General features: G+C 46.5%; 4 protein-coding genes and 4 pseudogenes across 5 annotated transcripts; 3 read left to right on the forward strand and 5 right to left on the reverse strand.

The window, feature by feature from the left end:
* Positions 1–1,439: 1,439 nt before the first annotated feature.
* Positions 1,440–1,820, forward strand: LOC136469151 (3-ketoacyl-CoA synthase 6-like). The gene has a single exon (XM_066467461.1). It carries the CDS (start codon positions 1,440–1,442, stop codon positions 1,818–1,820), a length of 381 nt encoding a protein of 126 aa, XP_066323558.1.
* Positions 1,821–4,227: 2,407 nt separating this feature from the next.
* On the forward strand, positions 4,228–7,144 carry LOC136472226 (meiotic recombination protein SPO11-2-like). Of its 2 annotated transcripts, none has more exons than XM_066469954.1 (11): positions 4,228–4,362; positions 4,446–4,532; positions 4,737–4,860; positions 4,949–5,086; positions 5,175–5,263; positions 5,386–5,514; positions 5,598–5,692; positions 5,835–5,897; positions 5,987–6,063; positions 6,142–6,269; positions 6,836–7,144. In XM_066469954.1, the coding sequence occupies exons 1-11, from the start codon at positions 4,279–4,281 to the stop codon at positions 6,968–6,970; spliced, it is 1,149 nt and encodes a 382-aa protein (XP_066326051.1). In that variant the 5' UTR covers positions 4,228–4,278; the 3' UTR covers positions 6,971–7,144. The 2 variants fall into 2 exon arrangements, with proteins under 2 accessions (XP_066326051.1, XP_066326052.1); XM_066469955.1 differs by having other exon boundaries at positions 5,613–5,692.
* A 642-nt stretch (positions 7,145–7,786) lies between these two features.
* LOC136472227 (WAT1-related protein At5g47470-like) lies at positions 7,787–10,078 on the forward strand. Its single transcript, XM_066469956.1, has 7 exons — positions 7,787–8,051; positions 8,264–8,329; positions 8,830–8,946; positions 9,053–9,284; positions 9,382–9,543; positions 9,672–9,823; positions 9,943–10,078. Exons 1-7 carry the CDS (start codon positions 7,825–7,827, stop codon positions 10,076–10,078), a joined length of 1,092 nt encoding a protein of 363 aa, XP_066326053.1. The 5' UTR covers positions 7,787–7,824.
* Positions 10,079–20,943: 10,865 nt separating this feature from the next.
* On the reverse strand, positions 20,944–25,207 carry LOC136472228 (large ribosomal subunit protein eL34-like). The gene is made up of 4 exons (XM_066469957.1): positions 25,048–25,207; positions 24,747–24,826; positions 21,323–21,432; positions 20,944–21,247 (listed from the first exon to the last, which is right to left on the reverse strand). Exons 1-4 carry the CDS (start codon positions 25,124–25,126, stop codon positions 21,157–21,159), a joined length of 360 nt encoding a protein of 119 aa, XP_066326054.1. The 5' UTR covers positions 25,127–25,207; the 3' UTR covers positions 20,944–21,156.
* Positions 21,837–21,922, reverse strand: LOC136478824 (small nucleolar RNA snR60/Z15/Z230/Z193/J17; annotated as a pseudogene).
* On the reverse strand, positions 21,976–22,067 carry LOC136478819 (small nucleolar RNA snR60/Z15/Z230/Z193/J17; annotated as a pseudogene).
* On the reverse strand, positions 22,956–23,047 carry LOC136478822 (small nucleolar RNA snR60/Z15/Z230/Z193/J17; annotated as a pseudogene).
* Positions 25,208–40,630: 15,423 nt separating the features above from the next.
* On the reverse strand, positions 40,631–41,924 carry LOC136469153 (cytochrome P450 94C1-like; annotated as a pseudogene).
* Between the last annotated feature and the right edge of the window lie 10,602 nt (positions 41,925–52,526).

A 52,526-nucleotide genomic window follows, 5' to 3' on the forward strand; every position in this document is an offset into this window, starting at 1 on the left:
ACCTAAATCCAGTTGTGTAGTCTGACTAGAATTCTAGCCTGAGCAGCCTTAACCTGCTCCCACCAAGCCAATCCCTGGTTGTTTATACTATGTTAGCCTGGCCAACCCTAAGGTGTACTTGGTTGCTTAATTTATTTTGATACAGTCATCTTTTCTCTAAATTAATAAGGTTACCATCTTTGAGGCATTTGGATGCAGTCCACTCCAATCCAATCCTATAGGTCGTAGAGGGAACGAAATGCATCCCGACAATAACAAAAATGGCAGGAAAGTCTGATGTCTGAGAATTGTAATCGACGAACTGAAGACGAGATAACTCTAGGTTCAGAATGACCCAAAGAGCCGAACTGCTATACTTGTCCATCAGTCACCTCTTATCTATGTTCAAGTTGACAGAAGGATCCCAATTTCTGGTGAAGGATACCTCAGCCTGGTATATGATGCGGAATTCGGTGCCTTTGATCCTGCATGAGAATGCTCCATTTCAGATTCATTTGGGATTTTTTTTTTTCTGAATGATGAATCAGAAGCAAAACGAGAGACAGTTTTAACTGTGCCAAGATCCAACTAGCAGCAGCCTCTTAATGAAGTGAAGAACAGAGAACAGTTTTAACTGCGCCAAGATCCAACCAGTAGCAACCTCTTGAACCAGAGGATTTTATCTGTGTGCCATTAAAAAAGCTTCCAATTACGTACAAGCCATTAAAAAAATTGAGCTCTCACGAGTGCCATCGTTCTTAACTTCTTTGCTCTCCAAGCCATTCCGTCCGCTTTTCTATTTAACGGTATCAAACAGACAGGTGAAATGACCATTTTACCCTACAGTGGAGTCCGTTTGTCAACCACCCAAACTTTCTCTTTCTCTCTCTTTCTATTCTCTTTCCTGTGTACACGAAGGGCCGAGGGAGCTCTACGCTACGGCCTGGTTCTGCGCCCTCGTTGCCGTCCCGAGTTCTCGAGGTGGTGCGGCCGTAGGCTCGAACGCCGGCGTAACGAGGTCGCAGACGGTGGGGTTGGCTCCCGGCTTGGCGTGGCGGCGAGCCTCAGCGGTGCAGGAGGCCAAGGCCGAGGTCGACGGAGACGCGGAGACGCCAACGCCCAGAGCGATGAGCCCCGGCTCGCGTCCCCTCAACTGGCGATCGCGCGACACGGTAAGCACGAACACGAGAAGGCATCGCGCTGCTAACCCCGGCGACATCGCGCCGCTGCCAACGCCATTGCCGAAGCGCATGTTAACTGCTTCATGCTGCCTTGCATCGACGCGGCCGCTGCCGAGCATCGCATCGTGCCCGACTATGCTGCCGCTACCGGCCTAGATGGCCCTCCACAGGCGCAGCTGCTAGCTGTGCTCGAGTCGGCCATCGTCTTGCACGCGTCCTGGTAGAGCTCGCCGCAGCCACCGTCTCGTGCGCTCGGTGGAGATCACCCGCGCGCCGCGGATGCCGCCTCCCCGCACCCTCCTCCACTGCGGCTCCTCGGCGCAGCTCAAGTGGCTGAAGCCCCTGTACCTGATGCTCCGGCCACGCGCGGTGTACCTGGTGGACTTCGCGTGCTTCCGCACCGAATCCAACTGTCGCGTCCCGTTCGCGACGTTCTTGGAGCACTCCCGCGTGTGGCCAGGCTTCGACGAGCGCAGTGTCTGGTTCATGACGTGGCTGCTAGAGCGGTCTAGGCTCCTGGAGGGGGCGTGCCTGCCGTACGTGCAGCACTACATCCCGTCGTCGTGTGACCTCGAGTCCTCCAGCGCCGAGGCCGAGCTCGTCATCTTCTCCGCCATCGACGACCTGCTCGCCAAGAATGGCCGCCGCGAGCGCGCTTAGGGGGAGCTCCGCCCCAACCGCCACGGGTGCGCGTGGAGGACAACTCCGCCCCGGCCGCCCGTGGGCGCGGGCGCAGGCGCAGGCGAGCTCTGCTCGGCCGCCACGGGCGCGCGTGGGGAGGAGCTTCGCCCGGCCGCCGCGAGCGCGAGCGCGGGCGAGCGAGCTCCGCCCCGTTGTTGGCGCGGGCAAGCGAGCTCCACCCCGACATCGGCGCGGCGCAAGGCTAGCGTGCGGCGAGGAGGAAGGTGGAGCCGGGTCGCTGACAGTTTAGCCCCACTAGACAAAGAGAGAAAGAAGCAAGAGGATAGGACAAGAGAAGGGTATTTTGAACGTTTACACTGACTGGGCACATATATATATATATATAAATATATATATATATATATAAGGGTTGTCGTACGGTAAAAAAACAACCGGAATACAGACGGAATGGATTAGAGAGTGAACAAGTTGACTTTTGCGTAATTACAAACTTTTTTAATGGCACACCGGTAAAAAGCCTCGCTGAACTAACCAAAAGGAGACAGAAAAAAAGTCATCATCGTAACGAAGAATGAAGTAACCAGAGGACAGGACAGAGGAAGCAACCTTGACGTTTCACTTTCATCGTAATGAAGAATGAAGTAACCAGAGCATAAGCACACCATCAGTCAGGGGTGACTGTCGCAAACTAACAAAATTGATTTCCTCCCCACGCTAGTAATACCAGCACAGCGCAGCAATAGCAGCCGCCGCCGCCGCCGCCGCCTGTATGTACAACTGGACGCGCCACAAGCAGAAGGCCGGACAATTGAATCCACGGAGCAGAGCAACTCCGCTCCGCCTTGCTCGGACCAGACGACATCAGAGCGCGCAGCAGCAGGACGCCAGCCGGCTCCAGGCACTCCGCTCCGGCGCGCTCAACCTCAGGGGGCCACCTCCACCTCCACCTCCACCACCGGCACCTCTTGAGCGGGAGGAAGCTCAGTACTTCGCCAGCCACGAAAGCCGTCCGCGAGGAGGAGGAGCTCCCGGCGAGCGAGGTCGAGGAGCGCACGCACCGCGCGAAGGAGGAGCGGCGGCGCCGAGGAGGAGTGGCGGCGCGCGAGCGAGGAGGTGAGGAGCGCACCACCGCGCGGAGGTGACGCTAACCGAGAAGAGAGGCTGGCCCAAGCCCAGGCTCCACAACAACGGCCGAATGTGGCGTTTAACCCGGGCCAGGCTGCAACTGTACGGTTGGCCAGCCCAACCCAGGCCCTAGCCCCTTACACGCAATCAAACTAAGGACGCGTTTGGCGCTGCTCCCGGCGGCTCCGGCTCCTCACCTCGGATACTATAGCGACACTGTAACAGGAGCCGTTTCGGAAATCAAGGCGCAAAATGAACTGAAAAGAAGCCGAAAAAGGGAGGAGCCGGCGAAGCCACGATTTCGAGCTCCGCCGGCTCCGTGCTACAGTGCATGAACAGTACCAGAGCCGGAGCCCCCAGAGCTCCTCCAAACGGGTCCTAAAATTGGTTTCAGAAAACCAGGCTAAGTGCTGGTCACCTAACCAAACACACTCATAGAGGTGTACTGTGAATTTCTGTAATAGTGAAAAAGATTCACCACACAAGCAGCTCTAGTGGGAGGGGAAAGGGCATTCCCGGATTTTAATGTGCAAGATCACCACTCACCTTGGGGGAAGGAAAGGGCGCGGCGTTCCGTATCTAGAGCTGTCGGGTGTGCGCAAGCAGGGGCTGAGATAACTGAGGGCATGCTTGGTTTCCCGGCAAGGTTATCAGACCTCGCCTAGCTTCACTAGCACAGATAACAAATAGAACTTGCTAGGCGAAGACAACCATTTTGGCTCTTCTACACCAACAAAGAAAAGCTAGCTAGCATAGAAATCAAGATAAGCTGGCTATACATCCAAACAAGATGGTAAATCTAATTCCTAGCTCAGCAAGGTGATACAGTCCTTGGTAAAGGATCCAATCCAAGTATGCCCTGAGTGGCCGGCGCTAGGGATGGCGCGCCTGCTGCAGGTGCTTCTGGACGGAGAGGGAGACGTGTTTCCGTTCCACGCCTGGGACACCTTCCTTTCGTGGAGGTGTGGGGGCCCATACTACTTCGGGCCCAGATACAGATACTCGTAACTAGGGATGAAAACGGATCGAATATGTTTTCATATTTCTGTCCGGATTCAGATTCAAATACGGATAGTGTCAACTATGTCGAATATGATACGATTGGATATTGACATCATAAATATGCGATTTGAGTATTTGGATACGAATACGGTATCAGATGTTGGATATCCGGACTCAGATACGTAACCCCTCTAAACAGATTCGATTTTCAAATATGGTGGAAAAATATCCGTACCATTTTCATACCACTATACTCTCATTTTTCCGAACTCAGCCCAGCCCATTTGCCAGTGCCCGCAGCACACGACTTGGCGGCTCGCCTCCGCCGCGAACCGCAGCGTCTCCACCGATGGCGGAGGCGAACGTGGCGGCGGCGTCGCTCTTCGGCGCTGACAGCCGTCTCTGCTCCGCTGACATACTCGCGCCGCCTGAGGCTAGCGCTTTCTCCGCCTCACCCATTTCTTCGTCCGCGCCTTTTGTTGTGGTCACTGACGGGTCCTATTTCGTTGTCGATAGGTCCGGGCAAGGATCGAGGTTGCCGTGCTCAACTTCCTCGCCGCGCTCGCCTCCCCCTCCTCGCCGGCCATCTCCGTCCTCCCCCTGGTACGCCAGTTGCCAAACCGACTCCCCCACATTCCTCTCTTACTGCGGTGCGGTGATGGTTCTGCGTGCTTCACCCATGTGTATACGATCCCAGTTCACATGACCATGGCGAAATGTGTTGCGAATTGTATGTACACTGACCAATCCAGTGGGTAACAGTGCAAGTTGCAAAACATTCTGAATGAGTTGCTTTTCCCATGGCAGATTAGCCGGAGCTCTGCCAACTGCAGCCTGCGCAGCGGGTTGCTGAACGACGTTTCATCGGTTTATCTCTCACACACCGTCTGTAAGAGGTCTCTGATGCGCAATCCAAAGGCGTTTGTAAGAGGTTGCTATTTGTTCCTTCAGTACCACCGGACCGAAATTATCCTCAGCCATTTGTTCTGCTGCTAAAATAGCCGTTTATTGTTGGATAGTATGGAAGGTCATGGAGATGTGCTACAAGATCTTGGGGGAGGGGAAGCTGGTCCACCAACGGGAGTTGTTCTACAAGCTCCTGTCGGACTCACCCAAGTACTTCAGCTGTCAACGTCATGCCAACCAAGCCATTCAAGGTGGACAAAATTCCCCCAACCCATTTGATTCTTGTTTGACTAATGTGTAGTTTTGTAGTAATCAGTTTGGTCCCCTCTTCATGTGCAGATGTTGTTTCCTTGCTCCGGTGTACAAGGCAGAGCCTAGGAGTCATGGCATCAAGCAGAGGGGCACTGATTGGGCGCCTTGTGTTGCATGTGTGCTCCATGATATGTCAACATATGTCTTGACTATTGGAATTATCTGTTGAGGAAATACGTGATAAACTCTTGTTTATCTTTTCACAAAGCACCTAAACTGCATGTTTAAACTACCTTAGGAACCAGATGAAGAACAGATTGACTGCTCCATTCTTGGAGCTTCAGGGCATGCAATTACAGGGGACCTGAACCTGTTGAGCAAACTAAATTTGTCTTCAGATGCTCGGTATATCATTGTGGTGGAGAAGGTACCAATCTTACTGCCATAATCTAGTAATGATTTGTCTCTATAGTGTATCATTCTAGCTTATAGGTTACTTGTTTGAAATAGGATGCCATATTTCAGAGGCTGGCTGAAGATCGCTTGTATAATCAGCTCCCTTGTATCCTGATCACTGCCAAAGGATATCCTGATATTGCGACAAGGTTGTGCCTTTCTTTTTTCTTATGTAGGTTTTACTTGCTTATGTAATGGAGCAAATTTGCATCCAAATTCTTTATGATAATGTTGACAATATTTGGTTATCTGATGTATTTATCCCCTTTGTCTTTTGCTGTTACGATACAGATTTATCTTGCATCGACTTAGCCAGACATTTCCAAATATGCCGATTTTTGCATTAGTGGATTGGTTAAGCCCTCTCCTGTGCTCATCACTATATAGTATACCTGACTGATATCCTTTCAACCATATTAGATAGCATTGATTTGTTTTTTCAGGAACCCAGCAGGGCTTGCTATAATGTGCACTTACAAATATGGAAGCATATCAATGGGTCTGGAGTCATACAGATATGGTACTTTATTTGAGTGATCATCAGATCCTTATTCTGCGCATGTTGCTGAACCATGTGAATCTTGTTCTCCATTTTCAGCTTGCAACGTGAAATGGCTTGGGATGAGAGGAGATGATCTGCAGCTTATCCCTGAGAGTGCGTTTCAAGTGCTGAAGCCACGTGATTTGCAGATTGCCAAAAGCTTGCTGTCATCAAAGTTCCTACAGGTGTGTATTTGGCTTCTCAACTTTCAAGTAATGCTGTTGTGTCAGAAGCTGCAGTTTTCAAATTAGATAAAATTTTGGGAACATGGAGTCAAAAGTCAGCTATTTGTTTTTACATTTATCTTTGGGACCATGTACCTGCAGTATGAGAACCAACTGCGAGAATCTTGGGCAAAAGTAACCAGAAAAATTTCAACCTAGTGACCAATGAATGTTGCTAGTGCAGATTTTATATGAAACTCTTGCAATAAATCAACATGCATAATTCGCATGGCAAAATGTTAGTGTTGGACATGCAGCATGTATGAATTACCTGCGACCTCAATTTCATCAGGCATGGAAAAGCTTAATTGCCTGGAATCTAGTGTTTGTACCTGACCAATCTGAATATGGAACTAATACGCCCATGGCCAATAATAGAACATGTGTTATACATTAAGGATGACCTGATATCATTTAAATAATTAGTATTGTTCCCGGTAACCCTGATGCTTTTATCATTTGGCCTTGTGACACCATAAAATTTAGCTTAAGGCGCCTATATGATTTATGGTGGTTTTCGGCTGTAGGAGAGTCACAGAGCTGAGCTGACACTGATGGTGGAGAGGGGCAAGCGTGCAGACATCGAAGCTCTCTACTCCCATGGGTTCGATTACTTGGGGAAGTACATCGCGAGAAAGATTGTACAGGGCGATTACATCTGACGCTGCCGTGGGTGCTGTCTGTTTCTCTTCTTGTATTGACCGCTGGAATGTTAGCATGGTTGCATACTTGCATGTGCCAATGAGCTGCATGGACTATATAGTAAGCTATGTCCAATGCCTGTAGATTGAAACAATGATTGATACTGGAATGTACAATTGTACATAAATACAAAAGATTTGCTTCTTGTTGCTCTAGTCAAATATCGATCTTGATTACGGTTGGGGTCTGCCACCTTGCATGACCAGACCACCAAATAAACAAGTTCATTCTGGTGAAACCGTGGAATCCGAATGAAGAGGCCGCGATGTTCACTCATTGGCCACTGAATCACACGGGTTTTGAGTTCTGATCTGCAGTGCTGGGGCATGGTGCGGCTGATGCATCTGTGGATGGCAGCATGCAGCAGCAGCGATCCATTCATCGTTCTCCAGAAAGGTGCCGGTCCCAGGAAAGGAGTGGGCAGAATGGACCATGGTCCGTGGGGCCACCCTCGCGGCGCCACGTTTGGTGCCACGTCGGCGCTTCTCGCATGCACACATGCACATGTGTCGGAGCACCTGAGGTCGCCGACTCCGCCGCCCGCCACCAATGACTCGGACGACCCAGCAGCATTTCCGAGCATTCTGACATCCAAATCCAAGTTTTCATCCGGCCTCTGCTGCTGACATTTCCTATCCTGCCTCGCTCACTCGAGAATGAGCTAGCGTATCATCGATCGTGCCTGCTGTTACGTTACATACATACATATATATATACTTGTCCGAGCACTGAGCATACTCACTGACACACGCGCGTATACTGATGAGGCTGAGAGTTGTATACGTACTAGAGTCCTAATAAGTAGTATAGTATCATGGATCGATCAAGGAGGATGCTGTGCTGCGGCGGCGTTTCGATGTCCATGTCGTGCCCCGACGTGGTCACCATATGCGGCCTCTTCGCCGTGCAGTGCATCTACGGCCTCTACATGATGTTCCTCAGCGCCCTGCTCGCCGCCGGCGTCCCTTCCCTCTTCATCATCGTCGTCGCATGCGCCGCTTCCTCCATCGTGGTCGTCCCCTTCGCCCTCGCCCTCGAGAGGTATGTACGTCGTGTGTGGGTGGATGCGTGCGTCTCGATCTCTATGGCAGTGGCACGCGAACGTTTGGTTCATCAGCTCCTAGTTCTTTTAAATAAAAAACAAAATAATTTCTCGTTAGCCGGAGCTTTATTAAACGGGACTTTAAATTGTTGCTTGTTAATTAAGATTTAGCTGATTTAGTCCCTTCATGCATCGCCTTGACGTACTACAGGAAGAAATGGCCCAAAGTGTGGAGCCCCATGTTGGTTGTTCAGCTCATCATCATTTCACTAGGAGGGTGAGAGATCAATTTCCTCTGAAGTATATTTTTTATTTTTATTTTTTTAATACCTTTGTGCATGCCATGCTTGATTTCCCCAAAATAGCTTATACTGATTTGGCTTAGCCCCGTTCGTTTCGCTGAAATTTGGTTTATGCTAATGCTTATGTTGATTTGTTGTGAGTGGAAAATACCGTTCGTTCGCTGAAAATCATAACTAAAAGAGATATATATCCAGAAGTTATCTTTAGTCCTTGAAAGAGAGAAACTCAAATGAACGCTTGCAGTACTACAGTAGTAGTGGCATTTATCTGCTGTAAATATATGGCTTGGATGTTCGATTTGGTGGTGCATCGATCTAGACTCAGCATCCACAATTCATGGCTTCTTCTTGGTACCTTGTACATTATTAATCCCTCGGTGTGTATTACACTACTGGGTGGCCGATTCCAACATCTAGCAAACTGCTGCTAGGCACTTGATTAAACAAGTTTGAAGTTCCATCCCATATTGTGTAGGGTGTCAATATACCAAGTCATCATGATGCTCGGTGTCGCACGCACCTCGCCAGCGATCGCCTCCGCCATGCCTAATCTTTGCCCTGGCTTCATCTTCGTCATCGCAGCCTACCTGGGGTCAGTGTTGTACAGACTGAACTTTACTGAAACATGAACGTCAGTTCGCAAAATTAAACATGGATACATGTGCAGTCCTAAGTCCTAACTGTTGATGTGTTATTAGGTTTGAGAGGTTCGACTGGAAGTGCAAGTACACCGGAGCGAAGATCTTGGGCACTCTGGTGTGCCTCAGCGGGGCAATGTGCGTCAGCTTCCTGAAGAACCCCACTCCCAGCGTATCCGTTCCCGGCGATGATGAAGAGCTCTCAGATGGCAAAGGTAGGCACGATTGGATACTTGGATGTTTCTGTCTTCTGACTGGGGTCATAATCTTCGCCTGCAACACTGTTCTGCAGGTAATTAAGCAATAGTCACTGTCAGGGTCTGTAGAGTAAGCAATTCTTCTATGCGTCTGAATTATATTTCTAGCTGAATGTGGTGCTGCTGGTCTAGGCTGCAGCTCTGAAGAGATTCCCTGCACCGTTGTCTATCTGTTCCATCACCGCCATGATGGGGTCGATCTTCAGTGCTATCGTCCAGGTCTTGATGGAGGGGAAGCTCACTGCAGGGACCGCTGACAACCTCAGCAGGATCATTGGCGAAATTGTGCTTGTGGTACACATACACATCTATCTATATCTACTGAATTCAGACTTTCAGCACATGATATGCTACGTTCTTGTAACTTGAAGAACTGCAATGAAAGACTGAAGAAAGTGAAACGACTGCTTCTGCTACTGCAGGGAGGCGTGGTGATCGGCCTGTGCACGGCATTCCAGGTATCAAGCATTGGGCGCAAGGGGCCTGTACTCGTGTCCATGTTCAACCCATTTCAGACGGTCTTCTCGGCGTTCATCTCCTTCATTTTCTTCGGACAATGGATCGGCTTGGGATGGTAATGCACGCCAATTACAGGGATGCAATGCTGCTGCTTGCTCTGAATTCTGAGCCGAGTCCAACTAACCAGCACACTTATTTACACCTAATGATGTTCATATCGTTTCCTTGCTGCAGCTTTGTGGGGATTGTGCTCATGTTTGTTGGACTGTACGTGGTGCTGTGGGCGAAGAATAGGGAGGACAACATGTTTGCCGATCTGACAACACCGTCTGAAACTGGATGTGATATAGAGAGTTCACTGCTGCAATGATAAGTCAGGCAAAATCGTCTGACAGCGCTACCCCGGTGCAATCGTTTAGTGTAATTAAATTGCATCTGGATGTACATCTGATTTTGTTTGTGCTTGGAATCAAATATGCTTGGAATATCTTCTTTTTGGTTCTCTTTGCTGAACAGATCAAGGATCGTTGACAGTTTTGTCGGATTTGCTACAGTTCTTCCGTTTACCTGGTATAACTATCAAGTTGCCCCGGACAGTTTTGGGACGAAGTTAACACGCGCAACATATCATGTGTCGCGCGTCCTCGCCGGCGTCGTCCTCGCCCCCCCCCCCCCCCCCCCCCCCCCCCGCCCCCCGCCCCTGCTTCCACCACCCACAGCTGGTGGCTCCCACCGCCTCCCATGCCTTGCCCCGTCCTCCCCTAATTAGTAGCATCGTGACTCCTTAGTCACCCCCGTTCCGACCACCATCTCCCGCTGCCCGGCTGCTGTCTTGCCCGTCACCACCGTAAGTCACGACGTCCCCAAAGCCTCTTCTACAGTAGCCAGTGAGTGGATTCTCTAACCCCAAAACCCCCAACCCTTTCTTCTTCCCCCCGGCGAGCGTCGGCGGATGGGTCGCGCGGCTTTGTCGACCTTATTCATATTTTTTTCCCACTTTCTTTCTACTGCCACCACGTGCCCGCCAAATACTGGAGCACGTCATGTGTACAGCGCATTTGGCAAAACCAGATGACCCAAACAGGATGACCCTATCTTAGTATATTTCAGCATCAAACAGGAGCACTCGGCCAGGAGCCAGGGACCTTATGGGAAAAATGCACCTGGGGTTGGTCTAGCATCGTTTGGCCAGCTAGAGCGCATTCGATCGCTGCTGAGGTTAAGGAAGAACAATAATTTAGGGCTTGAAGAGAAAATTACGATATCGAATCCCCTCAATTAGCCATGGTCCTTTATATTTATATATAGGGTAAGAGGTTTATTTCTGAGCTAGAGTTAAGTACATCCTGATTTGCAATCTTAACCAACTCAAATGCAATTTGGACAGTTAAGGGTCACCCGGTTTTCACCCGTTTTATGAGGGGAGGTTCTCCCAAAGATCGTAATTCTCTTATTTGGGCTCTAAATTAAACGTTCCACGCATATATTTCGACCATCTCGACGAGACCTATATAACGGTGGAGTCCGATCACTAATTTCAAGCTTACCAAAACCGGACCACCTGGTTTGGAAAATCAGGTCACCTGTTTTTTTCCAGCTTACACAAAACTGCCAATTTTGGTCGCAAAAACTTTCGGCACAGCTGCAAGTTGATTCAACTCTCTGAGAGTTACTGAAACAGGAAGTGAGTAAAACACAATCAACTCCTATGCGAATCCTTGCAGGAAATGCTAAGAATTAATGAACCAAACACAAATTTTATACCTCTTGAAATGTTTCCATGTTGAAATGTTTCACATTGAAACATATTCATGTGAAGCAACTTAACAATTTGTTGCACTTGGCACCGCAAGATCGTACTTTATATATGACTCTCGTCTACAATATGGTATGTATTTGCACACGTTGAGATGACCATAGAAGTGGCTGGCACAGAGATTCACCAAAAGACACTCACGGAGCAAGCATTGAGGTGACCTCAGTGATCTCCACTATCGATTTGATATATCAGACGTTGATTTAGAATGCTACCTCTATTGAGGATGTTGTTTTGGTAGAGAATGCTTCTAATGATTAGCAAGTTGATACACATGTGACAATTAAGGAACCCATCATTCTTATAATCATCGACGATTGCCCTACCCATTCCAGGACCGAGGTCAACATAGAAGAGTCTCAGTTGATACGGGATCCAATGATAGAGGCAACTTCTCTTCTGACCACTCCATTTAGCTCACTACTGGAATCCACTAGTTTCGCCCTAGAGTGGAAATCCTAGGGAAAGGCACAAAAAATGGTAGGGAAACATGTCCCTAGGATTTTTGTGGGGAAAGCTTTCTAGAGGGGGGGGGGGGGGGGCAAAGATCTCGCATGCCCTCTTCCTATACATCCCACTTCTGCATTGACCACAACAACAAGACACAATGTAAGTCCTATGATAGATAAATGCTTCATCAGAGTGACCTCTTGCACAATGTAACGTGTTAAAAGATTTGAGCAATGCTGGTAATGATGGGAAGCTCAATGAGGATGAATGTAAGGCTATGCAGAATGCCTGAGACATGATGGTTGTGGTTTCTTTGTCCTTTCTTTAGGGGTTTGACTTTGTTGTGATTGTTTGGTTTGATCACGTTGAGAGAAAGTTGTTATTAGTATATTTGTATTAGTTAGTTGTTATGGCGCTGTTGCTACTAGTGTTGTTTTCTGTTGTATCCCCTTTGAGACCGTTGTTTGTCCAGTCTAGGCCGTCTTCTTTATTAATATAATTGGCAGCTCCCCTGCTTGATTTGTTAAAAAAACAATATGGCATGAGAAATGATTGAGTAAAGTATTGTATGAAGTGCTAGAAAGGAACATATAGTGAATTGGTGATAACAGACAAGTTAACAAACCATGTGCTCCTGCTTGACCCACAGAGAAAGTGCATCATGAGAAGGTCGTATCACATTCATAATATACTTGTTGACATCAAGAGTTCCCCCAAGCACTTCACAATGCATCAAATTATGCTTTCTCCAAGACAAAAAATGCTCCATGTGAAGTGCTTGAAGGGAACTCCTGGAGACACCAAGTGTGACTCTACTAACCTCTACCTTCCAATTCATTATTGACTTGGTGTGCAAATTGTCGAAGTGCCACCTAGAGTTCACCCAAACACTTCACTAGCTGCCTAAAGTAGGTCCACGTTGTGCATGGCCTAGCTGATGAAGTGTTTGGGAGGAACTCCGGGAAGCAACCGGCTACAAACTACGAAACCAACTATTTGGGCAAAAATGTTTGTTGGCATCAAGAGTTCCTCCAAACACTTCACATTGGTCTCAAGACTACATCCGCCAATGTGAAGTGCTTGAAGGGAACTCTTGATAACACCAAGCGTAATCCTCTTTATCAAGACATTTTACCGATCCACACATCTGTGAAATATTGCTGGGTAACACCTAGAGTTCCCCCAAACACTTCACATTGGTCTCAAGACTACATCTGCCAATGCAAAGCTCCATGTGAAGTGTTTGAAGGGAACTCCTGGTAACACCAAGCGTGACTCTCCTTATTCTCAATACATTTTTACTGTTCCACACACCTATGAGATATTGCTGGGTAACACCTAGAGTTCCCCCAAACACTTCACTAGCTAGCTAGGTAATCAGATACCACATTGTGCAAGGGCATACTATGGTCTAGCTTGTGAAGTGTTTGTAGGGAACTCCAGGGGACAACCAACCAAGAACTCCAAACCCTAAAACATGCGTTGGACTTCACCTATCTTGGACGATGAACATAGAGAGGTGGTGCCTGGTATTTATAAGATGGAAGAGCTGGCTTCTGGTCTCTGCATGCTCTCCATTATTCTTCCTCGTACGTGTACACGCCTGAAGGCACATGCATGCATTCGTTCTACGAGGAGCTAGTTTGAATGGATGCACCTGGCCGTGATTGCTGCAGGATTAATTCCGGAGGGAGGCCTAATAAGGAATCTCTGGTGGGCACGTGTGATATAGTGTTGTGAGAGCTTGATCGAATCCTAGAAAGTTCAATAGCTCATGGAGGGAACGTTGCTCCTGTTGTAACCACGCACAGTTCTTGCATATCCAAATGCACAAATAGATAGGAGATCCAAGAATTCATGTATCATTTCAATGCATCTGTGTCTTTCTCGAGTTTTATAATTCCGTTTTTTTACCCTTTCTTCGATCAGTTGAGTTTCCCATCACCTGAAGGCTCGCTCAGGCCTTAGAAATTGAATGTGACTGCAGTACTGGAAAACAATTCTTTTATTTAAATTGCGGTGGTCAGGATTTGGGCTCGAGGACTTTGATTCTAATGCCATATTAAGTTGTATGGGTCAACTAGTTTAACCTAAAAACTTACACTTACAAAAAAAGATGGACAATTCACCTATATACGTGCATGAGCTTACAAGCACAAACAAATTGGCCCTCCTTAGCACCAAACCCCTTATTTACTTGGATGCAGCAAGTTTTTTGCAGCATTTTGCTGTTCAGCAGGCTTTGATCACAAGTGAATACTAGGGGAATGTTCGTGCCCTTTATTCCCAAGTTAATTTGGGGTGTAGTGGTCAAGATAGTTACGTGCAAGGCATGAGGTACATGAGACTTCTAATGGCGCATTTGTGGATTAAATTTTTTTGGCGGTTTTTTGGCCTGATTTGTGATTTCTGGAGATGGCTCCTTTTTTCAGCCACCCCTAAAAATCCATTTGTAGTGTTGGCTCAAGTTCTTAGCCATCTCTACGGATTGTTGATTTGTAGAAATAGAAACGTAGAAGCAGCTGGACCAGCCGCCTTTATAAAGGCTTCCTAGCCTGCAAGCACACAAAAATCGCCTGACATGAGACTTCTAATGGCACCTTTATGGATTAAAACTTGCTATTTTTGGCCCGATTTGTGATTTTTTCAAGAGACGGTTCCTGTTTTCAACCACCCCTAGAAATCCATTTGTAGTGACGTTTCATGTTTTTAGCTGCCTCTATAAATTGTTGATGTGTAGAAATAAAAAAAGTAAGACGGCTACACCGCCGCCTTTATAAAGGCTTTCTAGCCGCCTATAAAAACTTTCTGTGGTAGTGCCAAGTTGTTTGGCTAATTATTAATTATGCAAGTAGTGATGGGTCTAACAAAATTTCACAATGTATCACAAATGTTTGGGAGATGGCTAAGGGGTTTTAGCAAGGTTTTGAATCCACTAATTTTGCTAGGAGCTGCTGCAACTCGTCGGTCACTTCGGTGTAGCGGGAATGATATTGTTTCCAAAAAGAAAAAAAAAATAGTTCAACTTTTGGTTAAGCACTGGCTAGATATCTAGGCTATTAAGTTGAAGCCGGCTTCACCGGATATGGTTATAGAAGTCTCACAATAGTTGGCGCATGTGGGTAAGGAGATGTCTTCTCTAAGACACATGGTGACTTTCTGGTTTACGAACTGATAGCCACTAGAATGTGTCCGAGGTTTTGTATCAACTTGAAGTAATGTTTTGTATCAACTGATAGACACATGGTGACTCCGATGTTTTGTATCAACTTGAAGTAATGTTTTTAAAATTTAATAAAAAGCTTCCTGTAACATTAGAAAAACCTGTCCAGGTTCAGTGTATATAATAATAAGTGACAAAGGAGATAAAGGTGTATACTGTCTCGAATATATAGCTGATCTGAAGAAAAGTTCCCAAACTCCATCGGCAAACAAGGCGTCCAGGTTCAACGCCTGGTGATGTTTTCCAACGTTACATATACAACATCTAGCGTTCACCATCAAATCAGGCATCAAGGCATCGGGATCGGGTAGAGAGAGAGAACGCATGCATGGATATCCATGTAAGAAGAAGAGAGAACATATCTCTTCATCAAGATTTCAAGAATGTAATCAACCCCGCATCTAGCCCGGGAGAACATTATCAGAGGATTCATTCCGATCCGCGCCCCCTATTTCACTTCTCGTTTTTTTATTCTGGATTATGATCTTATCATTTTTCAACACTTAATCAGTGGCGCTTGAGATCTCCTTTTTTTCTGTTTAAAAGATCAGCATTGTGACTAGCAATGATATGGTCACACGTGACAGTAACTGAACGCAAAGCGCTGAAGGGGTGAATGTATGCGATCTAATCACAGTGTTGCATGCCATTTTTATACGGAAGTGTCGGACGGACGCACGAGTCCAGGGCCTGCGGCGCCTGCTGCACGTCCACACGAGCGCCTACTGTACATACAGGTAGGGACCGCCCACGCCGCTCTCGTACGCTTTCCTGCTTCCCTTTCCTGCTTTCCGCGCCCCTCTCCTCACTATTGCTCCTTGCGCTTCCCAGCTGCGCCGCTCGCCTGCTTCCCGCGCGCACGCAGGGATCACCTGCCTCCCTGCCGCCATCCCCGTCCACTTATATGGTTTTCTCTCTACACGGCACCTCAGCGTCAGCTGCAGCAGACGGCTGTGGCAGGTGGATCATATTGCGACATGTGCAATATTAAATCTATTTTTACAACATCGACGTGAAACATTTACAACATATCTCAGAAACAGCTGAAACACTTGCAATCACTAGTGCAGGACTGGGTGACAGTCCCGGTTGGGAAACCCCCTCTAATCCCGGTTTTACCAATCCGGGATTAAAGGCACGTCCTTTAGTCCCGGGCCTCACAACCGGAATTGAATGGATCCATTTAGTATCGGTTGGTTATATCAACCGGGGCTAAAGGGTCTCCAGGCCAACGCCCGAGGGCGAGCATCTCCAGTCCGTATAACCAACCGGGACTGAATATCACTTTTCTTTTCTTTTGTTTTCTTTTCTTTTACAGTTTCTTTCCATTCAATTTGTTTTCGTTTCAAATAGTTTTCATACACGCATTACATGTTATATGCTGTAATATTGTACATCGTCCATAAATAAGAATGAAATTAATGAAATAAGAGCTTATATATTACAATGATCGTTCACATTCATCAAGTTCATACAAATCATAATAATTTAAACCAAGTCAATACAAACTAGCTAGCTAGATGTTCAATTTACACACCAAAGTTCATGCAAGCGCAAGTAGATCACCGCCAAGTTTGACTACGTTGTATTATGTACTCGGTGAAGTGTAGGTCATCGATTTTGTATCCACAAATATCATTGACGTAGAGCAACGCATTAAGTAGTACACTCTCCCTTGCTTCAAAAGTACGAGCACAGGGTCTACTAACGACGAAAAGCGGTAGTCGAGAAGTCAGCGGGTCAAATAATGCCCTCTTAGTCATAACCAGTTTTCCCTGAAATCCTTCCGTAGTGAGTGCTGGCCATTCATTGGCATATTTCCAATCAAAACCCAATGCATACATTGTCTGGTTTAGAATGGCTTCAAAGCTACAACCTGCATAGGTTAAGTCATAGTCCTCAACCTGTAAATGTTGGCAGAAAAAATGGATATGAGAACAAACTTTTCCAATAAAAACAAATCTAGAAATAAGCTATGAGTTTGACTTCGATTTTACCACATCATTTCGGTTGGTTCGAGCAGTTGTTGCATAGAAACTCACAACATCATGATACAAGCCCGCATGTATTGCTTGTATCGTCAAGGAGGATAGTGTAGGCAGGGTATACCCAATATTCGCAAGCTTATTCAAACATTCATTGACAACGTATTTTTGTGCAATAGACTTCTCAGGTGCCTTTATTCTCATCTTTGAGATTTGTACAACACATGTACCCCTCCTGGCGGCGATGGAAAAGCCAATTCGATATTGGACCAATCGACCATTATCTACATCAAAGCTCTCAATATCCACTCCCTCAACCCTGAAATATGAAAGTGTCTCTTCAAGCCAAATGATTGGGTCAATTACCTACGGTACATTTAAGAAACACACACACACACACACACACACACACACATATATATATATATATATATATATATATATATATATATATATATATATATATATATACATATCAGAAAAAATATATTGTGTACAAGCATATTTAAAACATATTAATGTATTAAAACATATATCGTTGCTTACTATGCTAGGATGATTGAACGGTACAGCCGGCAACCTTGGTTCGAATCCCCAAGTAATACAATAGCCCCAACTCGGGACAATCGATTCAGGAAGACGTCCAGCCATCTCTTCTCACTAAAGTTAATATATAAAAATTCATATCACTGGAGTCAATATATGAATTCATACACCAAAATTCATATATTCATATATATGTATATACAAAATATCAAAATTCATATATATCATTGAAGTAAATATTTTTCATATACCAAAATATCAGGCACTAAAGTCTATATATCAAAATTAATGTAAACCCTATATATCAAAATTCATATAACAGGACCCCACAATATGCATACCATATATATACAATATATCACACTAAAGTCAATATATCAAAATTTATATCATCTTTCCGCATATATATATATATATATCAATTTGTATCAAAATATATCACTAAAGCAAAAAAGCAAATACAAGTCAGATCGAATACAAATAGCTAGCCAATTAGCTTAAGTTATTAGGGGTGAGTGCTCGGTTTCACACAGCAGGAAGGGATATGATGAGACGGTGTTGGCACACCTGGCAGCGCAGCAGCGAGGCGAGGTCGGAGACGATCGAGGTCGAGGAAGGAGATGAAGGCGCCGACGGAAATTGACGTGGAGGCCGGAGACGAAGGCGCTGGTGGAGAGGAGGACGAGGACGAGGCTGGCCGGAGACTAGGACGAGGGCGCCGCCGCGCGCGCTAGGGAGACGAGGACGAGGGCGAGGCTGGCACGGCCGGAAACGAGGACGAGGGCGCCGCCCCGCGCGCGCCGTGAGGACGAGGAGGAGGCCAACCGGTTTGAGTCGAGGGCGAGGGAACCGCCGCGCGCGCCGGAGCCGAGGACGAGGACGAGCCGCGCGCGCCCGAGCCGAGGACGAGGGCGAGCCACGCGCGCCGGAGCCGAGGACGAGAGGTCGAGGCCGACCGACTGCCGGTGGATGAGGACAAGGACGAGGGCGCCGCCGCGTGCGCCGGAGACGAGGACGAGGACGAGCCGCGCGCACCGGAGCCAAGGATGAGGGCGAGCCGCACGCGCCGGAGCCAAGGACGAGAGGTCGAGGCCGGCCGGGCGCCGGTGGTTGAGGACGAGGGCACCGCTGCGCGCGCCGGGGAAACGAGAACGAGGGCCCGCCGCGCGAGCCGGAGAAGAGGGCAAGGTCGGACGAGCGCACGGCGCTGGTGGCGAGCGGCGGAGCGACGGGGTAGCGGATCGATCCAGTTCTCTGGGTGGTGGCGATTTAAAGGTGGAAGAAGAAGAGCAGAGACGAGTATATATAGGCCCACAACATTTAGTCCCGGGTTGGGTCACTAACCGGGACTAAAGGCCTTTAGTCCCGGTTTGTGGCCCAACCCGGTACTAAAGCATTTTTTTGTGCGTGTCGAAACTGCTGCCTACCCGGCAGTTTCTTTTTCCGCCCATGCAAGAGTGTTTAACATTTCCTTTAACATAAATAGGCTGAAAGTTAGAAATTGTGTAATAAAAAAATATAGCTCAAAAATTGCAATACAAAAATGCTTTCATATACAATTTATAATGCTTTTGTTTCATTACATGTTTAATAACATATGCTATAAATGATAATTACAATTTAAAAATTCAAATTTCAAATTTGAGAAATTCAAATATAGTTTTTCTTGATTTCAAATGAAGGATAAGCCGCGACCGGTTGCGCGCTAGGGGAGAGCTCGACCTGTCGTCTTCGCCGCGACGCGTCGTCCCGCACCTTCTTCTTCCTCCTGCGCCCCTCCTCTGTCGCCCCCTCCCCCATCGCCGTCGAGCACCGACCGTCGTCCTCGAACTCATCCTCGCCCCCATCGCCGTCGAGCACCGGCCGTCGTCCTCGACCTCGCCCCCTCCTCGTCCTCGCCCCGTCGCCGACCACCGCCTCGCTGCGCCCGCAGCGCCGCCTTCTTTCCCTCCCCCTCTGGCCACGGAGAGCTCCGACAATGGCGCCCCCGCCCCTCCCTGGCCCGGTCGCCTCCGCCGCCGCCAGAGCCCCGAACCGCCCGGCCGCCGTCCCCACCGCCTGGTGGGCCTACCTCCCCGGGGCCCTTTCTCTTGTAAGCCCATCAGAGTTGGGGAAGACCGCTGCCGCCATCGCCGGGCCCCTAGCTGCACTGTCTTCTTCTTGAATTCCGGTGGGTCACGGCGCGGGTGGTTGCGGGACGGAGAGGGAGATATGGGAGGGAGACGCGGGGTCGCGCTCTCTCGCGTATTGGAGTTTCCCTTTTCCGATGGATGGCCCCATAGAAGTATGCCAGAATGGGGCCTCGTTTAGATTGCGAAAAAATTTCAAACTGATGAATAGTACTACTTTCGTCTTATTTGACAAATATTGTCCAATCGTGGACCAACTAGGCTCAAAAGATTCATCTCGTGATTTTCAACTAAACTGTGTAATTAGTTATTTTTTTTACCTATATTTAATACTCCATGCAAGCGGCTAAAAATTGATGTGATGGAGAGAGAGTGAAAAAACTTAGAATTTAGGTGGCATCTAAACAAGGCCTGGGTCGTTGCCCGTATTGGAGTTCCCTTTCCGATGGATGGCCCCGTGGAAGTATGCCAGAATGGGACGTTGCTCGAATATTGACGAGTCGTAGTTGCCGAGGAAGGGGACGACCAGCTTGAGCTACATGACCCTGGCGGCGGAGAGAGGAGGAGAACCGCCAGCGGCGCAAGGGACCCGGTGGAGAGAAGAAAGAAATGCCCTAGGCCCCGTTCCGTTGAATCGAAAAGATTCCCAACCGACCAGTTTCTTCACTAATTTGTACTTGCATGAAAGATTTCGTGACCGGAAACGTCCCATTCCAAGACAACCGAACGGGGCCCTAAATTCTCCCAAACGCCGGTTCGCCTGTTTCTTAGCCCATCTGTATGCGCGAGGATTACAAGTGCATCCACTGTTGCCTGAAATTATTTAATTCACCCGGCAGATACTTCACAAACAAAATTCGATAAATATAATAAATAAATAGTAATATACAAATGCACCATCAGAAAATATGTTTATCTAAGTTCTTTTCTGCCGGCAACTGACAATAGATGATTTAATCAGGACTCACGAGACAATATAAGCTTAAAGGAATCTGAAGGTACGCTCACCGTTAAGTATGAAGAGGTCGATTTGAAGGTGAAAACTGGGGCAACTGGGCAGCGAACAGGGCGATTAACAAAAATATCTGACATCCACAGAGCCAAGTGAAAAACATTCCACCGAACTTGAGTTACAAAACTTAAAAGGATCTGCAACTTACGCTCAAAATTTAAACCACCACAACCATCTCACATACTAGCATAAGCACAAGGATTCCCCAAACCCACGAGAAAATTTCTTCCTGAAACAAATTCGAAGGGACTTAAACATTGTGGTAAATGACTATATTGCAATAGTGTCTAGCTCTTGGAGGCCTTGTCCTTGGTCTTTTGGATCTTCAACACCTTCTTCACGATCTTCTGCTCCTCGACCAAAAAGGCACGGATGATCCTGAGAGGTGCAGGCAGCTTAGTTTCACCATTAATCATTTTAACAGACGAGCATGAGATGTGAAAGAATGATCACCTCTCTCTAACTGCAGTACCAGACAGAACACCACCATATGGACGGTTCACAGTCCTGCGGTTCCTTGACAATCTGGACCTCTTGTACTCAGCAGGTCTCAGGTGTGGAATCTGCAATTCAAGCATATGCAATATTTGTGAGCAGTTAGATAAGATGTAAATGACACAAACTTGTACTCCAAGGTGAACTTAAGACTATCTATTCTGATTAATCAGTGCAGTGGCTACACCTACATGTCATGTAGGATGCAACATGCTGTCATGCCTACAAGGCAAACAGTCCTCAGCAGATTCAAGGAACAGTATGCACAGGAAATTCGTCCAAAGATATTACCACCAAGCACTACAGTGATGTAATGAAACTAAAGCAATCTCCATTGACATGTATGCCAAGGAGTCATAGAACTTCTGAATTAAAATTTAAAAAAAAAACAGATAAAGTTAACAAAATCAGTGTCCTAAAGATAGTGGTACACAAAAATCCTCCAAGATCACCAGGAAAAATCAGGTGGTCAGAAGGTTGTCAGTTAGGAGTGAAAGATTCAGTGTAATCATAGTCATTACTGATCATTTGAACTATGCAACAAAATCAGTGTCCTAAAGATAGTGGTACACAAAAATCCTCCAAGATTACCAGGAAAAATCAGGTGGTCAGAAGGTTGTCAGTTAGGAGCGAAAGACAATTCAGTGCAATCATAGTTATCACTGATCATTTGAACTATGCAACTAATCATCATCCAAACTTCACCACCTGAAGAGTTCTACCAACAAAGATAGCAAATAAATAGAGGATAGCAAAGGAGCAAACAGATTGATTGCTTTGAACATCAAAAATAAAAATTAAAAAAAATGCAGGGGGGAGGGGGTATGCCAGTGCAAAGGGCCTCATAGAGAAGATTAGGCAGAATCCACATGAAAGTTTCAGACAGTTCTTGCCATGTTTCTCTGTAATCATAGGCCCGGTAGTACACCAGGAAAAAAAAACAGGGGCAGTACATAACTGGAACAGCAATTTGGAAGTTACAACAAAACATGTTTGTAAGGTGAAAGCATAGATGAGAAATCAACATCAACAGAGAACATCAACAACCAGGAATACCAATGGGATCTAATAATAGTGTCCTGACATTCATAATATAACCTGTACTACAAAAAAACGATTCCGTGCCGGTGTCCCAGAATCACTGCCAGTTATTGATGTGGGAGTAATAAATCAGCGAACCAACAAGTAGGGATACTTGTTCGTGTTATGAACTGGGACAATAACCATGCATCATAGCCTCTTTATAACATGAACTTAAGACAGTCTATTCTGATTAATCAGGGTAGTGGCTACACCTACATGTCATGTAGGATGCAACATGCTGTCATGCCTATAAGGCGAACAATCCTTAGCAGATTCAAGGAACAGTATGCACAGGGAATTCGTCAATATATATTACTACCAAGCACATGTACAGTTGATGTAATGTAGTACTCAAACAAAAGCAATCTCTATTGACATGTGCACAAGGAGTCAAAGAACTTCAGAATTAATATTTAAAAAAATCATATAAATGTAACAAAATCAGTGCATCCTAAAGATAGTAGTACACAACAATCCTCCAAGAATACCAGACAAAATCAGGTGGTCAGAAGGTTGTCAGTTAGGAGCGAAAGACAATTCAGTGCAATCATAATCATTACTGATCATTTTAACTATGCGATTGATCATCATCCAAGCCTCACCAGCTGAATAATTCTACCATCAAAGATAGCAAATAAATAGAAGATAACAAAGGAGCAAACAGATTGGATTGCTTTGAACATCAAAATAAAAATTGAAAAAATGCAGGGGAGAGGAGGTATGCCAGTGCAAAGGGCCTCATAGAGAAGATTAGGCAGAATCCACATGAAAGTTTGCAGACATATGCTTGTCATGTTTCTCAGTAATCATAGGCCCAGTAGTACACCAGAAACAAAACAGGGGCAGTACATGTGTTCAAACTGGAACAGCAATTTGGAAGTTACAACAAAACATGTTTGTAAGGCAAAAGCATAGATGAGAAATCAACATCAACAGAGAACATCTCAACAACCAGGAACACCAAAGGGATCCAATAATGGTGACATTTCATAATAACCTGTACTACACAAAAAAAAAAAAATCAATTCCGTGCCGGTTTCTACCCAGAACCACTGCCAGTTATTTGAAGTGGGAGTAACAAATCAGCGAATCAACCAGTAGGGAAACTTGGTGCATTTACCTGCTCGTGTTATGATCTGGGATGATAACCATGCATCATAGTCACTTCATAACATGAACAGGCACCAGAGCCAGAAAAGAGGCCCATCAAGCTCAATCAATTTACAAAGTACACAATGCAATTCCATGTAATTGGCATTGGCATCAAAGCTCACAATCTCTCTGCCACCCTGATTTGGTCTAAACAAACGGCAGAAGATGCAAAAATCTTCATAATCATTTAGAGCAAGGTGGACATCTAATTACCTTTTATTCCAGCTCCTCAGAGGAATTGAACCATAGTAAAGATGGAAGCCAACCATCACATGAATTGAACACAACTAATAAGCATGCAAGTCAAATGTATCCCTTTTTTTTTGGGTGTGTGTGTGTGGGGGGGGGGGGGGGGGGGGGGGGGGGGGGGGTCTTCAGGCTTCAGAACTAAGATAATGAGAAAAAAGGCACGACATTGGAAGGCCTCATAAAGAAGATTAATCAACATGAGAATTCGAGAATTCAGGCATATGCTTGACAATTATAACTATATAATCATTGGCCAAAAAATTGAAACAAAAGGACAGGCAGATCTGGACAAAGGACCTCTTGGTACAACCTAGACTCAAGGAAAACGGGCACAACACAATACATTGTGACAAATATGTACGCTGTCCGGCAATGAATAATATAGGACCAGTACCACAGATAGATATGTTAACAGATATGACATGCAAATTAACCAGCTCCAGCAGCACATGTTACAGCAAGCTAAGGCCTAAGGATCAAAACCAATGTAAAATCTCAATCATGAAACAAAACAAGCATTATACCTATGGTTCAAAACTACTATCAGAACAGTCAATTAAGCACTCAAATATTTGGTATACACTACAAATACAGTTTACCAAGAGCGTAAAGCATTCTTTTAGATTTAGGAATAACAAACTGTTCCAACCAAGAGCCCAAAGCATGGTTCAACAAGAATACGTGCACTTCAACCCCCAGTTTGTAATCAAACTTCACAAGAATATGAGCCATAAGCTACACAAAATATTAATGCGGCAATTCAAATACATGCTCCGTCAGGAACTCGTAGCCTAGGTTGATCAAGCAGCATTCAAAATGAAAAATCCCTGCATAGAGCATGATGCAGTGACCTAACGCAAGAACAAGTGGATATAACAGAAAGGTGGGCGGAACATACTCCTTGGATCTTCTTCCCGGTGACGGGGCACTTCGGTCCGCTCGCGCGCTTCTTGGTGTACTGGTACACAAGCCTCCCGCCTAATCAACAACAACAACAACGAGACTCAAGATCCAAGAAAAACATGCGTAAAATTGAACGAACAGTGCGATATCCGATGTGAAGGGTCATAAATCCATCGCGCAGATCCATCTAACTCCTAACCAAGACATGAGCAGAGCAGCGAGAATCCTATCTCCACAACCCGCACGAACAGAAACAACGCGCGATCGACCACGCGAGGGCGAGGCGCCGGTCTTACCAGGGGTCTTGACGACGCGGGTCTGGTTGGATTTGGTGGCGTAGCTGTGCCGCTTCCGGTAGGTGAGCCGCTGCACCATCTTGCCGCCGGCCGCCGCTTCTCCCGGGCTCTGGCTCTCCGCGCGCTCTTCCTCTCTAGCGTGGCGGCGGGGAAGGGGGTGAGGAGGAGAGATGGAGGAGAGATTTTATAGGATGGCTGATGGGCCGGATGACCTAGATCTGACGGCGGGAGATGATTTGGCGAGCGAATAGACGGTCCGATCTGTGACTCGGGGTTACCAGCACCTATGTGGATGGTCTGAATTTGGTTTGATGCTCGTACATACAGCCATTGGTGTCCGCGCTTCGCTACGGATGATGTGCTTCGTAATGGAAAAATTTTAGAAAATATGGCTCATATGTCTAATATATTTTATCATCGTGTTGTTATGAAAGGTTGGTCTATTTGGTACATTAAATGGAAAAATATGGAAAGAAAATGTAACATGGTCTTTTCATTATAATGGCCCCGTTCGCTGGTCTGAAACTTGGCTGAAACTGGCTGGTTTTGTGAGAGAGAAATGCTGTAGCGGCTGGTTGATAAATAGTGTTTTGAGAGGGGGAATCAGCCATTTACCAGACCAGCGAACACCGCCAATGTTGTAAATCAACGTAGAGGTTGGTTGTCATTACATGGTGTCTATTTTAGGCCAGCAAATCAATGACATGTTAGTGGAAAGAGGTATTTGATGGAGTTAGGCATAAGCAACTAACACACTTAGATTCAAAGCACAACATTGGCTAAGATTATATTATAGGTGGAAAGAGCAAAAACTATAACACAAGTACGTCTCCTAACATAAGGGTTTACAAAAGAATGAATTATGATCCACTCCCCTTAGGCGAAACTACAACACATTTCGTAAATCTGGAATTACACGAAAAATTACATGACGTCGAACACTAAATTATATCGGGATTTAAAGTTACATGGTTAAGAGCAACCTAGTACAACCAAGGCTTACTCCAGAAGTCGGGATAGACGAGGACAATGGAGAAACAACAAAATAATGATTATCCAAAATATGACGTATGACCAACAGATCCAAAAACATGAGACTGACAAGTCAAACATCGTGAACCCTAAGACCAAACTAACCAACGGTAGACTTGAACTTCTTTGAAAACCAGATCGATTCTTCTTAGATTACACCATCACCTATGTGAGACGAACCTAGTTTCACAATGACGACTGAATCTCGTAGCTCTGCTTCGGATTAGAGAGAGATGGGGATGAAGAAGAAGAGCAAGGACCAAGGGCATCTTATAGTGGCAAACGGAGATGGGGCACAGCACACCGGAAGTGGAGACGACATGGATGGGATACACTGCCAGTTCACGCCGTGGGCATAAAGTCGGCCATGGCGCTCTCCCTGCGCAAGCGAGCGGAGGAGGGGAATAAAGGAGAGAAGAGAGGGTTCGCTCGACGAGGGAGACGTGCGGGCGGCCGTGTCCCCAAAAGAAGAAAGAAGGGAGGGGTCCGGTATGGGGACGATGGTGAGGATCAAGAGCGGCCTAGAGGCCGAGAAAAGGAGAAGCACACAGTGCACGAGGACGACGAGTGCAGCACAATGTCACGACCATGCGAGGACAGGGTGCTAATGGGTCCGACACCGACGACGTCCGTGGGGCACGCGGTGATAGCGACCCGGCGTGCGTAGCGTGGTCGAGCTGGGCATAGTGCTTGGGACTTGATATCCACTCAAGCTTTCTAAGCACTCCCTACTACCCAAGGCTAACTTTTCCCAGGTGTTCTCCTTTCGTTCCCTTCCTTGTCCACAATATGCGCTAACCTTTGTATGAAGTGAAATCGCAACATACATGCTTTCTCCGAAACCACCTCCTCTTGTTTACTTTGAGAGAACACTATTTCATCAACCCGTTGTGGATTTCCCGTTCAAACACCCGAATATTTGTATCAAAAGTGGTATGGCGGTATAACTTGGCAAAGATACTTGGTCAACAACCTCGATACCAGTGCGTGCTGAGCAGCGTCACCATGTGGCAGTTGTTCCACAGGGGCCCTCGGTTTCGTCGTGGCTTCATAAGCTATTAACCAGGCAACTACTATCAACTTACACGCAATAAAGACGGTGGGGTCATAGACCACAGAATCAGAGAAGTATTGCAAGGAAAGATTGAAACAATAAGGGTTCCTTTCGCAACAAGAGACACGGACTTCAAATCCAACAACGAATCTGATTTAAAGAGATTCAATTGTTCTGCTAGGACATCCACAATTAGTCGATACAGTGTCCTATGTTATCCAATCACGGCTGGTCTGCTGGCATCTAAATGGTAATTTCTCTTGTAACCCACTTAACATCACCCTCAAAAAACATAAGCACGTCTAACGAGACTTAAGGTAAATGGATGCAATAACACAACAAAATAAATAAAATGCATATTCAGAACGTCCTTATGCTAGTACAACATATAGGCACTTACTCTTCCATTCTCGACACATCGTTCACTTTTCCTAAGATCGGACTACCTCTACAACTACGGACGAAATACAACGGAAAGATTACAATATCAGTGGACAACAACGAAAGACACTACTAACTATGGGGACATCATCCCAAGGCAACTAATCTAATTTGGACCACGCATCTTCATTCCCAAGCTCGGTGGATTCTTCTACCGCCCTGGCTATGGATCTGCCTCCTCTCTTGACAATGGCTGAGTGAGAGGAATCAAGGGTTCTACTTCTGAGACTTCCGATGGTGGAGGTGTTGGCGGTACTGCAACATCGGTTCTTCTTCTTTCTGGCGAGTGGACAGGGATCCCCTCTACGATTAAGGGATCCTGCCATTCAGCAGCCAACGTCCTTCGCTTCGCCATGGTGACAAGGTAGGCCTCTCCCAACTGATAGGTATGTCGATCTTTAGCCTCCTTTAGAGCTTCCAACATGGCAGTCTCCCGACTCTCAGCGGCTACCGCACTGGCATGTGCTTCGACAAGCTACACCTTGAGCCTCCTGGAGAAGATCTCAGCTTCCTCAGCTCGCCGAAGGCACTTCCTCAGCTTCGAGGCTCACCGGTCATACTGCTCATCCAGAGCAAGTAGGTACGCGGTCAAGTGCATCGTGGTAGGACTATCTTCTTGCGCATCCTGCCCTTGCAAAGCCTCCATGCGAGCCCTCCATGCCCATCGATTCTTTTCCAAAGATGGAAAGAACCTCATGGAGGTATAGGCAATGGGCTCTTCATAGATTTGGCAAAGGTAACACAAGGCTTTGCGGGACACAACCTGATAGGTGTCGACAAAGCAAAACCTGACTGTGGTCACATTCCAGGCTTTAGTGATGTTGGGGAACTCTTCACTCTTCCCAATGTAGACGGTAACTGAAACATCCTCAATTTTCCGCGAAGGGAAAATCCACAGAATGAATTATAATATGATGAAACCAATAGTTGGTTCCATCATATTATCATATATCAATCGATATCACAGTCATACATCGTAAGATTACAAGAATACAAGATTTTACATCATTGGGGAACACACCTATTACAGAGTTAATCTAGCGGAAGACTATCGAGTGAAGGCTCCTCGTTCATGGGTCATCATCAGAGTTGGCGTAGTGTAGCATAGATTCCATCTCCGAACCAAACTTGAGCATAGGCACGAGACCTTCTAATCCTTCTAAAGTCAGCATCTCTGAGAAGCAGGAAATCTACACACCGCCAGATGTGTGTAGGCCATGGTCAACACCGGTGAGCTTGTCGGGCGGCCGGGGAGCACGGCGTCGTGGGCGGCGTCGCGGCCTCGGCAGCGGCTCCGGCTTGGCGTGCTCTCCGGCGAGATACGGGGCACAGAGTAGGGGCTTGCGGTGGCAGCTAAGAAATGGAGAAGGGGCGGCGTACTAGGGAGGAAGAAGGGGATGGCGGCGGCTCAGGCTATTTATGCTCGCAAGCTAGGGCTTCTAGGAGCTCCGTCCATCCTCGACATCCGTGCCAGGGAGAGGAGCACGTGGCGCGAATCGCGGACGCCTAAGCCAAGGGGGCACGGTCGGGCGCGGGTGCAGGGCGCTGGCGTGCGAGCGGCGCCGCGCCTAGGAGCGTCTGGAGGCCAGGGCGTGTGCGCCCTAGGGTTAGGGTTGGAGTGGGGCTTCGGTTGCTTGGCCAGGCACTGATGGGCCACGTGGCTGGGCCAGCAGGCTTGAGTGCTCGTGGACCGGTGGGGTGCGAGACGGGCCGGCGGGGCAACGAAAGGGAGCTCGGTTGGGCTGCTGCGCTGGTTGGGCCAAGCAGGCTGCGTGCACGAGCAGGTCAGAAGCAGGGTGGGCTGGTTCGGTTACTTGGGCCAGATGCCCCTTTTCTTTTCTATTTCTTGCTCCATTATATTTACTTTCGAGAGCTCTAGGTTGGTGTACATGCGTCGCCTATCACGTGATCCCCCAAGTGGGGTCCACTAGGGTCTACTACGGGTCTCGGAATCAAATGCCAAGGGTTGGCATCGATGGGCATTGATTTACAAGGAAGGTCGATTGGCTTTATGAATTAGATCAAGGGATTCAAAAGCAAAACGATGAATTGAGAGAGAGGAAAAGGGATTCATAAGATATTCTAGAAAGGATCAAAAGGATTTGTTTCGGACTTGTGCTCTCTGACACATAACACTAAACCCACAAAGGAACTCCGGTAAACTCCTACAAGTAATTCTATATGCATGCAACAATTTATTTATAAATTGTTCTTTGTTTGGCCTAGCATCTACATGCTTCACATATTGCAGGAAAAATTTTAAAAAGTTCGTATTTTTGGCTTCTCCAAAAACCCGGGTTGTTACAGTCCACCCTCCTTACAGGAATCTCGTCCTCGAGATTAAGGTGGTGCTTGGTCGGTGATGAGGTAGGGTGTTGCTTCTTGATCGGGGTAGTGGTTCCATAGAACCTTGCAAAAGGAATTGTCATCCTTTTGTTTTCTTCGATAACTCAATCCAAATTTGTACGGGGTGTCCAAGGATCTCTAAAGGTTTTGTTTAGTCATATGGCGATCTTGTTTCATAGCCTGCTAGGTTAGTTAGGGTCCTGGAGTCACATGTGAATAAAATAGCTTTTGTATTCTTCACTCAAGCAGTATGATCACAAGAAGCATAAGAAGCAAAAAGATCCAAGCACTCAAGCAGCATTACAACTCCTATATGCATAGTGTTGACTTAAGGCGACTCCTAAGCCTTTGAGTCTCACACATCTATCGATCTTGCGTGGGTGACAAAGGGAATCATTTCCTAGTGGTCAACTTTTCAGATCGGGGATAGTCAGTTAGTAGTAGAACTCAAGGTAGAGACGGGGAATCAAGTGTCAGTAGCTATGACTCCACTACAGATAGAATATTTGGCTTCTAAACTAGTGTTTGGTACTAAAGGTCTCGTCCTAAGGTCAAGTATGGCTCTGATACCAACTAAAACATCCTCAATTTTCCGCGAAGGAAAAATCCACAGAATGAATTATAATATGATGAAACCAATAGTTGGTTCCATCATATTATCATATATCAATCGATATCACAGTCATACATCGTAAGATTACAAGAATACAAGATTTTACATTATTGGGGAACACACCTATTACACAGTTAATCTAGCGGAAGACTATCGAGTGAAGGCTCCTCCTTCACGGGTCATCATCAGAGTTGGCGTAGTGCAGCGTAGATTCCATCTCTGAACCAAACTTGAGCGTAGGCACGAGACCTTCTAATCCTTCTAAAGTTAGCATCTCTAAGAAGCAGGAAATCTGCACACCGTTAGATGTGTGCAGGCCATGGTCAGCACCGGTGAGCTTTAGTGGAAAAGATAAACAAGGGATCTGGCGATCCTAATATTTGGCTGTGGTTTGCATCCTTAGCGCATGAGAAGTAAGTAACAGTAGTAATGTAATAATATTATCTAGTTTTTAACACATTCCCAGCCACACACATCCACATCCATCCACATCCATCCACCAACCCATCCCAACCATAACCACACCACCATCACCACATCTCATCTCACACACTCAGGTCGACAGGCCGACTCCCTCTCGGCACTTGTCTCAAAGGCCCGCAGCCCCTGGCTCACGACCAAAAAATACCCCAACCCTGGAGGGAGGAAAGAAGGACTCATCTCCTATCTAGTTTAAGCGAAACCCAGGAAAGGTCCATAGCCGACAGGTCAGCATATGTATCGATCGATCAACAAAACACTCTGCAGAGGTTTTACATACCCACAAGATAGCCATCCTCGACGGTGCCCCGTCTAGGCAGATTCCGGCCGCTTGCTAGCCTAGAACGATGCCACCCTACCTCTCAGCCCTGGAACATCCCAAGTCTAGTCTGGGATGGCTGATACTGTGAGTCATAGACAGAGCCGGGGCCCTCCGGATGTCGAGAGCCGGGTCCACAAGGCCTCCTGAAGTCTCAGAAGGGTGTGGGGGAAACTGTGCGCCCCGTACCTCCTTGCACATGTTCGCCTAGCAGTAGTGGCATTGTTCTACCAAGTAGTCCGACCGTCCCACACCATATAGGGCGAGTGGGATGTAAAAGATTCCCAGTGAATCTGAGTACTAGTAAGTCCTTAGGGATTGACCAAGCCAGGATATCTTCATCAGGGTTTCCATTTTATGTGCCACCACAGCACCTCTACCCCGGGCTCCACCTCTCCGAGGTTCACACCCAAGGCCACCTCCAAAAACCATTTTACCCGCCATAGGTATTCCATATCCAAGTGCCCAGGTAGCACCACAAGGCAAGACTCGCCCCAGGCTCATCGTTATTCCAGCTCGGTCGACACAACCCTCACTCTCCACGCACCCAAGACGCACGCAGCACGCTCACACACCACCAAATCCGGCACCCATAGCCAAACCATTCCCAGGGGGTTCACCACCAGCATCACATCCCCGACATAATGTGAAGTGGAGTTAATAATAAGTATAGTGGTGTAATATGCAAGCAAGCAGGCAAGTAAGCATATATAAGCGAGCGAGTGCGCAAATCAGGGTGACGTGGTAGAGTGGGTTGCATCAGGGTAATAATGGCTTAGGTAGTAGTATGCATCAAAGTACTAGCAAAGGAATAATTTATAAAGCGCTAGCAGTTCTAGATATTATGCAATGTCTAATAGGATTCTCTAAAAGAGGGTGCTACCATGACACCTACGATGTAGAGGTAGTAGTGGTACAATTCTCCATTCGTTGGTGTTCCATTAGCGGGGTCACCTCCTCCTGCGTTGACTCCATTCCGCAGTCCTTGTCGTCATCCACGTTCTCTTGGTCCAATCATCAGCTACTTCGCGAAGCGACACGCAAGGCAAGAGAGCACTCAACACTCGAAAAGATGACAAGACGCAGGAAAATCCAATAACACCAGCGAGGCAATAAGAGATACACGGCTTAGCCCTCTCGACGGTTGTCCGATTTCCTCGGGCCAAATAATCACAAGTGGTGGTTTGCTAAGCACAAGCTTAAGTTATGGCCAAGCCAGTATGGCTTTAGGATAGATAGTTTAAGCCAAGGCTTATCCATAGCAACACCACGGCTCACGTCCTTCGATCCGGGCATCATGAAAAGGACGGGAATCAGGGGACGGGCCCAATGAAGGAAAAATGATGGGGTTTGGCTCTTATAGTCTTATCCCGTAAGTCACTATTGGATACAAGAAGTAGATAAGAACAAATAACACTATTGTAACTTGGCTCCAACGTTCTTTGGCTCGCCCGCTATGGTAGAAAGCGGTAGCGCAAAGAGATTGGACATCAACAGTTTCCCTCAATCCACACGACACAATAACATTGGGAGCTAAGAAGACAGTCGTTCAACACAGCAAATGCAGCGGGGTTAGCTAGGCACGTCCATGTTATGTTCCCAGACACATCTTCGGGGAAGATGTTTTTAGACGGTCGATCGGGTCAACACACACGGGTCTGAGGTATGACATAAACCATAGCTTCGCTAACAAAAGGGAATAGTCCAGTCTTTGATCCAATCGTCACAGCAAGATGGGATTGAACAGAGCGGGCTATCGGGGCAATAAGAGCAGAAACAACCAAGAGCAAGGTCCACTTCTTCTAACGCACATGCTACGACAAAGTCAGGGCATCGGAAGGAGCGACAAGAACACCAAGTGCGCAAGCCACTCATAGGGTACTCGACCTAGGTGCACTGGCACTGAGTTATCTCTCGGATTCGAAGCAGTGCGGTTGTCATCGCGAGAATCAGAGAAACGTGATGGTCAAACGGGGTACAAGCATACAAGGGCTTGAGCATGAAGAAGCAACTAAAAGCGAAAGAGAGGCGTAGCCCCATGGTCATGGCGAGGTGAACTCGTGGCCATGAGCTATGCCAATGAGTTGGCATCCATCGTTCCATGATTGTTTACTCCTAGGTTACCTCCCATAGAACTTGGTCACGAAGGGCTCAAAATGTGCGGGTAATATCCGCATCGATATCGCCATCGATATTGAATCCATCACGACCATGTTCTAGGGCTGAGGACAGGTGCTAACACTCGTGGTACTATGAAGTCAACTAAAATGCGAGGGGTCGAGTTACACTCGGCATCACGGTCATGGCGAGACGGATCCTGCGATCGTAACGTCCGGACGAGGTACGATCCCTCAGCCGGCTCGAAGGCTCGGCACACAGGCAACAACACCAACAACCAGCGATAAGAACCAAACATGACCGAAAGATGCAACAACTCGTCACGACTGTGGAGTAGCACATTCCATAGCTGGGTGATGGATAGATCCTGTAAGACAGTCATGGACAGATAGGTCGTAAGAATAGGGCCCGTCAAGGTAGATATGCGTATATGGAAAGATGCGAGATGGGGCTTTCCATGGTCTCGGTAAGACATACGGCTCGTAGTAGGTGGGGTCATGGTGGTCTCGACAAGCGAGGCCATGTGGTCTCGGCAACGGTGGTCTTGGCACGGTGGTCTCGGCAACGGTGGTCTCGGCACGGTGGTCTCGGCAACGGTGGTCTTGGCTACGGTGGTCTCAGCAACAGTGGTCTCGGCACGGTGGTCTCGGCAACGGTGGTCTTGGCAACGGTGGTCTCGGCAATAGTGGTCTTGGCACGGTGGTCTCGGCCAGCAAGACACCGAAAAGACTCCTCTTGTCATCGGTACGATGCTAGGAATCACACGGTTTCTCAACGGCTCGCCCTCGTTTAATGAGGCTACCGGAATGTCGGGAATGGACCCAATATAACAATGGCACGGTGCTAGGTCATGCGGTGTATACCAAGGCTTTGTTCGTGAGTCGTGTAATGTGACTACTTAAAAAGGTCTTTAGTGTGGGTCCCGGTAGATTTCGACGGCATGTTCTTGTAACTCGAGGTAGCCAGAACAGTGGTGAAACACGGGCACAGGGTTCCATGGAACCGTTAGGGCAACCAAAAAGGGAATCATGCAGTCCATGATGCGGCGATCAACACTACGTGGTCCAATTACGGCTTCGGGGTTCATGATGAGGTCATGGTAACTCTTCGCCGCGGCATGGCTTGGCCACGATGGGTTTTATAGGCGACAAGTCCTTTCCGGCGTCTCCTACGCCGTGGATCCGTTTGGCTAAGTCTGGTCCCGTGCTAGTGAGTGCAGGCATGTCAAGCAGTGCCACAGGCTACGTGAGTTCAAGTGAAGTGTGCATGAGTGCAGGTGATCGCGGTCATGGGCAACCCGTGGTGGTGCTCCGAGGCTCGCATGGCATCATTGGTGTGTGTGTCCGCGTGTGTGGCCACATGGCAAGGCTGAGCAACTATGGTGGCTTGCTGTCATCACCGCGAGGCCTGGAAGGTGCGGGGATGGCTCGAGTGAGCAGCTCACGACCATGCCCAGCGGTGCTTGACTGAAGAGCCTGAGGGCACGGACACTGTGCACGCTCAGCTCGCCGTGACACTGCTTGGTGCATGAGCGCCAGCGTGGCCAAGGTCGGGCTTTGGGTCTGTGTGTGCATTCGTCCGAGCGATGGCCATGGTCACGAGTGTGGCGGTGAGGTCTGGGGTCACGGAGGGATAGGGGTCGGCGTGCTAGGCTGAGAGCTCGATGTGGTTCCTTGGCTGCACAGGGCCATACGGTGGCCTATGCAGGTGTCCGTGATCGTGCCGACGCAAATGTCTATGGCGGTGTGCCTGTGTAAGGTGAAGGATGGCAAGCGGCTTCGAAAGCTGGCACCTTGGGCTTCTGTGCCCCCTGAAGGCGAGGGCAGAAGGGTGGCCGCTATGTGTTCGGTGCGATACCGGACGAGTCTGTCGATAACCGTGGCGTGGCCATTCGGCTAGACGACGGACGACCAGGGCTTGGGTGGTCGGTAAGGCGATGACTGGTGCGAGCAACACGGGCACACAGGGTGCCATGCTGCGTCATGCGTGTGTGTGCGTGTAGGTGTCGGGCCGAGGCACGTGCGATAGTTCATGATCAGCAGCGGCGGCGTCCATCCCTGCCTCCCATCAAGGAAACGGCTTGACGGCTGGGCCGGCAAGGTTGGCGAACAGCTGAAAAGCTCAAGCCATGGCTGCGTCTACATGGTGTCTACAGTGCGTGCTCCCATGACTGTGGACGTGGCTCGAAGGTCGAATAGGCAGGCAACCAGGTAGCGCACAAAAAGTGAGGCTTTGAGGCTGAGGTCCTCACCAGAGGGCTCGACGGCAGCAGAAGGCGTTCCCATGGTGGCTTTGGCTATTGGCGAGGTGGCTCCCCGTGGTGGTGTCACGGTGTGCTCCGGCGAGCACGACGGCGTGGAGGACAGTGTCGCAGGGTGGGAGGTGCTCGCGGTGACGGCGTGCTTGACGACGTCCGTGCGGCTCCGGCGTGGCATGGTGCTGCGGACTCTAGCTCCTCGGGCAGTGCGGGCAGAGGCAGAGGGTGCCAATGCCGCATGCGTGGGCGTCGTCGTGGTGCCATGGCGCTGGTACAGAGGCTCGGGATGGCGCGACATCACGACGTGCTCACATCGCGGGCGGGGAAGGAGCTTGGCTTGGGGTGATGGATCGTGTCCGCGGCTGGCTCGATGTCGCGGTGGTGAGGCGCCGGTGGCAACGTGGGCTCGAGGTGGAGGGCACCGGTGTGGCCTCGGTGGTGCAGCTACGCGGACGTCGTGGACGCGCCCGCAGAGACGCGGCCACGGACGCCGTTGAGGACAACACGAACGCAGGGGCGAGAAGATGGAGGATGGCGCCCGTCGGGCGGCCGGGGAGCATGGCGTCGCGGCGGCGTCGTGGCCTCAGCTGCGGCTCTGGCTTGGCGTGCTCTCCGGCGAGATGCGGGGCACGGAGTAGGGGCTTGCGGTGGTAGCTAAGAAATGGAGAAGGGGCGGCGCACTGGGGAGGAAGAAGGGGATGGCGGTGGCTCGGGCTATTTATGCTCGCGAGCTAGGGCTTCTAGGAGCTCCGTCCATCCTCGACGTCCGTGCCAGGGAGAGGAGCACGTGGTGCGAATCGTGGACGCCTGAGCCAAGGGGGCACGGTCAAGCGCGGGTGCAGGGCGCTAGCGTGCGAGCGGTGGCGCGCCTGGGAGCGTCTAGAGGCCAGGGCGCATGCGCCCTAGGGTTAGGGTCAGAGTGGGGCTTCGGCTGCTTGGCTAGGCGCTGATGGGCCGCGTGGCTAGGCCAGCAAGCTTGCGTGCTCGTGGGCTGGTGGGGTGCGAGACGGGCCGGCGGGGCAATGAAAGGGAGCTCGGTTGGGCTGTTGCGCCGGTTGGGCCAAGCAGGCTGCGCGCGCGAGCGGGCCAGAAGCAGGGTGGGCTGGTTCGGTTACTTGGGCCAGATGCCCCTTTTCTTTTCTATTTCTTGCTCCATTATATTTACTTCCGAGAGCTCTAGGTTGGTGTACATGCGTCGCCTATCACGTGATCCCCCAAGTGGGGTCCACTAGGGTCTACTACGGGTCTCGGAATCAAATGCCAAGGGTTGGCATCGATGGGCATTGATTTACAAGGAAGGTTGATTGGCTTTATGAATTAGATCAAGGGATTCAAAAGCAAAAAGATGAATTGAGAGAGAGGAAAAGGGATTCATAAGATATTCTAGAAAGGATCAAAAGGATTTGTTTCGGACTTGTGCTCTCCGACACATAACACTAAACCCACAAAGGAACTCCGGTAAACTCCTACAAGTAATTCTATATGCATGCAACAATTTATTTATAAATTGTTCTTTGTTTGGCCTAGCATCTACATGCTTCACATATTGCAGGAAAAATTTTAAAAAGTTCATATTTTTTGCTTCTCCAAAAACCCGGGTTGTTACAGTAACTTCACACCGCTCAGTGCCATGCTTTTCATACTCATAGCCCTCATACTCGGGACGATCTTTGACTCCGAGCTTTTGCAGGGTGGCAGACAGGATCTTGGAAAAACCCTAGTGTTCAGGCAATAACTACTAACCCAAGCTCCTGCCATCACTACGATGGTTGTAAGGAAGGACTGAGCGAAAATCTGGCTCAAAAGGAAAAAGCTAGGCGAGCTAAAGTGCACCGAGTGGTGGTACCAACAGCTAAGACAGACCCTGCTTATAAAGGTAGAGCGGTCAGTGGTCCTGGTGCGGTCCACCAAGGTTCCAGCACGAGATCACTATAAATGAATCGACCGAATTTTTCGTGTGTTCGAGGCGAGTGATGTCCGAGGCCATTAATGACTAATACGACTGCAGGATAAGGTTCCGACAAGAGCATAGAAAAGAGTACGGAGAGACGCGGGTCACGGTAGGCATGAACCACAAGCAACGCGAAGCACAAAGCCACAGTTTAGCATTAACTGTAGAACAGGAATGAGTCAGTCGTGCACCATACGACACACGTGACACCTATGGATGGCGTATCTGCAAGCAATATGTGCACTACAATGCACAAACACGATCTATCAAAATACTATCGAACGAATTTTATTTACCAAAACAAAAGTTGTATTTTCATCTATTAAACTTACGCTCCAAATTTTATTCAAGTACTAAATACAAGTTGTATTATATTTTGTTTATAAAAATTGCTTCCGTGCCGATGCTTACAACTACTTATTGTACTTTTCGCGTTAGGATTTTTGTCCATTAACACATATAGGCATCTATGTAACTAACTCACTATATTAATAGGGGGGTGTTTGGTTGGGCTTTTGGCTTTGGCTTTTGACCTCAAAAGCCAAAAGCCCAACCAAAGGGCTGCTTTTGGAGGGTGCTTTTTCAGAAGCAGCTGCTTTTCTGTAGTTTATTTTTGAAAGCTGGTTTAACCCTGCTTTTGGCTTTTGACTTTCTGCTTTTCGAAATTGATGGAATAAAAAGCTCTTCCATAGTTATTTCAAGAGAGATAAAGATAAAAGATATATTTTATACTTGTTTAACTAAACAGCTTTCAGCTTTTCTACAGCTCACAGCCCACAGCAGCTTTCCCACAGCTCACAGCCCACAACAGCTTTTTCCCACAGCCACAGCTCAACCAAACACACCCTAGATCTATCTCTCAGGTCATAATCTCAGTGCTTAGTGAGCTTGTAACACCAGAGATGTTACACCTTCACTCCTGACGCAAGGGTACTTCTGTTATTTATTTGACATGTTACATTAGCTTTGTTCTAAGTCAAATATTATGATCCTTTACCATCGTTAAATATTTTTTGTTTCACAATTTATGAATTATATATTATGAAATCATTTCTCATAGTGAATTTAAAAATATATTGCCTCTGCTGTATAATAATAAAATTAATTTCTAGAGTCACCAAATAAATAGTGGTATGAATCTATATAATTTTGATGGAGATCAATGGTTTAAAATATACAAATGTTTGACTAACAAAGCTAGGGGTGCATATACATATAGCTACGATTAGGTACTCTCGACCATATCCAACATCTTTAGAAAAATTTTAGCATGTATACACATATATGGTATTTTAGAGCAAAATTCTTTTTTAATCCTAAAGACTTTAGACGTAAGATTCTACACTGTTGCCATCGTACTCATCAAAATAGCCTAAAACCACCTGAATTGTAACTGCTCCCGTAGATTGCTTCTTAAATCTAAACTCCTTTCGTGCTGCCATTGCTCGCAATGTAGTTTGCACTACAAGAACAGAAGCATAATGGAGCTTGTAGGATCTTCTTGCCTGATGCCTATGTTGGTTTTTTTGAACTTTGATGGCAGCTGCTTCCCTTCTCTGGGTTGTCCTCTGGATCATCAGTAGTAACATCCAAATTGTTGTTGTAGATCTCGTATAACCTACAATGCCAAGCTAGGAACCGAAGCCCCTCTAATATGGGAATAAATATACTCATTAATGCATGTCTTACTTGTTTTCTGGTCCTGTGCTCAGCATTGCTTACAGTATCATGGGACTGCCAGAGGCCACCAAGGTGCAGATGCAAGTATGGTAGTCGCAGCATTGCTTAGGGTACTATAGGACCGCTAGAGGCCACCAAGGTGCAGATGTGAGTATGGTAGCCGTATTAATGGCGACCAACCTCAACCACCGACCACCTCGGTAGCAACGTGCACACAACCCAAGCCATCTCTTAGATGCATGGATGCATGTGTAAGTACAAATGTTCCTGCATAGTCGGTGAATTATTTTTATCTGATGGTAAGGAGGAGAGGCATTAAATGTGCCCACCTGCCCGACTTATTTTTATCTGATGGTAGCATGGATGTGAGGCATTAAATATGTTCACCTGCTTTCAACGCACCCTGCGTAGGTGAAGATATCCTGTGCTTTCAAATTTATTGAGTGAATTCCTGGATAGGTTAGGAAGGCACCCGTGCATGCATAGAAATTTACTGTCTAGTATCTATTGCTAGTAAATTCATTAATGTAAAGGGAGAAGACACATATGATGTAAATTCCTCCTGTCATAGTAACTTTTTTATGTAAAGGACACGTGAAAGCACAGTGATGTAAAGCCCCCTACTGTAGTAACTTTTTGCATGCAAAGTACACCTACAGTTTATATTGTCCTTGCATGCATGGTCATTCAATTTTTCATCTACTTCATTGAATGCGTCCACTTGCTTCATCTATCAACTGCCGAATGCATGGAGGAAGGCTAGTTGTGATGCGCTTCATCTGAGCCGTGGAATTTCTATCTAACGCACCAACTAAATAGAAGATACGTGGAGACCCTGTGAGGCCGCCTAGACGGCGTGCCTTCGTATCTCTAATTTTCTACTCAGATAACCTTCCTCCTATTTAATTTTGCGTATCATGTGAGTTCATTATTTTAATTTTCTGTGGGTGGGCCCATCATTTTGACTTTTTGTGGTGCCACTCTGGTTTTCCTCTCTTTGAGCTGCGATTCATTCATATTCATTACTGCAACTACATACACTTCCTAGACTAAACTGGTTTCCAGCTAGTAGCGGCAAGAATAATTTAACGCTAAATGTGGATTACCTTAGCATCAGGTTTTTTAGAGGCTAAATCCAGCTATAGCGGTGCCTGTATCCGGCTATTTCAAACATCAGACGGGACTCTGTCTTTTGTGTGGTGAGATGACTTTTACGTAGTCTTCTTCCAAACAATTCACGTGTCAAGGAAGAACAACAAGCAACACTAGTCTGTCACAACTCAGGACTATTATTACCGCCTCCTGAGCTGCACCAACAGCCCTCCTTTCATGTTCATCATCGCCATCATCTCGTACATCAGTGGCGCCTCCATGCTAGCCACCGGTGCCACCACGTCGACCCTACACCTCCGAAGTACAGCCACGGCCACCGTCTTCATCTGCACGTACGCCATCTCCTTGCTGAGGCACAACCGTGGCCCAGCGTGGAACACCGGGTAGGCGTGGCGTCGACCGGCACGAACTCGCCGCGCTCGCCGAGCCATCGCTCTGGCACGAACTCCAAGCAGTCCTCGCCCCACAGCTTCTCCATCCGCCCCATCGCGTACGCCGAGTAGTTGGCGTACTAGCCCGCTTGCAGCGCCGCGCCGCTCGGTAGCACGTCGCCGCGCACCGCGACCCAGCCATTGAACGCCGCCGGCGGGTACAGCCACATCGCCTCGGTGATGGCGGCGTGCAGGTAGTGCATCCCCTTCACCTCGCCATCGTCATCGCACGATAACGACGTGGCCTCCTCATGCGCACGCCGCTCGCACCACGGGTTCGCGCCGAGCAGCTAGAAGAATCAGGTCAGCGCCGATGACGTCGTGTCCTTCCCGGTGAGCACGAAGGTGATGACCACGTCCCGCAAGAACCGGAGCTTGGCCGCTGGCGTGGGGAACATGGCGTCGAGCTCGCTGCCGCCACCGCCATCGTCCATGGCCGCCATGAACCGCGACAGCATGTCCGCGCTCCCATCATCGACGCCGTTCCTATGACATGTCGCCGCCTTCGATTCGACGACGAACATGGCTGAGGCATTGATGACATGGACGGCCTCCCGGAGCCGGCGCGACTTGCCAACGTCGAGGAGCTTGGTGAGTCGCCGCACGAACGTGGCCGGCGTGAGCGCGCGCCGGAAGGAGATCACGACGGCTGTGTCAAACACCGCGAAGAGCGCCTCCTGCGTCGCGGGTCGTCGTCGCCACCGTCCACTCTCTTTACGTCGAACGTGACGTGGCAGATGGCGCGGAACCCGAATTGGCGCAGCACGTCCTGTAGGTCGACGGCCCCGCCGTCCCTCGCGGCGTCGTCGTCCAGGATCGGCAGGAAGAGGTGGCCTAGGTGCACGTCGAGAACGCCGTTAGTGAACCGACAGAGCGAGCGGGACAAGAAGGCGTGCGACGCCAGCTTCCGCTGGGGGTGTGGGCAGTGGGCCGTCATTGTTGCTGGCCGCTTGGTTGGAGGAGTCCTGCGGCGCCGGAGACGGAGGAGGAAGACGACGGGCAAGAGGAAGACGAGCACATAGGCAAGGTGGATGACTTCCATTGTTGTTGCACGGAGGTCACATTCGTCTAGAACAGCTGTTCACCGTGAGCCGCAGCAGCAACGCCGCCTCCGCCTCCGCGTGGGAGCCCACCACTGCTGAGGCCATGATGCCGGGACGCCGCGCCATGTGGGGCCCACCCTAGGTGAGGACGCACGCCGGCAGCGTGAGCGAGGCCTCGCCCGCGCTGGGGGCCTCCTGTGCCGGTGGCCACTGCGCCGGACCCACCTGCCTACGCCAGAGCTCCTGCGCCACTGTTGAGAGTGAGGGAGGGAGTAGAGGAGCAAGCAGTTGTTGCCGCCTGCCATTTACACGAGAGAGAGAAAGAGGAAGGAGCACCATTTTACATGAGAGGACCATGGTGGAGCCCAGCTCTGCCGACGCCTCTGCATCCTCCGGCACGCAAAGTAAGATGAAGCAAGTGTCACTGCTGATTGTACGCGGCACACAAATAGACGGTGGCGCGTAGCAGGGGACGGTGGATTGTCGACATGCATGGTCGGTGCCTAATTAGCATGGCGCGTAGGAGTGTACTTTGCATGAAAAAAAATTACTACTGCATGCAGGTGATGTGCCGCAGCTACCACGGGTTCATCTACTTCATTGAATGCGTCCACTTGCTTCATCTATCCACTGTCGAACGCACGGAGGAAGGCTGGTTGTGACGCGCTTCATCTGAGTCGTGGAATTTCGATCTAACGCACCAACTAAATAGAACGTACGTGGACACCCTGGGAGGCCGCCGATTCGGCGCGCCATATATCTTTAATTCCACCTTGTTCTGATTCTGTTCAAAATCCATTTTGTAGTAATTTTACTCGTTTTTTGTTCTGATTCTATTTATATTTTCTTACTCCTTCTGTCCTTAAATAAATCAATTCCTAAAATCCGTGCCTTTCAAACTTTTTAAGTTTGACTAATAACTTTATAGAAAAGTATAACAACATCTATGACATAAAATAAGCACCTTATGAAATATATTATATGGTAAACCTGATGATACTAATTTCATACCATAAATCTTAACATTTTTTCATAGAAATTTAGTCAAAGTTTAAAAAGTTTGACTTAAGATAGCGCTAAAAATCTATTTATGTAGATGGAGTACCTTCGAGTCATGCTTACCTTTTTTTTAAGAAAAAAATCAGTTACGTAACATTTTCGAGGTTATGCTGCCTTATAACACATATGTTCTTTTCGTGTGTGGCAATAGGTCTATAAGACATATGATGATATGATTGTCAATGTAGGCGTGTCAAAATAAATAAATACAGTACCTTTGCTTCAAACATAGTAAATTGCTTAAACTGTTGTATAGAAATAAAAATAAAATGCACCATGAACTCACCACGAGCTTCTTCGGAGCTACTCTGCACAAAACGTAATTTGGTGGAACATATAGAGCATAAGTATGTACCAATGTTCTTGTTTGTTGACATTGAACAACTGATTTGATGACTAGTTTTATTAGACATACAATACAATATCAACATATTGTGGTATGAGCAGGAGCGGAGCATATGCCATGTTCGCTTGGCTTATAAACCATACTTTTTCAGTCAACAAATAGTATTTTTCTCTCACAACAAATCAACCAACGGTACTTTCAACCATGGCTTATCAGCCAAACGAATAGGACCAGACCAAGATGGCCACGCCTCCCTCCCCCTAGCTACTTTATATGCATTTAATGAGTATCGCATGATGTAGTGTGAGATTTTTCCAAAGATAAATAAGAAAATAGTATCATCTACGGAGTAGATGATACAACTTGCACACGAAGATCGAGTTTTGGAATCTACAGGTATAGGAGAAGGTTGTTGCTGATTTAATTTTTTGTGACGGTAGGTTTGAGTGGATTAAATGACAACATGATTAAAGATCTAAGGGCCTAATTGGTTCGTGACCAAATTTTGTCATGCCAAAGATTCGGCAGCTAAAAGTTGGGCAAAAAAAATTATCATAGATATGGCAAGCCAAATATGAGAGGTTGGCAAGTTTTGGTAGCAAACCAAATACTAGCTAAAATTTTGGCTTGCCAAATCTTTGGTAGGGTAAAATTTGGTCATAAACCAATCAGACCCTAACATGTTTACTAAATGCTCGTAGGATATTGATTTTATCATATACATTTAAAATATGCTTAATTGGATGAATCATTATGAAACAATGCTAAGTGTATGGCAAACAAACAAGATATCCATATGTGATTGACGGTACGAAGAAATTACAATCCAAGGTGTAAAAAGGAGAAGAGACATGGTCTTATAATGTGTGGTATCAATGTGATGGCATGCATTTGTATATTGTGAAGTATCATGGAATCAAGTGAAATACAAACCAAATCAAGCATTATATTGAATATAATCTTTGGGCAGTATTACTTGGGCATGGTCAATTTTGACAATGGATTTCAATGAGTGCTTAACATTGATGCAAGATTGAATGTGACTTGAGGATGGCTTGATAGGGTGAAGGTAATAGGAAAAGTGTTTCAAGTGATTGATCTAAGGTGAAGGGCAAGCAATAGCTTGGCCACTTAGATAACATGGCTAAGGTGAAGAAGAGAGTATTTGTATTAAGCCAATGAACTAATCGAGCTACGAGGAGTCATATTTTGTAGAGGATCAATTTATTTTTTGGTCATTAGAAGAAGAGACTTCTAAGCCATGAAACGAATTGGTATGTGTTCAAATGGTTCAAGACATATGCTCAAGATGGTTTTACTCAAATAATGGGACAACAAGATTGCAACCCTTGAAAAGATAAATTGAGAAGAAATGACATATGTGAAGACATAAAGCTCAAGTGGGTCAAAATTCAATTTTCTTTTATCATTGAGTTCATAGGTATGATCAATGAGGATAATACACGTGGTGAATTGACAAGTCTCTAGTGCTCAAGAACATCTAAGCGAGATTTGAGACACACCTACCTAGGATTCTAACTTTGTGGGATGAGGTTTCCACTAACGGATGACCAGTATGGTAACCTCTTTCAGAGACTAACTCGTGCAAAAACAGATACCCTGGTTTTGACAAGTTTCTTAATAACTTACTTGTGAGGATGATATTATCCTTTTGGTTCTGAATTTCTAAGGCCTGGGAGGTTTGGGCATAGTAGGTGCCAAAACTGGATGACCCATTTTTCACTAGCACAATGCAACTACTAGTAATGACTGGTATTTTGTGGGGGTATTTATACCCTTTATTAACCTTCTCCTTCGAGGCTGGTTCATGGTAAAATTAGATACATCCTAGGCATTGTGAGAGCTCTCCCCAATCCTCTATCTGTGATTGTGTGATTCAAGCTAAACCGTAGTGTTGGGTTGGGATCAATTGAGTTAGACAGCAAACCAGAGTCTCGAGCACTTGCGGCAAGATGACAATCTCATGAGCACTTCTATGCATGGAGCAAGAAGATACAATCTACTACTTTTGGTCCTAAATATAATGGATTTCGAGTGGTCCTAAGTCAAACTATCATATGTTTGGCAAAATTTATAAAAAATAAAAAATGTTTACGCTCTCAACTAAGCATAATTAGATACATTAGCATGTTTTTATAGTTTATCTCTTTTGTCGTAGATGGCAATACACTTCTCTATAAACTTGACTAATGGTCTGTTTGGTTTAGCTGTGAGCTACAGAAAAGCTATTTGTGAGCTATGTGCTGTGAAAAAGTTGTAAGCTGTTTAATTGAAACAACTACGAAACATGCCTCCCTCTGTGTCTCTGTTGAAACAATGGTGAAACATATCTGAATCATCTCCGTATTTCCACTTATTTGGAAAAGCTGAAAGCCAAAAGTCGAAAGTAGGTTTTAAGGTGTTGCAAAAAATTTTACTAGTGAAAACAACAACTTGTGGAAAAAGAGTTCAGCAGAAGCACTTTATAGAAACTAAACCAAACACAACCTAGATACAGGATAGTTTGACTAGGACAAGCGTATAAAAAATCATTAAATCTTATCATGGAGGTAGTAGTACCTAAGTTACTAAAAAACACACATATTTATGAATGGTGTACTCATCATATTAACACGGTACACACATGCATCTAATGGGAAGACATTACATCTTTGTTTTCAATCTTCAAAACCAAATCAAAAAGTCTTGCTTAGAAAACATTGCATCTACTAAACCAAGACCATCTATTTGGAACACCATCATTTTTTAGAATTACATAGTACAACATAGACGCACACAACACACGCACACTCACTTATATGAATGTAAGCACGAAAACCCTACCCCTATGAGCATCTTTGAAAGTTGGACCGATAAATCATCGAGATTGTCGAAGTCACCACAGACGCCTCGCTATCGAGGGAAATGTTGGCTACCAATAAAAATACAACACCGTTCAATCCTGGAATTTTTGCTCCCATAGGAGTCTAACCCAAGACCTGACGTGCTACTAAGACTCTTATAACCACTGGACTACAAATAGTTTTATAGAAACACCATTAGTTTAAGGTAGAAATACTTTTTTTAGAAAGCAAGCCAAATCAAAGACATAAAAAACACAACCAATTGGTTCTAAATTTTCACACCAACCTCACTATGTTTCAACAAGTTTTCTTTACAATATATTTCAATAGATTGTTTTTAAATAAAGAAATATAACATTTTGGTCTTTAAAATTCACAAATAAACGAGTATAGCTATTTAGAACAGATCATGATATTTATACCACACTCCACTGTACATACAAAGTTATTATGGATCCAGGAACTAAAGTTTAGGAGGTGTCACGTGGGGGTGTCGCATGGGGTGTTCGGATACTAATAAAAAATAAATTACAGAATCTGTCAGAAATCTGCGAGACGAATTTATTAAGCCTAATTAATCCATTATTAGCACATGTTTACTGTAGCACAATATTGTCAAATCATGAATTAATTAGGCTTAAAAATTCGTCTCGCAAAATAGTTTAAATATGTACATTTAGTTTCGTAAATAGTCTATATTTAATACTCCACTAGCAAACGTGGCCGTGTGTTGCAACGGGAGAGAAAAAACTATCTAATATTTATAGAACGATGACAATAAAATGGTACTTAATATCTGTGTTTATATATATTTTTCCTGTTCGTGTGCGCCGGTTCATCCACTTAGGTAGTTTTGGATCTTTTTACATAATAAATAAACATAAAAAATAATAAACATGGCATTATGGGTCTTTTAGCCATTGACTCTTTTCTAAAAAAATTTACCACCAAATTATTCGTGTCTTTTAACATAAATAAATAAAAAGAATTCTAGTGGAAACCACTTTAATAATCATGCAATTTGGCTAACAATGGGCTCCTATTCCCTTTTTAGGGTGGATAGTATTTCATACATACAGTACATGCATGGCCCTGTTCGGCTTATCCCATATTCGGCTTGTTCGGCTTCTTTTTTCAGCCGGAACAGTGTTTTTCTCTCACAACAATTCAACCGGAACAATATTTTTCATCCAGTTTCAGTCAAGTTTCAGACCAGCGAATGGGGCCATAAACGGAAACGTGCAATTTTTTTAGTCTACATTATTGCCCAGCCAAGCATGCAGGAAACGTGTCAGGCAGCGGCGGATTCACCGCGGGGGGGGGGGGGGGGGGGCTCGAGCCCTCCTACCGATACCGAAGCCCTGGAGCCCCATGAATTTTTAGGTAAAGTTCTATTATGTAGGTGGGGCTGAGACTTAAGATCGAGCAACAGTCGGAGGTATATTGTTGTCGCATTTTTTATCAGCCCCCCTAAATTTTTTCCTGGACGCTGCACTCGGCCATGGCTAGTAATATCATACTCGAAAACAAAATCGGAAATTCTAGAACTCAAAAATCAGAAATCAAAATGAAGAATCGATCGATGGGTGTGGGATTGGATTTGGACTCAAAGACACCACGTTGGCAGTGGCCTGGTGACCGAGGCGAGGACATGTGAGAACCGAGAAGGTAGGCTTCTCGTAGTTGAGATTCTATTTTTTTTCTATTACTACTATTTCCTCTAATTCGGAAGCAGCTGCAAAAAAAAAGTTGCAAAACATAAACGAAAACCATCACATATAGCAAATATGCCCATACATTGCAACGGGAAGAAAAAAAACTATTAAATATTTATGCAAAACGATAACGTGAATGGTAGATATCTACTTATGCATTATGCTTTTATAATCTATTTATGATGACCATCACATCCATAATATAAGTTCATGATGACAATAAATAACAATGACCTATTAAACCTGTATAGAATTAAAATACACCTTGTTATATATTTCCTTCCGTCGCAAAGCGCATAATTATTTAGATATAAATATATCATATGACTCAATATTGACCTTTATAGCTTTTTTGACGCATCATATCAACCTCCATAATATTTTTGTCGATGTGTCAAGGATTGGTCTGTCCGCCAATAATTATGACGGAAGACCTCTCTTAATTTTTCACACAGCATCCCTCGTCAGGAATTACATAAATACATTTCTTTCGATTTCATTAAACAATAATCTACCCAAGACGGTTCATGAAATAATTAGAAGTACCATCGACTAATTCATATTTTAATAAAAATAAGTTTTATTTCTAATCAAAACTATAGCAAATGATGTAAATCTTTCTCCTCAAAACTTAATGTGTAAATAAACATAATAGGTGCTGAAAATAGGGGTTATTACTAGGGCTCATGGGCTGGAACCGAACAACAGAAAGTTAGTGAAGATTTTGAAAAAAAATCGACGACGAGGACATCCTCCTCGTACTCCTCGGCCACCTCCGTGTATTTTTAGTCTGCCTCTGTGTAGGGTCAAGATGGCGGACTAGAGAGGGGTGAATAGTCATTTCTAAAATTAGTCACGTCAGCTAACCGTAAAAAATGCGGAAATAAAACTATCGATTTAGCCAAGACTATACCCCTTAATTTATGCTCTCTAGCACCTTACAAAGATCCTAATTATGCACCTAAGGTGCCGAGCTAATTAGAGCTCACCTAATCAATTTTAATGGTAAGGTCACACAAACCTATACAACTAGTACGTTGCCAACCGAGGGAGCTCCTACACAATCTAGTAACTAAAAGCACAAAGCCACCTAAGCTCACTAACAATGCTCAATAACAAAGGCTACATAAGCCAAATTATAGAGCGCAAATTATTTAGCTACACAAACTAAGCAAAGTAACTAACAAGGTTACTAAAACCAAATTAGTCACGCAAGGGAGGTACTTCTATGCTACAAAAGCAAGAAGATAACTAGCAAGCTACACAAGCCAACTAATTATAAGAGCAACTACACAAGCACAATGTATATGAAAGTAATTACAAGCTTGTGTAACGAGGATGCAAACCAACGGAAATACAAGGATGACACGGTGATTTTTTTCCCGAGGTTCACATGCTTGCCAACACGCTAGTCCCCGTTGAGACAAGCTCCATGGTTGCCGCCGGTCCTCTTGCTAGTACTGACCCGCAAGTCACACTCTCCCGCGTGGAGTGCTTACCACAAGCTGTAGCACTTGATCCGGTCGGACCACTTGTCATCCTTCGTGTCTCGCTCTACTAGAGTTGCTCTTCGTGGATCTCGCGGGGTGAGCACAATACCCCTCACAATCTCTTCTTCGAAGCACCACACAATCTTCTTTGCGTGCTTCAACGGAGACCACCACCAAGCCGTCTAGGAGGTGGCTACCTCCAAGAGTAACAAGCACCATCGGCTTGCAACTCGATCACCTAGTGCCAACACTTGCAATCCCTCATGCACCGCACTAGAATCGCTCTCTCACTTAACGGATATGATTAGCACTAATCACAAAGTGAATTGGAGGGCTCCCTAGCACTCTCACACAAGGACACTAAGTTCCCAAGGTGCCAAGCCCCTCAAATGACTGGCCACCACCTCTATTTATAGAGGGAGGCCTCAAACTAGCCGTTTAGACGCGTACTAAAAAGTGAACTACGGACAGTCCGCCCTTATAGGCCCGGACAGTCCGTCCTTATGCTGAGACTAGCCATTAGGTGTTGCAATGGTTACCCCAGACAGTCCACCCCTTAGGGCCTAGATAGTCCAACATTCACCTGAAACTAGCTGTTATAGTTCAAACGATAGCTCTGGATAGTCCGAGAATTATAGGCGGGCAGTCCACCGTTCAAACCCGAGAACATATCCAGAACCTATCCCGAACCTCTGTTCCTCGAAAATTAGCCAGCGGATAGTCCGCCCTTAGAGGGCCGGACAGTCCGTCATTGATTTCCAACACCCTGGATAGAGTTTCCAGCAACTCTGCTCGCCACCAATTTTAGCCGGCGGATAGTCCGCCACCCAGGCACAGACAGTCCGCCGTTCACTTGTCAGACCATGAACAGTGCGAGCGTCGCGTCCGATCCCTCCTTCTAACACTGCGTCACGCGGAGTCAGGTCAAATTCAGATAGGCAAAATCATGACATGACGCGTCCGGTCCAACATTACCTAACGTGGTCAGCATTTGGTCCTCTCTGGTCAGCCCACCAATGCCACGTCACCATATGTCACCAATGAACGGACGCAGGAGCGTCGCGTCCGGTCACCAGCAGGCGCCAGCGTCCGGTCATCATGACCGAGACCGCGCCTCTCAGCCTACACTGATCGGACGTGCACGTCCTGCCAAGGCCTGTGTTCGGTCACTTCCAGTGACCTCCTTTCACCTCCATTACTTCACCGAGTTGATCCACTTCAACTCCAACTTCTTCTCCTTTACAAATGTGCCAACACCACCAAGTGCACAACACCATGTGTATGTGTGTTAACATTTTCATAATCATTTTAAGGAGTTTGCCACTCAACTTGCTACGTCACTCGATCCTAACACATATGCAAAGTTAGATCGCTCAAGTGGCACTAGATGATCAATATACAAATAAGTTTGCCCCTCTTGATAGTATGGCCATCTATCCTAAACCTAGTCATAAACTTCTCTACACACTTATGATCGATGAAATAAAATACCCTAGGTTATATCTTTGCCTTGCGCATTCTATTCCAACTCCTTCGATGTTGATGCAACACATGCACCAACATGATCGACAATGATATGATCCACTATATATGATCATGTGACCATATTGGTTCATCGATCTTGACCTCACTTGTTCTTCACCATTGCATCAGTCCATCGACGCTAAGTTTTTGCTCAAGCATCCCGCCACGCGGTCTAGTGCTTCAAAGCCTCCGACTTGCCCTTCACTCTTGCAACCAGTCTATCAAGCCAAGTCTCATCTTGATCTTCTCCACCTTAGTCACATGACTCCATATCATATCTCATATGCAATGAGTTCTTTCATTACATATTCGCCTGTGGACTAATCTCCTGTGTATCTCATATTTAAATACATCAGTCCACCTAGGTTGTCACTCAATTACCAAAACCAAACAAGAACCTTTCATTCTGGCATGTTATCGGTCATCGTCGAACCTATACGCTTGCAACATATGTAAGGATGATTTAACACACCTATAGACAAAGCAAAACCTAACGAGATTCATAGCATCTATAGATAGATCACATTTTTATGAAGCTAACAAAACTGGTTTTGTATTTTTCTATGATTTTTGGTTAATTTTGCAAGATCTTTGTTTTTATAGAAAAAGAAAAAAATGAAAGAAAAGGATAAAGGCTTCCATGGGCTTGGTCTAGCCCACAACGAAGTCGGCCCAACTGTAAGGATTTAGCCTAGGTTGAAAAAGCCCCAGGAGAGGCCCACTAGGATCTGAACATTTTGCATCAGGAACCCCAATCTATTTCAAAAACTATTAAAGCCCTCCCATCTTTTCTTTCTCTGTGATATCTTTACATCTAGAACCCTGTATTTCTTTCTATTCTCTTCCCTACTACTAATTTCCTTTCTCAATATTAAAGCAACGGTGAATTGGTAGACATGGGCGAGCACCAGAGACCGACACGAATATGAGCCAGTGGCATGGCTGGACCAAAATTATGGTGCCAGAAATTTTGCCTCTTTAGTATTACTAGCAAATATGCCCGTGCGTTGCAACGGGAGAAACAAAGTTATTGATAGCTTCCTCCTACATTGTAATTCTAATCTTTCATATAAGTCAGCCAAGAGTTTGTTGTTGACATGTTAGGCCAGGATTAGTTTGTCCATAGATGATTGTGATGAGAGTTCTATCTTGACTTTCCATGTTGCGCCCTTCAATGAGGATTGCACTAGTACATGCATATAACTTAAGGGTATATTTTTATTTATACCGATCTCGATAACAATCCGTTAGAAATTACTTAGGGTTAAAACTTAAACATGATTAGGATACATAATCTTAGACTTAGATTAGTAGATCTCTTGAGTTTACCTTCGTTAGTAGAGGAGGAAGTCATTATGCTTTAGGGGTGGGGACCCGTGTCTACTTGGAGTAGGCCCTGACACAGAGAGTCAGGGAAGGTATATCCCGTAGTTGTACGGTTGTCTCCGGCGTCCTCCTGGCTATGGCTATTCCCTCCTTGGTCAACCTACTGGTGATGGCGATGACCCCATCGATGAGATCGAAGAAGGAGACATGGGGCGGCGGCCTTCCCTTCACTCCTGTGCTTTGGTTAGATTGGTTGCTTAATGTTTGGTGTGGTTAA

The sequence above is a fragment of the Miscanthus floridulus genome, chromosome 8, assembly GCF_019320115.1.
Source record: "Miscanthus floridulus cultivar M001 chromosome 8, ASM1932011v1, whole genome shotgun sequence".
Taxonomy (NCBI): domain Eukaryota; kingdom Viridiplantae; phylum Streptophyta; class Magnoliopsida; order Poales; family Poaceae; genus Miscanthus; species Miscanthus floridulus.

Excerpts from the sequence above, each read along its gene's own strand:
- LOC136472228 (XM_066469957.1), bottom strand. The coding sequence starts at position 25,126 with ATGGTGCAGCGGCTCACCTACCGGAAGCGGCACAGCTACGCCACCAAA. Across the intron at positions 24,827-25,047 it reads CCGCGTCGTCAAGACCCCTG|GCGGGAGGCTTGTGTACCAG; the intron begins GTAAGACCGGCG and ends GTTGTTGATTAG. Across the intron at positions 21,433-24,746 it reads CCGGGAAGAAGATCCAAGGA|ATTCCACACCTGAGACCTGC; the intron begins GTATGTTCCGCC and ends CTTGAATTGCAG.
- LOC136469151 (XM_066467461.1), top strand. The coding sequence starts at position 1,440 with ATGCCGCCTCCCCGCACCCTCCTCCACTGCGGCTCCTCGGCGCAGCTC.
- LOC136472227 (XM_066469956.1), top strand. The coding sequence starts at position 7,825 with ATGGATCGATCAAGGAGGATGCTGTGCTGCGGCGGCGTTTCGATGTCC. Across the intron at positions 8,947-9,052 it reads GTCATCGCAGCCTACCTGGG|GTTTGAGAGGTTCGACTGGA; the intron begins GTCAGTGTTGTA and ends ATGTGTTATTAG. Across the intron at positions 9,544-9,671 it reads TTGGCGAAATTGTGCTTGTG|GGAGGCGTGGTGATCGGCCT; the intron begins GTACACATACAC and ends CTGCTACTGCAG.
- LOC136472226 (XM_066469954.1), top strand. The coding sequence starts at position 4,279 with ATGGCGGAGGCGAACGTGGCGGCGGCGTCGCTCTTCGGCGCTGACAGC. Across the intron at positions 4,533-4,736 it reads CCATCTCCGTCCTCCCCCTG|ATTAGCCGGAGCTCTGCCAA; the intron begins GTACGCCAGTTG and ends TTCCCATGGCAG. Across the intron at positions 5,087-5,174 it reads TGCCAACCAAGCCATTCAAG|ATGTTGTTTCCTTGCTCCGG; the intron begins GTGGACAAAATT and ends CTTCATGTGCAG.